At 41.3% G+C, this 71,239-nt stretch overlaps 3 protein-coding genes across 7 annotated transcripts; all 3 read right to left on the bottom strand.

The window, feature by feature from the left end:
- Positions 1 to 6,021: 6,021 nt before the first annotated feature.
- LOC103352943 (endothelin B receptor-like) lies at positions 6,022 to 9,142 on the bottom strand. Its single transcript, XM_008275660.1, has 7 exons — positions 8,726 to 9,142; positions 8,493 to 8,605; positions 8,086 to 8,290; positions 7,673 to 7,813; positions 7,219 to 7,352; positions 7,017 to 7,125; positions 6,022 to 6,362 (listed from the first exon to the last, which is right to left on the bottom strand). Exons 1-7 carry the CDS (start codon positions 9,140 to 9,142, stop codon positions 6,192 to 6,194), a joined length of 1,290 nt encoding a protein of 429 aa, XP_008273882.1. The 3' UTR covers positions 6,022 to 6,191.
- Positions 9,143 to 26,605: 17,463 nt separating this feature from the next.
- On the bottom strand, positions 26,606 to 39,775 carry cog3 (component of oligomeric golgi complex 3). The gene is made up of 23 exons (XM_008275659.1): positions 39,570 to 39,775; positions 39,138 to 39,284; positions 38,763 to 38,824; positions 37,852 to 38,017; positions 37,239 to 37,313; positions 36,807 to 36,899; positions 35,577 to 35,702; positions 35,397 to 35,477; positions 35,233 to 35,276; positions 34,994 to 35,120; positions 34,250 to 34,341; positions 33,815 to 33,954; positions 32,942 to 33,102; positions 31,156 to 31,264; positions 30,925 to 31,043; positions 30,758 to 30,847; positions 30,038 to 30,158; positions 29,668 to 29,756; positions 29,391 to 29,525; positions 28,859 to 28,934; positions 28,598 to 28,725; positions 27,813 to 27,911; positions 26,606 to 27,640 (listed from the first exon to the last, which is right to left on the bottom strand). The coding sequence occupies exons 1-23, from the start codon at positions 39,753 to 39,755 to the stop codon at positions 27,611 to 27,613; spliced, it is 2,496 nt and encodes an 831-aa protein (XP_008273881.1). The 5' UTR covers positions 39,756 to 39,775; the 3' UTR covers positions 26,606 to 27,610.
- Positions 39,776 to 42,906: 3,131 nt separating this feature from the next.
- Positions 42,907 to 69,997, bottom strand: mid1 (midline 1). 5 transcript variants are annotated; one of them, XM_008275654.1, is made up of 11 exons: positions 69,909 to 69,997; positions 54,727 to 55,448; positions 53,286 to 53,345; positions 48,947 to 49,042; positions 48,281 to 48,388; positions 46,617 to 46,765; positions 46,409 to 46,536; positions 45,619 to 45,762; positions 44,942 to 45,103; positions 44,654 to 44,861; positions 42,907 to 44,072 (listed from the first exon to the last, which is right to left on the bottom strand). In XM_008275654.1, exons 2-11 carry the CDS (start codon positions 55,390 to 55,392, stop codon positions 43,724 to 43,726), a joined length of 2,070 nt encoding a protein of 689 aa, XP_008273876.1. In that variant the 5' UTR covers positions 55,393 to 55,448; positions 69,909 to 69,997; the 3' UTR covers positions 42,907 to 43,723. The 5 variants fall into 5 exon arrangements, with proteins under 5 accessions (XP_008273876.1, XP_008273878.1, XP_008273875.1 ...); XM_008275656.1 differs by lacking the exon at positions 69,909 to 69,997 and adding an exon at positions 63,438 to 63,500; XM_008275653.1 differs by lacking the exon at positions 69,909 to 69,997 and adding an exon at positions 61,584 to 61,824.
- Positions 69,998 to 71,239: the final 1,242 nt, after the last annotated feature.

Here is a 71,239-nt window from a genome sequence, read left to right as displayed (position 1 = left end):
AATAATTGAAAGGAGCCATGTTGTGATCAAGACGATTTCACAGAGGGTGATCCAGGCACATCAAATTACAACAGATGTGAAATTGCACCGTATCTGCCACTAAAGCTGCATTGAAACTCTGAAGCGGTGTGAGGAAACAACACAAAGAGATGCTTGTCTTTTAGCTTGGAGATTTTTTCCTGGTTTTCATGGGGGTAGAGGTGCTTATCACATCTGCAGTGCTGATAAGACGGCCTCTGTGCTTCCGTAGGCTATATAATATTAATCCCTCTCCCACGTCTGCAGATACACTTAAAGGAAGGTGACAAGCATGACATATCCAGGACCTCCTGATGGCTCGTGCTCTGGAGTGCAGCCGCTAAAAGAGCCCCAAGTACCCTCAAGTGATGTAAATTTGCAGGGGGAGTCCAATTTCCATCACAGTGCTGTCACTGCCATGGTCATTAAACTAAATCATCCCGCTGTGTGTCACACAGCTCCCATTTTAAAGTCCCCTCAATAATGGAGTTATACTTGGACTGCAGATTGCAGCACAACAGTGAGTGTCTGACCTGACAGCAGCTGTAAGACTATCTTGCACATTATTTCATCTTCCAGAATCACAGGCAGACAGTACGTATAGGTGTAAGAGATAGTGTGAAATTAATAATTGATTGGGAAATCTTTTAGATGCGCCTGCTGCAGTTAAACAGAAATGATAATAATATACACAGAACTATGTAATCTCCACATTTATTAACTGCGGCTAAAACTTTAAATGTGGTGCGTGCTGTTGTTGGCAGTTTCCTTGGCTTTCACTCAGAATATGTTGATACAGCAGCACAAGACAAAGAGCCCTGAGTTTAAGCTAGACAAAAGGAGATGAAAAACACAAAGCAAAAAGAGAGAAAAAAAAAACATATCACCACAAGCAACAACTCAAAATGGCATTTAAACTGAGGAAAAAATACATAGCTCAGAACAACAGCAGTTTTGTTATCCTGAGGCCCTGTTTCTAAAGAACTTGTTTCCTTTTGCCATTCTTCTCCTAAGAAGAGAAATGTACCCCCATTGAGTAGAAAAGACGAATGTGTTGGAGATCAGCTTCAGTGTGCGAGACAGTGGTGCCTTTTTGTTTGTCTCCCCTCTGGAGCCAAGCTTACCCTGGGAGCCCTGCAGGCCAGGGAACAAACAGAGCTTTGTGAGCACTGACCCACTGTGCCCAGCAGCCAGACTGCAAACCTCCACTTCTGTGCTAATAGGAAACCACAGATGAGGAGTCCATAGCTGACGAGAGAAGAGGAGGGAGGGGGGGCTTTTCTCGCATCCACCTGTGCTTTCATCATTGCCCATCAAAACAAGCATAGGCAGGCGGGGTGCTGCGGTGCTCTGGTGATCGTGAAATCAAAAGCTTTTTTCCACCAACCGTCCTCTTGGCACCGAAACCGAACACACAATACATTTGGGTAACCTTCGCCGGTGATTTATTTTGTGGCATGGATTTGTACTAATCAAGCCTGTGCACTCACTAGAGCTCCCTATAAATATGTCAATAGCCCCGCCATAAATTTGCCTACTGTTGCCCAGGAGGCATTAGAAGTGTGAACAGGAGTGTGAAGTGAAGCACTCTAGTCAACATGTCCTACATTTGATTGCATGTTTTCCATTACATCCAGACATGAATGAAATAAACAGTAGTGACAGTCCATTTTGCACCGTAACCAGAACACAGAAACCCTTTTAGACGAGCTCATTATGTTTTTCTGCAAGAAAGCACTGCAATACATTTATAGATGCTGGCGTTGTGAAAAACCTGTAACCCACAGTTTTGCACCAGTGGTAACAACCCGGGCTCCTAACATTTGTCTTTTCTTTTCTCCTGAATGGTCAGAAATACATGGCTGGATGAAGAGGTGGGGTGGGGGGGGTGGGGGGGTGTTCTGGTACAAGGCTTAAATGCTTTTTAATCCCATGGTTGAATGACCACTTGCAGTTCTGCCCAGTAGTCTGACTCTGGCTGCCATTTGCAGGGGCTCTCTGAAGTTTCCTTGCCATTGGCTGGACTGGCCACTTGCATCTCTCTCTCTCGCTGAGTCGCTCTCTCTCTCTTTTAACACACTCTCCTATTTTGCATGCAAGCCCCAAATGGTCATTAATTAAATGCCTGCTAGTATTGTGTAAGGAAGTCTGCCTTGCTTATTTCGCTAAGTTAAAACTCCAAATTATGTCTATAGACCTGCCTGCATTCAGTGAATTACTTTCTATGTAATGGAACATTATAGTGATTCTCCTGGGTCACTCAATTACCCTGCACACACTGCAGAGGGTTTTTTTTTTTTTTTTTTCCTGGGTATTGCACTTGGTTGCATAGTGTCCTTGTTACACTCAAATAGAAAACCTGTAGTGTGGTGTAGGTCTAAATTGGACACAGTGCCGGATTGTGCACCATTGTTTTCCAAGGGGACACACTGTATGTATGACAGTTAGTGTGGCGGAGGCTTCAAACCTGCAGTGGATGTCAAGAGATCCTCACTAGAGGTGGGCAGTTGTCTCACCAAACAATCGACAATTTCACACAACCTCACCCGTGTCATCTTTTTTTAATTTTTTTTTTATTTTTCCCCGTCTGTGAAATTTCATTTTTGAAAAAAGCCCCGCCGATGGGATCAATATTAAAAGGACTCGCTATCAAAATATGGCATTTGTCTAAACTTCAGTGTCTGGATGCATCCCAGAACGTACACATCCTCTGGTGGGGTGCTTAAAAAAAGATCTATAGATAGCTCAAAGCGGAATCAAATCAAGACTTCACATCCACAAACTGTAAAAGAACAGCTCCTCCACAAAGCAATGTCAAGAGGCTTGCCACATGAAAGCAGAAGTTGTCTAAAGAGTTGCGGGAAGTACTGACAAAGTTTATGAAGAAAAAAGTAAATGTGTTTTTAATCCTCAGCAGCACGTGCAACAATGAGGGAGCCTGAGCGCTTAGATATGCCACCCCGGGGGCAGGCTCTATACTTAAGGCTTACAACAGCCTCATTATCTCCCTCAACTCACATCAGATCCTAGCAGCAGTTTGTCACAGGCAGGCTCCTCTCTGCCAGTAGGCATCAGACCAATCCTCCTGCAACACTACTGTACATAATTGCCATATGGACAGCATTTTGAGCCAGACTGAAGACTAAAAAGCCCTCCAGGCAGATTCCCCAGATAACTAAATGAATATTTTATCTCATTTCCATCTAATTTGCACCGCATTATTATACAGAACTGAAATTTTTAATTAATTGATAGAACAGATCAAACACAGGTTTACACTTTGATTTTCGGGGGCTGTTATTTTGATAATTTGCATGACTTTTTTCCCATGCCAAGCTTTTTAATCTCGCCCGAATTTCAGCATCTCTATATAGAAGCACTATAATAAAACATACAGCAAATTAATAACTGTCACCGCACATGAAATGCCTGTCTTGGTTGTGTGAGCGGTTCCAGTGAGAAGTCCTTTTACCTGCCACCCCACTGATTAATTAATTTCACACTGTTTAATTAAATCCACAGTCTGGGGAGTCTGGGCAGCACCGTGGGGAGCCGTATTTGAGCCTTGTGTGCACAGAGATTACTAAAGAAGGTCTGAGACTCCTGCTCTCTCGCTGGTGTTGACACTGACGTCACCCTCCTCTGGATACCGGAGCCCGATTGTGTCGGTGTCATCTGGCAGTTGTGAGCTTTTACTGCTGGGGACATGATAGCACGGCGCCATTTGTTGATTATCTGCTGGCATTTACGTTAACAAAGGAGAGCTGAGCATCTGACAGCACTAGACACAAATTAGTATTTGACAGGAGCGTCTGATGAAGTGTGCAGCGGCATGTACGCAAACCTTACATTCCCCTGAAGTCAGTCAACTGTTCAAATACAAATTAAAGCCGTCAAAAATTGTCACAGAAAAGGGGAATGTGAAATAGAAAACACAGCTTTAACATAACATAAGGCAAAGTAGGAGAACCCCAAAAGGACTGATGTGAAAATAAAATAAGTGGACCACATTCTAGATCAAAAACAGTACAAATTGGCTTCAGCGTAAATGAGCATATTGAACTCTCGTATCCTGTCCAACGCTGTTGTATCCAACAGCAAAAGCCTCAGAGACGCCGTCTCTCTCATGTCAGAACAGAAAGAGGTGCATGAATGTGTGAGCACAGCAGGCAATATGACTGTGTGGGCTGGAAAGCATGCACGTTACTTTCTCTGTTCTCTTGAAACATATTTTTGGCATCTCTAATCACAAACAAACACATTTTGAGTCAGATGGCAAACATTTGTCTCAACAGTGCAACTTAAAAATAAGATGACATTTAAAGGTTGAATGATTTAGGATGAAATCAACCATTTTCAGGACTGTGATATGTATGTACACACACATTTAAAAAAAAAAAAAAGATTATATGTATGTGTCCCCCATTTAACCCTAACTTGATTCCAACTTTGATTTGCTAATTCTAGCATCCACACTCTGGTTGTTTGATGAGATGATTGAGCTGCTTGCTGGTTTGATGTGATGTGATGTGGAACCAGAATTTCCTTGTGCTTTCCATTTGATGTGCCAAGAACTATTAGTGTGACAAACGCTTGAAAACCTGTAGTGCGTCTGCCGCTGATAAAGAAAAAGTCCTGATATGAAACAAGATGGCATTTTCATATGGTAAGGGCTTCTGTTTTTAGGACATGGCTGAAATGCATATTTAAAGGGTTGAACTGTATTTTTTTTCCTGACCTCACAAAAAAAAAAGAAAGAATTGTCTAAAGAGTTCACTAAGATTTAAATAAATCATTTGTACTATACATGATTCTAAATTGTCCATAGGTGTGAATGTGAGTGTGCTTGGTTGTCTGTCTCTAAGTGTGGCCCTGTGATGGACTGGCGACCTGTCCAGGGTGTCCCCTGCCTTCGCCCTAAGTCAGCTGGGATAGACTCCAGCCCCCCTGCGACCCCAATGAGGATTAAGCGGTGTATAGATGATGGATGGATGGATTTGTACTATACATGCTCGAAAACAATGAGAAATGCTATAAAATGAATGTTTATTTTGATCAATGTTAATTAGCTTTTAAGCAACATCAAAAATTTATGTCCTTTTTACATTTTCTTGATGCATCGCAAACATCGCAAACGCTCTTTATTCAAACAAACTGCTCATTTTCTGCAAAAAGCTGACTTTACTCGGATGACACAAACTTTTAATAGGCGTTCCAGCGTGCGGCATCAAGACATTTTTGCAGACTGATACAGCATTAGCTGGAAGAACAGCGCTCTATTTGTGCTTTCCTTGTCCTGTGACAGGAAGACCTATCAGGTGCCCCCCCAACACTCCTCCCCACCCCCCACCCCCCATCCCTCTCTCTCCTCCTGACCTCATTCTGTCATCTTCGTTTTCCTTCTTCCCCACTCTCAGGTCTTTTATAAAGTGTCTCCATGCATTACACATTTAACAATGCATTAAAAATAGGCCACCATCAATCAGTCATTCAGTGGCGGAGACAGAATCTACTTGTGGCACCCAATTTGATATGTTTCTCAAGGTTCAAGAAGGGAGGGGGAAAAAAAAAAGGGAACGCTGTAAACTCTTAAGAGGCTGTGTGTATGTGTGTGAAACTTAACAGAGATGAAAATAACATAACATTAAAAAAACCGTGCCTCATAAAAAAAACCCGCCGTAATAATTTAGAATTCCCATTTGCTTGATTTCCGGCAGCGCGGTGTCTTCCTAGAATCCAGAAGCGGAATTAAAATAATATATATGCAGGCGGTGAGCTGTGACAAGATTTCTGTTGATGGCTGCCAGGTTAACATCGTGCCCAAAACAGTGATTTGAGAACTGTGATGCATGATACAGGATAGGTACTAGGTAAAAATCTGATGTAATGGTTGGGAGTGAGTCAAGCCTCAAGGGCAAATAGTCTGAACAGTCTGACTCCAGGTTGCTCATGCCAAAGCAGATGTTCAACTGACGACAGCATTACAAAAGACAGTGCTCCAAGTTATTCACAAGGTACTTTACATTATTAGAATGGCATGTCAAGGTTGCCGAGCTACTGACAGAGGGGGGCTTCTTGTTTTGATAGCCGAAGCCGCCGAATAAAAAAAAAAACAAAAAAAAAGATATTGACAGTCTCAGAAAGTGTTTTTTACAGTTCCACGTGAGTTTGTGTTAACACAGTAAGGTGTTCTCCTGCCCAGGAAGAGGTGTGGCTGTCTGCTTGTGAGCTTTGATGTTGCCGCTCTGCTCTGAGGCTTGATCCTGCATTCTGGACTTCAAAACAGACTGCGCCTCGTCATGGGTAACAGCTCGAAGAGGTAGACACCAACTGCACAGACATGCCTGAAGGACCACACGCAAAACCCAGTCAGAGGACAGCACATATTTCCCAACAGCCTCGCAGAAAACGACACACACGCGGTAAAGCGATCCTGCTTACGTTGTACTTATCCACAGAATTCATGGAGAATAGCTCTGTCTATATGTCTCTGTGTGGACTGTTGTTAAACGCAAGCAGCAAAACGTGTATGACTACATACATGCATACTACATTAAAACCATTTTTGCAGTGGAAGACTAGTTCTTCATCACTTTGGGTGTGCGAAAAAACCCCGAAAACGTTAGCCAAAACAAATGAAAGAATGCTTTAGATATCTTCTTTTGAGCGTGTAATGCAATAAAGGCTGTTAAATTTCTTCCCTTCTAAAATGCCTCCAAGCTATGTTTTCTTCTTCCTCATAACACGTCACTTTGATTCAGTGACCAACTGCCTGGTATATTGCCAAGTGTCTGTGTTTTTTCTCCTCTCCTGATGATGTTTTTCCAGACCATTTTCACTTATTACCGCCTCAGGTCATCACTTGCTGCAGTCTGACTATTTTACAGACGTGACTCCATATGTCCTTTATGACGCACATGATAGCTCATCCAATCTGGACCGCAGCGTTTTAAACATATACCAGATTAATTTAAGATTTATAAGAGAGAAACGCTCACCTTAAAACATCTCTTGAATCTTTTGCTGACTATGTACAGCGCGATTGGGTTGATGCAGGAGTTCAGCGACGCCATGTTTAAGCCAAAATAGTCAAGGACAAGAAAGACACTGAATAAAAAAAAAATAAAAGAACACATTAGGTAAATGGCACAAAAGCTTGTGGGCTGGGTAATGAACAACAAAAAGTTCCCGTATTCTCACCTCAGTAGCTGACACCTATTTGGATCTTTCTCATCGTATATGGTTGATTTTAATATTCTGCTGAGGTACAGAGGAAACCAGCAGAGTGCAAACACGATCACCAGGCAGAAGACGGTTTTTGCAACTTCACGTCTCTGCAAAAGAAGATGTATGATTCACTTTATTTTTATATTTTACCTTTATTTAACCAGATAAAAGACAGATTGAGATCGAAAAATCTTTCACAAGGGTGACCTGGCCAAGAAAACAATCACAAAATAAACATAAAGTGCAGAAGTGAGGACTTCAGTAACAGTTTAAAACACAATTTAACAGTTTAAAACACAGATATAGCAGATAAAGTGCAGGAGTGATGACTTCAGTAACAATTTAAAAACACTTTAAAAATCACAGATGAGCCCAAAAAATGGGAAAGATGCCAAAAACAAAAAAAAGTAGAAGATGCTCCTCTAACCTGCTTGATGTGGTCGCTCAAGGTGTTTTTTGTATTTCTCAGCATTTTCCTGGTCATGAGGGCGTAGAAGATGGCGGTCCAAAGCAGAGGCATGCAGAAGTAGAAGCCAAAGAGCCACCAGTCCTTTACGGCTTTATAAACCTGTTGAGCAAACACAACAGCCTGTCAGCGATGAGCAGCGGTTGCTATGATACAGCGTGCATTACACAATATTTGATCCACACACACACACACGTATAGATTTACAAGGGCATCAGCAAGAATCTACTTCATGTCCGTTGATTGAAGTCAGGAGGAAGAACGCCACAGCTACTATTTATTTCATTTCCTTTCAACACTTCTGAACATTGCTCAAACACATGTTGCTCTGTTAATTTAATCCTGTCGCATTCGGCGGATGCAAATCGCATTACCTGCATGAACGGTGAAGTTTGCATTGGATGAAGCAGACATATTCGGAGGTGCTTTTCTTTATAGTCCATTGTTATCATATCAAAGCCGACAACTTCAGGGACAGCCAGCAGGATGGAAATAACCCATATCAGAGTTATTTCGATTGCTGTCCACACTGAAACCCATACGCCTTTGATTTGATTCCAGGATACTACAGCCCGGTATCTGCAAAATCAATGAGAAAATGTAATGGCTTGAGGAAGTTTTGTTGTCCGTAACAATGATGTATCTTTTCAGTTAAAGAACATTTCAAGGGCCAATGCTAAACAAATCTGTCTGGCTGATGAAGCACAGATAAAAAAAAAAAAAAAAAGCAGCAAACGCTATTTTCTTGGAGGGCACAGGACAGTGCTGCTCGTCTCCTTACCTGTCAACGCTTAAAGCACACAAGCTCAACACTGTAATTCCAACTGAGGTTTTTTGTATGAAAGGGACGAGTTTGCATAGCGCCAAACCGAAGGGCCAATCTTCTGCCAAGAGCTGCAACAAAGACGAAAAAAAAAAACATAAATCAAGCTAAGATTGAAGTTTTAAAATAGATGGAGTGCAGAGGAGAGGATAAAGAGCATTGTTTTCTCATTGTAACTGCAGGTAACTCACCCTGTAAGCGTTGATTGGAATGTCTATCACAATGTGGATTAGATCCCCCAGAGCAAGACTTGCAATGAGAATGTTAGGTCCGCTTCTCATGCATTTGTTTACATGTATGATTTTCAGTAAGGCTGAATTCCCCACTATTCCGACTACAAACACGAGCAGAGAGACCATAACATTGATGTATTTGAAGGTGTCTCTGATTCCAGCTGACTCTAAGCACATAGGAGGGTGCGATGTTTTTGGTCCTGCTTCTCGGGGTGGATGAATTGAGCCGTTGGAGTTCTGTTTTTCCAGCGTTAAAAGACCAGGGGAGGCCGTTTCGGAGACTTCAATTACAGGGAATGGTTCTGAATGCTGATCGCTGGCCTCTCCTCTGATGAGAATATTTCCCAAACACAGAACGAGAGTCACGGTCCACATTGTTGATGATTCCCCTTTTAAAAAAAAAAAAAAAAGCTGTGAAATGTTTTCGCCAACTGTGGATTGAAAATGAAAATTGCAATAATTAGCACAGCGTCTGTACCTTTGACATTTACAGTGAGGTATTTAGGTGATGTAAAGGTTTCATTTAATTTGCTGTGAGTACAAAAGGTAAGGAGAAATCCACTGAAAGCCCCGATGCAGTGCGATAGAATGAATTATGGCAGCTTACCTTCAGATGTGCGCATGCAACCCTGAGCGAAGAGTCTCTTTAAGACCTAAAAAACACACTGTATGTTTAACACAAAGAACTTTCTTTGTTGCTGTGTCTGCTGTAAATGTTAGAACCCAGCTGAGGGAAATCAGGGTTTTATAGACTAAGGTATTGTTGTCAGCATTACTCATCGATCTGTCAGTAGTGACTGTAATTACTTCCCTTGATGCATCACCCTGAATGAAAGGATGGTGTTGAAGCGTATTGTCTGCTATCACAGAGTGAGGTAATTTTATAGGCTTCAGTCGGGATATTATGTTACAATTTTTCTCCCTCTTTTACTAAAAAATTCGTCCATTATCTTGTTTGACATAAAGGTTCCTCACAAAAATCTAAATGTAGCAAAATGTCTATTTTAGTGAAGTGAGAGATTTTCTTTGCTTAAAGCCACAAAGCCTCCATCACTCTATCACACTCTATCAAGTCATTGTTAATGAATGTAATGGGAACTGAAAAAAAAAACTATCTTCCTCAACTATATGACATTTTGGATGCACGTGAGCCTGATGCATAACTACTGCCAGGCACTTGAACAATAACAAAAAAAAAAAAAGTGACACAAATGGAACTGAACAATATTCAGTGAGTTTCCTCATGAGATTTTTGCTTCAGTTGACATATCACGTTTTCAAAACATGAGTCAGTCTCCGTCCTACCAGAGAGCTACTGCCTCCGCATCTCCTGAGAGTCCTAGAGAAGGTGACTTCTCCCCCTCGACAGTTTTAATGACAACCTGAAGAGCCTGGAGGAGCACGGAGCCATGTGACGACGGGAAAGATCCCATTGTTAATAACATATCCGACATCTACTCCGGCTCTCTTTTGATCGCTCAGATCCGTGCTTCACTACTGACAAATGACCTTGGAAGACTACGTGCTGGCATGTCTCCACAAGAACTAGAGATTAAGAAAAGTGAGCCGCTAATGGAAAACTATGACAACTGTTCACAGCTGGGGTGTCTGCGTACCCGGCATTAGTGCAACTTTTTATTTCATTTCCATGTAGGTCAGTGGAGACCGAGATGCAGCATCTATAAAAAAATAAACTGCAATTTGTGGCAGACCGACTGAAAGCCTCATAAAAAACAACAACCTTTTATATTTAGTGACCATCTTGCACTTTAATCTCCTGATATGCAGTTACTATGTTTTACCCACATTCAGTCAAGCTGGTCACAGGGGTTAAAGAGCTTCTCAGCCTGCAAGCTAAACATTTCCAGCGAACGTGCTTTTATTTGAAAACATAAATTGTTGAGTTCGTTAGTGTTTGCAATCAGTACCTCTGATATACGTGGATGTGAAGCGTTGTTCGGCCTCAGCACTCATTCCAGTGCCTTTAGGAGAAGCATCACGGTGTCTTCCATTTGCTACTGGATTCTCTAATCTATGACGATTATACTGTATAATGTAGCCTTAAATTAGTCAGCGCTAATTAGCATTACCTTTCAGATTTATTTGTTTTTCAATCAGCAAACTAACATCCATAATTCCCATCCAGCCATGCATGAGGTGAGCGGTGCCGCGCTGAGCCGGGCTACCAGTTCTTCTATGGCCTTAAACTCCACTAATCAATACTTGTTATATTAACATTGCAGTTAATAACTATGTGTACTTTGGCTTCTTGGCAGCTTCAGCGCCTTACTGTGAGTTGATTAAGAGCGAAACAAGAGTGGAAGTAGTGTGGGTTTATTTGTCTGCTGACCAGAAGCATTGCCTCAAATGACCCCAGATTATTGCGAATGCTGCTCCATGTCTGCACAGTGTGCCACAGGCAACATTTGCTCACACATTATCCAACTGTGATACGCATTGTGAGAGACACTAGGAAATGGTAATATGTACAAAAAACTTCCTTTTTTTCCAGCTCGTAGAGGTTCCTCTGACCCCAAGAGATCTAAAAATACCCTTAAAATAGATGAATAAAACTGCGAGGCATTGCTCGGAATTCTTTGTCTTCCGCCGGTGCTCCTCTGAGCAGTCCGGTCTCACCAGAGTTCATGGAGGTTCACGTGTCGGATGGAAGATTAATTACCATGAGTAGCACTCAAACACAGACAGATTGGGAGAGGGTGGAGCAGAGCCTCTCTTTCAGCTGTCAAGGTAAGCTATGTCATCAGTTTGGGTGCGAACGGGTCACCTTTTCCTGCCCCCTCTTACCTCTCATGACTTAGACATCTGTCAAATTCCTAATTATTTCTCTCTCATGTAGTTCAAAAAGAAATGAAGATCCCCAGTTGTTGCTGGCAGAGGTGAACATGGACACTGGCTCTGGTTCTTCAGGCAGGCTGCAGAAAATGTGCAAAGCAAAGTCAAGCTGGCAAAGTTGTTTTTTTTTAAATTAAATTCAAAATTCAGTTGTAGAGTAAGTCTATTTACTTGAGTAAATGTCAATTTTCAGGTCAGTTTGCCCCAAAGTCAAATGTTGCTTTTGGAATTTACTCTGCTTATTTGACAGTTTTAGATTATTAATACATCCATCCATCCATTATCTATACATCACTTAATGCTTATTAATACATGATACAAAATATAATCAAGACAAGGGATGATGTATTACTTTAGATTAGGATACCCACAATTATAAAATTAGCCCCAACAGCAACGTTAAAGTACAACTTGCAAATAAATATATAAAAAATCACAATCCAATGATATAATATGGTGAAACAGGCCAGTCTATATAATATCTTGTTTAGTTTTGATGTATTTTTACACTTATTTCTATTTAAGATCCTGTATTTCTGCTCCTACTGCTAGAACACATACATTTGTTTTCTCTCTAAAGGGGCAAAAGTCATCAAATAGAGTATGTTTTATAAGTTATACATGCAGATTATGAGGCATACTTTTAACAGACGATGCAAGTCTTGGTTTTTCTTCAGTTCACTTCAGCAGACAAAAGATGAAAATACGTCTAAGAGGGAGTATGATGCACCTGTGACTCTTCCTCGTCTCATAGCACCGAAAGCCAGAGCCAAAACAAACTCCTCATGTTGAAAAGGTACTGTCGACTTAGTCCAGTGCCTGGAAATGACAGTGATGGCCTTTTTTCATTTTCCCACAGTAATAGCAGCTTGTGGAGTCTATAACATCAGAGGTGGAGAGGTGATTGTGAATCTGTTTTTTTTTTTTTTTTTTTTCCTGCTGCATGCTCCAGAGGCTGACTCTAAAAAGGATGTTCATCTTTTTCAATGTGAGTATTGCCAGCAGCTCTGTCAGCCCTTCGCATACAGTGAACCTCCTGAAAATGAAACCCACTTTGAGAGGGGCGTGCGTGCGGTTTGTTTTATTGAAGATCAATTCATTAGAAATAATGACTGTTCAGATAACCTTCACAGAATGACAGAATCACCTTCATTCCTGGGTGGAGAAGGGGAAAAAAAGAAGAGGGTTCACAGCCAAGGAGCACTGCAAGTAAAAGGAAATATGCGCTGTTGAATTTCTTATATTGTTGTGAGCGAGCAAAACAAATGAGAAAACGAGGAAAAAGTGGCACGTAAGGATTGAGATGGAAAGATTGATGTGAACCCGTCGTGAGTGAGGAGGAAGAGGGAAGCCGCTGAAGAAAAGGCAAAAGGGGAGGAGAGCAGCGCGCACACCCTGTTCCTTCTTCTGTTCTTATGTGTTGGTGAATCGGCTGCTGGCTACCTACAAGCAACTGCATATAATGATATTCATTGGTACGATATTGCATGAAATAAAGCAGCTCCATTTCTTTTAGTGATTACTGTAGCAGGAAATATGAGGTGGCACCTGGGTTTTGGCATTGCATTGTACGTTTTCCCGCTTCTGCAGAAAATAACTTGGTCATTTTCTAATGCAGGCTGAGACATTTGCAACTCCAGAAGGGCAACTTGTATAAAGATTTAAGAAAGCGTCCAACCTGGAGCCCTGTCGAGACAAATTAGCACAGATGATAAAGATGCTAAATGTGCAGTGTTTCATGCCTCTCATTGGGAAGATGGATAGATGGATATTCTCCTTTGTTTGCTCAGGTCCTATTGAAATCAAACATAGAACCTGCGACAGGCTGTCAAACAGGATTCCTTACATCAATGATGAGCGGCACATTCCTCAGATAAATATCAAAAATACTACTGGCATGTTTGCACTACAAGGAAGAGACGGATGCTGCACCAAAGGTAGGCGAGCTTATGCTTTTTTAATGACGTTGCTGTTTTTGTGCTCTCTTTCCTTAAACCATTTTGAGGGTTTGATCTTCTGTCAAAGAAGCCAGATAAAAGCAAAAAGAAAAGGGGATATCACCGAAAGCTTCCAAAAACAAGAAGGTCAGACAAAAGTGTTGAGCCAGTTGTATTTACCACTGATATAATAAATAACTCGGCTATTTTGTGTTACAGCTAAAGGGAGTAATTAAGAAGTGGTACCAAAGTGGCGAATGTTTTTTGACCTTACGACCAAACGGAGCGGGTAATGCTTCGTGTCCTTTTAAGCAGCACGCAAAGTGGACAATCAAGGACTGAGTCAAAGTACGAATGAGAGGGCTACATTTGTTCCCTTTGATAAAAGGTTTGCACAGTGTTAATGATCCTTAATAGACAAAGTTATCCTTCTGGGAAAGCAGCCATTATAATATCCTCTGCAGACGCCACTGACTTCACTTACATAATCTTGGAGGACAAGGACGTAGCGCCCAGCATCAAAGGCATTTTCAGAAAATAAAGACCCGCTCCGCACGCTACCATCCCAATGGAATGATATGGTAATTGTTACTCCATAAAAGTTATAACTGTAATTTGAATAAAGGTCTTACTAAAAATAAGGCCTTGAAGGAATGGTTCTGACATTTCGAGAAATATTCGCTTTGTGCTGGAAAATTACAGACTGGTGACAAATTAAAGGGAGAGCCAACATAAATTATCCCAGTAAGGCGTTGAGCCGTTACGAGCTCCTTGGCATAGAGTCCTGCAGGTTTCTCCACCATTCTTTCAATGAGGTATCCACTCAGTAGATGTTCTGATTGCAGTCTGTTTACTGTTGACATCCATCGTTCAGATGGTTTTTTCTAAAAATAACATTTGTTAAGTTAAACATATACGTTATACTCTCCATACAAATCCCTTACATTTTATTGGTCTTGAAAGAGTTGTAACCAGCATGTACCGAGGGGAACACTTAAATTGAAATATCAACCTGACAGCGCTCTCTGGGTGTAAAACTATGTAATGGTGACACAGTTTCTAAATTAGGCTACCTCAAACCTACTTTAGTTAAGTACATGCCCTCAAGTACTGCGAGTACAAGTATCTGTACATGTAGTACTTGAGTATTTCCACTTTATGCTACTTCCATTCCACTACATTTCAGAGGGAAATACTGTTCTGTTTACTCCACTACATTTACTGACAGCTTTAGTTACAAGTTATTTGAAGATGAAGATTTGACACAACAGATAAGAAACTTTTAGACGACGACACATTATTATAGAGTAAAACAGTGCTGCCTTTTTGTGTGCAGTCAGGGTCCTATTTCAGGTGTATATGAGTTATTAAGAGCTTCATTATTTTCCTCTCTAAACATCTCACATGGTTTCATTTCATTAAACGTTCAAATGACCCGATATCTCATCAAAAACAGAGATTATAGAAACCTGAATCAGATTTCTGTTTCACAACTTGGTTTGGGTCTCTGTCCTCCTTCATTAATCATCTCATGGAGCCTCAGATTCTGCTGCTGTGACTGTAGATAAATCTGTATACTGAGTAGTTCTACCTGCAGCAGCTGCAGTATCATGCGGTTTATACACTGGTGCTTCAGTATTAATAATCTAATACGTCATATATCAGTCAGACACACCTAAACTACACTTTGCTGGTTATAATTATGTATTCAAGTGGTATTTTTCATGCAGGATTTTACTTGTAATGTCATATTTTTATAGTCTTGGTCTGTTGTGAGTTGCAGCCTGTTACATTTTTCTCTTATTTCTGTGTTTTTTAAAAATACTTTCTTTTATACTTTCTTGGTCCGTCATCCAACCGCGCACCATGGCGACCAAAGTTTTTGAGTTCGCTCTGGTCTTCCTGCTACTTTTCTTCCCCTTCAGACTTTATAATCAGCATTGCTCCGAACAGACCACACACACACTCACATGATGACACTTAGCCAACTGTCATGTGCAATAAACCCGAGTGCAATTCAGTCATGCAAATGTTCTTAAACTTGTGTTCTTAGTTTCCTTGTGTGCTTCTGTTTTTCTTCTTTATATTGTATATATAGCATATGTACCTTGCCTCTTTAATTTATAATTGTGTTTTCTTGCTTTTCTTACTGTCACTTTGCTGCTGTGATGTTGCAGATTTTGCCTTGTGGGACTAATAAAGGATATTCTATTCTATTCTATTCTATTCTATTCTATTCTATTCTATTCTATTCTATTCTGTTCTATCTGGTAATCCTACTTAAGGATCTCAGTGCTTCTGTATATCTGTGCAGAGCTGCTGAACATTTCAAAAGCATCTCTTCCTTTAAATTGTCGCCTGTCTGTAGATGAGACGATTGATTTCGCTCTAATGCATACAGTCTATGCTGGCATGTCTGCATGATTAATATGCAGCCACACAGTTCTGTAAAAGTCTGAGGTGAAACAGTGAGCCTGGCTGCGTCTGAAGGTGGCAAAACCTGCAGCCAGAACAATAGCTCTAGTATATAAGCCCCCCCATTTACCACAAACTGAGCCTTAGAGGTAGCTGTATTCTGTTTCCCCCAAGCACAGGTTCACCGTTTTCTTCAATCAGTCTTTGAGATAGCTAAGAATACCATCTGCTGCCTGTGTAGTACATTTAACAAATAAATCTGACAGCGGTGTCAATCATCTACTTTAATTCTCAGCTCGAAGGGGGAATAAATATATTTACCAAGATGTAAAACTGTTCATTTGAATCAAAGATGAATGCGATTAGAAGTGGGGAAAAAAGCATGGAAATGAAGTTTTTTTATTTTATCAAGAACATCATACACCCTGTTGGATTTTCCAGCTGCATCACTAATCTCTGCGGGATGTTTAAAGGTTGAATCTGACCACTGGTGGAGGTTTCTGCTTCACTGAGACGGGAGATTTGAGGAGATGCGGGAATTGGTTGTATTTTGACCCACATGTACATAACCTTCCCTTCAAGCCTCTCACCTTTATCCCGAGGCCACACAGCGGCGTGTGCGCACACACTGGCGGGGGGAAAGCGTGCGTGCCACCTTTACACACGAGGCAGCGCTTCTGTGCGAGGTCAAAGCTTGTAAGATAAATGCGCTATAATGTGTGCACGCTCCGATCTGATGTGTTTTTCTTTTGCAAGGGGGAAAAAAAAAAAAAATATATATATAGGAGGCTCCATTATGAACAGTAGGCAGCAAATTATAGCAGTCATTAATGGCAATCAGTATGTGCACCAAAAAAAAGAAAAAGAAAACGAAAAAAAAGAGCACATTGGAGAAAAGGACAATGTGTTATTTTTCTTTTAAAGCAGCTCATTTATCCAGAGAGCCATGACAAGCCAGGGCACGGCGTTCTCCAGAGAGATATTCAAATGAAGAGCGCAGAGATTTACTCTTTGCTTGGCTAGATGCAGACCTGCTATTGGGGAAGATAAGAAAGCCAATTGTGCATCTTGTGACTAAAGCATAAAAGTTTCTGCATATAATCTACATACAACCCCAAGGTTTGATTTTAGAAATGGAGGCCATTTGAATCTGACCTCTAGTAACCTTCAGAGGTCGTTGAATTTCTCTGTTTTTCCCTACACTTTTCATTAAAGATAAGTATGAATTTTTTTGCACTCTAATAAAGATATTCCTGATATTCCAGCTACCTCAGCGCTGCTCACTCACTGACAGCTACATTAGCTACGTGCTAGTTTGTTTGCATTTTCCGCCTGAAACCCTCATTTCCTCTAAAGAGCTGTGTTTAATGGCATTTCACCTCGATGCCTGTCCCAGTGCACCACAAACTAGACGGGTATATTACGAATAACATGACACCGACTGCCCTGTAAAAAAAAAAAAAAGCCAAAAAAAAAACACTTCTAACACCTCCTCACCATTACAATGGTCCCTGACATTTAAATGGTGTAGGAAGTTCAGAAAATCATCCACCTAAGGAGCATCAGAATGTGACTCTAGATGCCCTTTTGTCAGGAGAGTGAATAAGAAATGTGCAATCAAGCCAGAAAAGCACACCACATCGCCTTGCTGGAATGATCACACGTCGCTCTCTATCACCGCCAAAGGTGAGACACTGGATTCGTGGAGTGAAGACTTGCAGGTATCTACCGAGGAGGATATGTGGGCCATAATAGCCAAGAGGGTTCACTTTATTAAAAGAGACCAACACACACACACACACACACACACACACACACACACACACACACTTATAAACACCACCGACATGATTCTGCCCTCATAGTCAAAATATGGAGTCATGGCAGCTTCACATCCAATATGAGATCCTTCTCATGCTGCAGTAATCTCTATTGGAGGATCCACTATTGGACTGCAACGCTGCTTTAAATGGCAGATCTGACTATTTAGGTGTGATTGTTGCAAAGACATTACATGAGCACACTCTTGTTGGACTGTGTAACGCTCGCCGAGTACTTGCATGATTTCATTTAACATTTGAGATGTTACTGGTCATCATTCGACCAACGTCACGTGCTCCACAACAACGCAACCATATCCCACCAGCAGAGGGCATCCATTTAGCGTTGAGCTAAAAGGTGGCATGGCGGTGCAGCAGTTTGCATTTTTGCAACATAGCAACAAGGTTCTGGGTTGAACCTGCCAACCTTTCTTTGTGGAGTTTGCCTGCGTGGGAGTTCTGACTTCCTCCCACAGTCCAAAGTCATGCTTGACAGGTTAACTGGCGATTCTAAATTGGCTGTATGTGCGAACGTGGGCGTGCATTGTTGTCCTTCGCCTTCTGTGATGGACTGCTGATCTGTCCTGGGGGTTGAGTTTGGAAAAGAATCCCTTGACCCTCTACAAGAAAACATTGGTAATGGATTGTTTTTTTTTTTCATCTGATTACGCTCCAGTTGTTCAAAAAAAGAAGTAATAATTGGAGAAGTATCCACATTTAACCAACGCATACATGCTACTGATGAAGAAGACACTTCCTTTGTTATTGTGTTGCTGTTCGTCTGTGGTTTGAATCCACGTGTGACGACTGTAATATAACTAATCATGTCTGGATACCTCCGAACCCCTAGTGTTTTGACTCTTTGATCTCGTCACCTCTTTGTTGCCGTCGACTGTCTGCCAGACTCTCGCACCTACACGCGAACCGTAAACCACCCAATGCTCGCTATAGTGTTTACACCTCCCTACCTTTTGATCATCCGCATAAATGTCGTTCCCTGCCAGTGTTCTGGATCGGCTTTACCTTCCCAGACTCTATATCTGTAAGCTCGCTGTACACCTGAATGCCAACAAACGGCCCGCTAAAGCAAACTTTGGAACAGTATTTTGAGTGATTTCTTCACCTATCGGTCCAGTGTCAGGAGCAAAGCTTTGCCGCCTGACCCTGAGCTGCCAAACCCTTCTGATTGGGGCTAAGTGAAGGAAGCAACAGGATGGCAGCCACGGTGAACTCTCCTTCCAGATGCCTCACAGAGCTGCTATGAACTTATCTTTTGTGAAAAGGTTCACTATGTGCTACAAGTATGCCCTCAAGTGCACCGCCTTTTGTTAAATCTCAGGCCACTGTTGGGGTTTGAATGGGCACACATGACAATACGGAATTGATAAATCATTCCAGGGTGGGTTAAGAAATGCCGCTTGTTTGTATTTTACTTTTTGAGTTAACAGCAGTTCTGCGCAATCGTTGTGCAACAAGAGCATAAACATAAGACATAATTGATGTATTCTAAATTTAAGCGCGCAAAATGTGGAGAAAACATTCAGCCTGAAATTTGCCCGCTCTCTGCGTCGTCCCAGAGGTCAAATCTGAAATGCCTCCGCGTCTGAAAATAAACTTCATGCTTTATAGAAACGCAGGAGAAACTTTCATGCTTTAGTCATAAAACACACAATACCTTTAAAGCTGATCTGTTTCACTATGCGTGCCCCCGTCACTGTGTAAATCTGCACAACATTAAGCCACATTACAGTTTCATTGCCCAGATGCAGTGGCTTAGCAACCAAATGGGAAAAAAAAAGAGAAGTCACCCAAAAAAAGATAAAGGTCCATGTAAATTAAGAGAGAAATACAGAATTGGCAAAAGCTAATATCATTTATGGCAGCGGCAGAGTTTACAGTATTACATTATTTAACATCTCTTGAGTAGCTGGTGCTTATATTATTCACAGTTACATTCGCACTGTAAAGGGTCTGAGCTTAATAAAAAAAAGATTTATGGAAGACTGGGTCAATTGTTGTTGCAATGCAGACGTTTCAGAAGAATTGGAAATCAGTTTATAGTGAAATTTAGCACAAGGGAATAAAAATCTTAGGGAAGGAACCCAGTTTGTGGGAGGAAAGCTGTACCACAGAATCCAATGATTACAGAAAAACTTTAGAGCTGGAGCTAAATATTTTAGCTCTAACAGCCCGACCAAGACCTTCAACATTTAAGAGGACTAAAGTAGTACTTACAAGCTTATTCTCGTCCTCGGTTTACCTATAATAATAAAAAAAAAACCCCACATACATGGCTTCTACCTAATAGGAAAACAAAAAAAAATGTGAGCAGCTGCACAGACATTAAATTAAAAATACACTCCACCTCTCATCTCCAAATAACATCCTACTCTTTCCCATTCTACCTAACCAGGGTTTATTTGCCTTTTATATGAAATGTGACAGAATAGTAGCAGTAATAAAAACTCGACATCTGCCATCCAATTCTTTCCACTGCATTTACTATTGTAACATCAGCAAACATTCAGTCAGGCTTGTCCACAACACAAGCCTGATGTGACTACCACCGGTTCCACTTAAAGCTTCATTTGGGTCCTTTGATGCAAACAGCTTGAGCTTTTTAAACTGATTGTTCAGATTCTGTGTATAATTCCTCATTAATTTCCCGAGTAAACAGAGCATACTGTATAAGGTGAAGCTGCGTGCATTGGAGACACCAACATATAGCTAAAGATAAATCTGTCAGAATCAATTTTTAATAGCTGCTGTCCTCCGGTCGGTTGCAACTCCTTTCGTGCCTGTCAAAGATTTGCAGACCTAAGTTTCATTAATAATTATTTTCCTCCACAACTCAAACGCAGTGGGACTTTTCTCTACCAAAGGTTTGGGGCTTTTAACTTGTTATTTAGTAGACGTTCCAGAAAGGGGTAAAGGCTATATCTCCTCTGGTACACGCCATATAAAAACGAACCCTCAGGACGCTCATGATAAATAAACCATGTTAGTAGCATCCCTTAATTATATACAACAGATACATCATGAAGTACATCACACAGGCTTTTCTGTCTCCATACATATTCATGCCGTGTCAAAAGATCCCTGCACATGCACGCTGAGATTTAGAAAGATCAGCCTGAAAATTCATTTGCAATTTACTCGAAGCTGTTGGCAACACGCATTTTACGCTATCATAACTAGTCTTCTAGTCAACTGCAGACTACGACTGTGATGATTTATTTCCATTATCTAGTTACTAAATATGGCCCACTGGAAGTCTATTAATTAGTGTTATTCCCAGAGCTTTAAATTATTGAGCTCATACAGCCACTGAACGTGATAATATAGCTGCTTTACACTTGCAGTTTTTTAAAGGAATTGTGAGAACATGCTGCAAAGAAAAGGGAATCTTCTATCTGCATCCTTATCTCTCTCTCTCTCAGTTGAATTTACATTTTCTGTTTCGGCTTGAGCATAATCAAGTGCGGTGTAGGTTTCAGAAGGTTTGCAGTGTCAGAATAACAACAACAAAAGGTATGAATACCATTACATGAAAAACTGAAATCCAAAACATTTCAATTACTGTATATTCAGGGCAATAAAAACTAAAATGATTCTAAACTATATCAGCTTACAATGACGTATTATTAGCTTTAACTTAACTATGCATAGGATCAAATAACCAACACTTTAACTTAAAACTAGTATAATTATTATGTAGGTTAACTCGCATACAGTTTTCGAAGGTGTCTAATAGGTTCCAAGTAAGTGTGAGACTTCTGTCGCTTTGTGTAATCTCAAACTGACTCGATGTTGAGATCAGGGCTCTGTGGGGTTCACACCATTTGTGACAGAACTTCTTCTTGACACTGAAGATGGTTATTCTAAGTCTCTGTCTGCATGTTGAAGCTCGTTGTCGTGCGGCAGAATAAGCTGGGGACCAATCACACATCTCTACTGTTTGATGCGTGAGAACCTAAACATGTGAAGTGCAAACAGCCTTTATACGGAGCTGTATACATTCAGTATATACTATGTACAGTACTGGACAATAACGGCTGCGGTGAGGTCTACAGAAGGAAAAAAGATCAAATAAAAGAGGAGGCGGATTTGATTTAAAGTTATCTCTTTGTGTCGTTTCTGCCAGATGCGTATCGTTTTGATGGTTGCTATGGTTATTTGACCGTTTTATTTTTTTTTTTTGTGCGGTTTCTCTGCTCACCTCTGTTTCGCGATGATGCAAGATGAGGTTAGGGAAGAAATGCCACAAAATGACAGCGTTAAGTCGCAGCATCATGAACAATAGATCAGTAAAACCAAAGGAGGTCAGACTACAAGATGTTATTTCATCTTTAACCAAAAGAAACCATTGTGTTTAGAGAATCACATGAGACATAAATCTTCTTTTTTGTAGCAGTTTTACCACAAAAAAATGCAGGGGGGAAAAAAAGCTTTAAGCATGAATGAGTCATCAATCAACCCCTCATGTGGATACCTGACAATCCATGCGTTTGACGGGCGAGTTGTCACAAGAATCAGCGTCGGTAAACAGACTGACTGGAGACATGAGGATGAGCGCAGTCAAGGAGTTTTCTTCATATTTCATTCTTATGAGTATCTGACCTCGGTTTGTAAATGTCTAAGGTAATTTTTTTCCCTCTCTCTCTCTCTCCACCTGCAGACACAACCACTCCAAGAAACATCAAGGGCTTCAGGAGTTTGGGATTGACATCTGAGCAGATGAGAGTCCTGAGCTCTGGGGGTGTATACCATGGAGAATATACACAACAATAAACTAACAATTAGATTTTGTGGCTTGTAAAATACCTCTCTCTGTGAATCGTAACAGTGAGACGTCCTTGACGAAGTAAAAGCTTTGCTGGGACACGCAGAGTCTGAAGTGAGCGTTTTTTTTTTTTTTTTTTAATGGTATTAAACCAACATTTGAAATGCACTTTGTAGAGAGCCCTTAGACAAATGGTGAATAGATACAATTAGCATACATGAGGTCATTTTGTGTGTTTTAGAGATAATTTTCCGCATTGCCAAAGAAATACCGAATTTGAGTTTTCATAGCCTTGTCTATCCTTGTCACAGTGTAAGTTTTATCTTGTGAAAGATGATATGACATGGTATCCAGAGACATGGAGTTTCACGGTTTTGATTTATTCATGAAGCACAAGTTAAAGACCTCAAAGAATTTAATAAATTATGAAGTGTCTTTGTTTTTTCTCCTCGGAGTGTTCCTAAAAACATGAAGTCTGAGTTGGAGATATCCCCCAGATAATGAAGTGTTGGATTTGCTCAGCGAGGAAACTCCCCAAACTCCTTCAGCCTGCCAAGGAGAAACTGAAGAGTCTTTAACTAATCTGGACAAGGTATGGCAGGAAAATGCCACTTTTAAACTGCTCTTTTCTCCCCCCCCATCTTCCCTTGTATAAATATGAATTGATTTAGGGAAGAAGCAATTAGTCTGCATTTGTTTTCTATCAAAACTGGCCTGTCGCTTGTTTTAAATTAACTTGCTGTCTGAATACCTCATTAACTTTTCATTTTCTATTTCGAGAGAGAGCATAAATGAAAATAAAGAATTTTCTTTTTAAAAAGCATCTATTCTGATAATGTTTTTCAACTCCGAAACCTCCAGCGGATCAGAGGAGTCGCTGCAGAGCGTGTTGAACATTTGCTGTGAGCACTGCCAGCAGCGGATGAAACCCCCAGCGACCAGTGATGAGACAGCCAACAGTGCTGACCCAACAGAGGTGAGAGAGCGAGTGTGCAGCTAAAACTATAATAAACACGGCGACACACTCACGCCACATAAAAACTGAGGGATCTGATATTGTTTACTCGCTGTGTCGCTGCAGTTGGGATGATTGTGGAAACGAATAAAAGCCAGAATCATTTGAAACATTAAAAAAAAAAGAAGCAATAACACCTAAGCGTGAAATGTAACCACTATTGGATAATGACTATATGGACATTTAAATACTACTGAAATTATATGATATGAATATTTTACAACAAAGATATTCTACATGAATAAAGATGGCGGTGCATTTCCCCCCTCTCTGAAATTACCAAGTAGTAATTTTAAGTAGTGCTTTTAAATTTATTTTCAGCCAGCTCAGGGGATGGTAATGTCGGTCTCTGGTCCAGGTAGAAATGTCTCCATCGTCTACGAGATGATGGATCTGACTGGCTTTATAGGTCCTCTGACTTTTCCGCTAGCGCCCTCATGATATTAATGGTTATGTTTTAGAATATCTTGACAACTGCTTGATGGATTATCCTCAAATTGCATACATATATCCATGCAGTCTACGAGCATAAATCTGGACAAGGTGGTCGAAGATGAAAATGCTCCTCTTTGCTACCATTTCATTTGCACTGGTATCAAGACTTGCCTGTCACTGGCTCCTGTTTTGTTTCAAAACATGACTGACTTAGTTTTGGAATAACTCAATAACTGGGATATTTGGCTGCTGTGTATTTCTGACAGACTGGGAGAACAGAGCCAGGGACATGGGCACGGATCGAGCCTTGTTTGTTAGAGTTGGATCAGGCTTTTGTCCTATCAGGGTACGACTGCTCAGTCAGACCGTGTGATCCAAACATGCAACCTTCACAACATGTAGGAAAGAAAGCTCTGCCTCGTAGCCCCGATGGTTAAAAACTCAATGTCACAAAGCAAACGGATTATTTGACAGTACTTGAACTTAGTCTTTTTGAGTACATTTGAATAACACTAGAAGTTTCAGTCTGAATAAATGAACTCATTCAACCAACAAGAATCCAGACAGATGGTTTATAAAATGTAAGAAAAAAACATTTCGAGGCTATAAATTCTGATTAATTTTGAAGTTAAGTGACTAATCGTTAGCAGATGCTTAACATTAACACATGTAAATAAATAATACAATTTCGCTTCAAATCTGAATTTTGAACATTTGCGGCATTTCTACATTTATACCAGCCTTTTTTTTTTTTCTCTTCCTGTCAGTTTTGGAGCTGTGAGAATGCATGGAAGACATCAGAGACTTTGCCGTAGGGTGCAGCGTTTATCACTAAAGAAACTGTGACTGATGGGGACCCAGCGATGCAGATAGATCAAAGGTCAGGATTGCTCGTGTCTATTACTGGCTTCCACCATTAAATGGTTTTTTCAAATTAAATTTTTATGCTATTGAATCTCTGATGCTGCATTTTCCATGACGCGCCGCACGTTGAAAGGTTTGAAATCAGAAAAGGGTTCAGATCGTCAGACCCCTAAAGCAGGTCACACACACACAACATCGACCGCGGACAGATATCTCATGCAGATTAAATTTGCCTTTTCCTTCCGTTTTGATAAACCATGTCATGACACCTTTAACAACATTACAGGACACAGACAAGTATGTACACCGAGCCGACATAATCGACTCTCAGATGATGCTTTAAACGCCAAGAGGAAAAGAAATTGTGAGAAAATATTCTACTTCAACGTATGCTGGACAAACGTTAAAATCACACTTTTTTTTTGAGGACTGAGGTTTACACAGAGGAAACTGTTCTACACTACAGGACAACTAGAAGAAGAGAAGCCTATAGCCATCAATAAATCTATTTGCTTCATCAGAGGATGTCACCGTTTGTCAAATTGTGATCTTTCCAGAAGGAACGCGGCAGCTGTGGTATTCTTTATGTGAATCTAATTGACAATTTACAGACGTGCCATTAATTATGCTTCATGTTTGACTGTTCACCTTAATCATATTTAAAAGCTATTCATCAGGAAAAGCCTGCCATGTTTGTAGCGGACTGTTTTTATGCTGTGATCGTAGAAGACGAACAGCAGCAGCCTCACGCTTCACCGAAAGAGGACGAGGTACCTGTTAGAATGGTGGCATTTGGTACGATTAGTTGTTGAGTCAATTTATATAATTGGCAGAAAATCAGCAATTTATTTTAAAATTAAAATCTATTTTATTATCGCCGGCTCTCCGCGGAAGCCTTTTAAGTTTCGTTTTTCCAATTATTGACGAAACTGGCAGGAGACAGAAATGACAAACTATCTGGGTGAGACAATAAAACCCCTGAGGGGCTCATTGTTCACAAAGCGCTTCTCTTTATTAGGGTGTATCTGACTTCATGGGGAGGCACCTACTGCAGTGACAAAGGACAGCTGAAGACACATTGGATCTAGTTGGACAATAAGCATTGTGCTCATGTTTCCCCCCCCACACCTCCCCTGGAAGCCCCTCTGATTAACAATGAGCCCTGACCTCAACGTCCACATCCAATCCCAACAGCACATCTGCATCACTGATAAACACAGCGCACACCTCAAAGCAGGAGCAAAACTAAGATATTCTATCTCGTGTTATTATTACACATCTGTTGCAATAGCAGAGATGTGAAGAGTAGAATCCAATTTTAGACCAAATCATCGCCGTTCTTTAGATTTCCTTGCTGTCGCAGTCGAATCAAGGCAAAGGTCTAATGCTGCCAGGGCCTGACATGCTTCAGAGGTATTTGCAGCAGAAGAGTGCAGAGATCAATGTCCTGCTCCAGAACATCCAGTCCCTCATCACCTATCAAAAGACTGTCAGTCGACGGAAGGTCAAGCCCCAGCAAAGCCTCATCTCACAGATGGAAAGACGGCAGCTGCCAGTGAAACGGCAACGGTCTGCCAAGAAGACCCCCTAAAGCCGATGATGTCCTTGAATGGCAGTTTCTCATTTGTTTGAAGCGACTAGAAAGAACTGCAGCGTTCCCTGAATTTGAATTTAATGACAAAGTGCTTTTTTTTTTTCCCAGAAATAACACCATGGAGCATTATTAACCAGTTTTAATCAGAATGTCCATAAATAGTATTACTGTACACATCATTTTACATGGGACACACCAACGCAAACGTCACAATGACAAGTGTCCTGTTGCTCTGTGAGGACCACTAGGAAACACACCCACCAATCATGTACAGAGCAAATGTTTTTTCAACCTAGTTGTATAAAAGAAAGAAAGTATAAAACAGAATATTTCATCGTTTTGTTTTGTTTTTTTTGTTCTTTTTACACATTTACAACAAAAACATTCGCAAGGAGGTGGTTGATGAAAAACAATTAAGAAAACAGCTGTGGGGATGTTGCTATGATTAGAGGGGAAGAAACCTGTTGGACCTGAAGCACTTGTAGCACAGGTTGGGTTCTATTGTTACAAAGCCTTTTAAAATAGAGGAATAAAATATTTTTTGCAGCATTTATCTTGTCATCCTTCCAAAAGCCATTAAGAGAACCTGGGCATCTGCACGCCAGCCCCCTTCCCTTCCTGGCTATTAGCTACCTGGCTGATGAGCAACTGTTCAGTGGCTCTATCTGTGCACCTAAAGTGCCCTTGTCTGAACACCCCACCCCCCCGCTTAGTGTGCAAAGTCTTTTTATGTAAGCAATTTGTTGTTAAGAGAGACGCAGCTGCGATCCACCCTTTTCAAAAATGGATTTCTCCTACATGAAAGCAACCCCAACCCACTTTTAATTTTAATCAAACAAAAGGATCAACTCAGTACCCCAAAAAGTTAACTCTCCAACTCCCGGTTTGTTACAGACCTCAAGATAAATACCTCAGCCTCTTCAGTTACTCGAGCCTCAGTTAAGAAAATCTTTGGCCTTGTGCAGAATTATTATGCCTTCACATCAGCACTCCCGGTCCAGCATGCAGCTCGGGTGAAGCTTTCTGGTCATCTTGCCTCCTCAACCTCGCAGCTCCTGGTCACGGCTGGAGCTGCAGCATCACATTTGCTATCCAGGGGGTGTCCACCAGCACCGCTACACCGCACATTACTTATTCACAGACAGCAGTAGGTTAATCTGAAAGAGAGCCGTGAAAAATGATAAGTGCTGGCCGTGCCTTTGCTGATATACAGTGTGTTATTTAATGTGTCTTGACTGAAGTTGCTCTCAGCAGTTTTGGATGCTGCCAGCAGTATTATTACAACTACGCCAGGTGCCTTTAGGCTGTGCTAATCCCACAGTACTGTACCTGCTCCATAGATGGACATGCAATGATTTGAAGGTCCTCTCCGCTGTATTCCTCCTGAAGCAAGGCGTGCAGTCTTTGGAATACCTGCTGGATGTTATTCTGTGGAAAAAGCCATCGTATTACTGAGTGCTGGGAGGAAATTAATACTACATTTCCATCTGGCCTATGTCCTCTCACTATCTTGTTTCCATGTCAACCACAGAATGTTGTTTCTCTCATTCAGCCTCACCTGGCACCTTGATGAAAAGTACACAGGCAGCACTGAGATTTCTCTATTAGGGTTCAATCACACTGACAATTTATAGCTAAAGGCGCAATCGCCAAGCCAAACTTAAGCAAGAGTCCCACCCCCTCCACCACCAAGAGAAGAAACACAGAATTGTTTTCTGCATCCCTCCAAAAAAATCACTAACGGGCCTATTACGACAGTATCGAACCTTCACAGATGAATAATTGTGTGTAATGAAAGGGATCTGATGCTTTGAGAGGTTTGTGTATACGATAACATCAGCAGACACCTCAGTACAAAAGAGCTGTGAGCTGATCTATAAGGAAAAGCGACATAAACATGCTTGAGTTCGACTCTTCAGGGATACCAGTGAATAGGCTTTAATTTATGTTATTTAAAATCATACATGATTGGACCTAGAAGTGGATTGACATGGTATTCCTTGCTTTGTAAATACTATATGAAAGGATTCTTGGATTCCTTGAGCTTTAACAATGACTTAAAAAGGAACTGACTCAAGCAGCACGAGCTATACCCTAGCTTTTCTGCCACCCACCCGGACAGGCTTGAAAAGGATGAACTCTGTGTCTCTATTGGCTAAGTACAAGGACATGCTCTGTAAAGTGCTTGGCAGCTTGCTCTTCATCACCCGGTAGGTAGCCATCACTATATCGTTGATCTTTGCTGAAAAGAGAAAAAAAAAAAAAATGTAGTGAGAAAAAAAAAAAAAAACATTGACATGCCCTCTAGCATTTTCTATACGGGTTTTGATGAATTACAGTGTGATGCTCACGGTGTTTCCTGAGACAAATCTTACCTGGCTGTGCCCAAGGTTGCTGAGACAGACTATATGTGGGGCCACCTTGAATAGCCATAGTTTTAAGAGCTGAAACCTGAGTGCAGACACAGCCAAAAACATTGCAATTTGAAAAGACTTAATTTGTGTTAGTTCCGGTAAACCACGCAAACAAGCACGAGAAGCAGCGCTGCCAGTTCAGCTAATTCAATTCTGACTTGAATTAGAGTAGTATTTACATAAATAATAGTAAAAGAAAAAAACCTGAGTGAGGCAGAAAGAAAAGACAGCAGAATCGGTGTATTGAAAGGACACAGAAATGAAATGACACACACGAACACCTAGCGTCTGAATTAGATATCCTCCATGAAAAACAGACATTTTATCTTGTCAGTTAAGCACCAAGACCTTCAGTGATCAGTGAATAAGCAAATGATTTTTTTTTTTTTCAGAAAGGTTTTTAAAAAAAAAAGCTAAAAGCTGAAAAAAAAAATGAAGGTCAGGATGAGCTGTCGCTGCCTGAGGCCAAGTCTGCCTTCGCTCTAACAGTTACCTTGGTGAGAAACTCCTCAAGGTTCCCCACAAAGATCTGAGTCTGCTGCTGGATAAACTGCTCACAGCTGAACTTCAGGTGCCGGTCCACATCCTTCTTAGAGTCAATGTAGTGCTCCTTTATCTCTGGTGTTCCCTGGGGGCCACGGAGAAAAAGGCTTTAGCACTATCAAGTGGCGTTTCCCTTAGGCAGGGTGCTATCAAAGTACTTAAAGTGTATGGCATGTTTAGCAAAAAAAAAAAAAAAAATGGTGAAGGAAAAAAAAAAAAAACACTACCTCCAACAGGAATTCAAGTATGGCGTTGTGACTGTTAAGTCGGAAGAATTTGGGAACAGCCTTAGGGTTCAGGATTTTGAAGGCAGCATCTTAAAACAAAGCAGAGATTTAATCTGGGCTCCTGTAGAATTAGAGTGCCCTCTAGTGCTACAAATTTAATATGTCCTTGACTGAGATGAGGGTGATAGAGAGAGCGAATCTGCCCTGTGAGCCATCGGTAATGTACATTATGGTGTTGGATTACAATTTCCACATTAATTGTTGCCACCGGTGCATGTGATAGGCACAAGTTGCTTAATGAGCATGAAAATGTAATGACTGGCTTTATGGAGCTGAACGCCAATGTTCCCTCTACCTTTAATTATCTTACCTCGCGTTTTTTTCAGGTCCAGTGAGATTTCCTTGATGGCAAAATCGGTGTGAAATGGGGCAATCTGTTCACGCATTATCAGCAGGTGCTTGATCAGGAAAAGTTGCCCATCTATTTGTGTCTACGGAAAGTGAAAGCACACTGTTAAATCCACACTGCAGGCTGCCAACACAAAAGGGCATCTGCTGACGATCCAAACTACAGAGAACATAAAAAGCACAAGCTCGGTGACGATAAGGGAATATGTCTAATTAATAACCGTTGATTAACCATAGCTGGAAAGGGACGTATTACTGTGACAAATACGGCAGCTCGAGTCATTTATTGCTCAGCTAGCAACTAAAACATTGGAAAAAGACATCATCAACAAGAGGTGGCAATACATCCTCGGAGATTGATGCCGCTGCTTTAATTTGAAGTGTTAGGTTAAAACGGGCCAGTTACCACAGATATTGACAGCAAATTTGAAGGTGTGAGAAGCTCATAAATAAAGGATGCTCTACTGAACACTATGTGGAGCATAATAAGGCATCCATTAAAATTAACTTTAAATGACATCCCATCTGCTTTCGTTAAGGATCTTGTAGCCTGAACGAACGTTTCTCTAAGAGGGAGCTGACCTTATTTACTGTACACTAAGCTATTTTGATCATAATAAAAATTTCAAAAAGTTCCGCCGCAACACAAAACCACACTCTGCGCTCAACCATGCGTGCCAACCTTGTTTTTAAGGATGATATCAGAAGCTTTAAGCAGGGACTGGATGCAGGCAGATAAGGCTTCTTGAGATAAACCCTGGAAGACTGCTCTCTGGAAAAACACCAAGAGTTGGGGTAAGAAAACAGACGGAGAAGAAAACGCCAAGACAAAGGAAATTGAAGACTCACGTCTATGCATCTGTAGAGCTTGGACAGACAAACCAGTGTTCGTCTGACGGTGGGGTACCACATGCCGTGCAAGTCAGCAGGAGAGACAGTTGTCTGTAGACGAGATGCTTCAACACTGCCTGTATTTATTGAACATAGGAGGAGAGGGAGCCATCAGGCAAATGACAATAAGACTTGTGGAAAAAATTAATTAATTAAAAAAGGCAAGTGTCACAATCTGGAAACACAGACCAGCATTACTGTTTCTTCTACCATCAGGATCCTCAAGCTGTACATCAGAAAATATGGACTCTTGTGACATCTGCTTCATTTGCTCTTCCTTCAAGCTTTGTGCAATTCTCTATTCATGACAAGAGAAGTAAAAGGCAAGAGTTGGTAAAGGGAAAATTATGACATTCTAAAAAGGCATGTTTTCTTTTTTTCTTTTTTTGCTTCCAAAAGAGGCCTAAAAGGTTTTGAAGGTTAATTAACATTAAATTACTCGCAAAAGACGTTTGTACGTAGACAGAAAGTCAAATAAACATCAAAGAAATATTTAGAACATCAAGGAGATTTGGTATTAAGAAAAAAGGGTATAACGCGTGGAGAAGCTTTTAAAGAAGCAAGTTAGCACTCGGTAGCATATTTACCAAATTTGTGCAGATATTCACAAGAACAAAAACCATCCAGTTTTGCACAATACAGTTTTATATGTTGCGACAATTTACGGAGCTGCTGTGACGTGAACATCAGACATTCCAAAGAGACAGACAAAAATAAATTGGCTGCACAATCAGGGTGGTTTTGAGGAAATTCCATGCATGCAACATTTGAAGAGTTTTAAAATAGGGGTCGAGACTCAGAGGCACATTTCACAACATGTGCAGACATTCACAAGAACAAACACCTTCTGAGGCTTAAAGTGACACCTAATAAGACATCAAGTCTTTTTAACGGCAGACAGTTAGCAAATCTGTGATTGAAAACATTTCGGTGGGAGCTTGTGAGGGCATTTTTATTTTTGACATCTTAAAGCTAAAACTACTCAACCGTCATAGAAACTATATCTATAAATGACTTGCCGTTTGGGAAATTATATATATAATCAAAGTCTGAATATTTATATAATGATCTGTCTACCATGAGTGAAGATGTAGTTCTTGATTGATGGGTACAAAAAACAAGAAAAGAAAACAATTTGTAAATAAGGAATTATGTCAATAAAGTAAATAAGCTGTAAAACACTTTAACATTAACAGGTGTCTACCTTGATTGAATGGGACTTCAAAGAGCAGTTATTTTTTATGAACAGTAAGACCAACAACATATCAAAAGAGGGAGTGAACCAAACATGGAAACTTTGTAAACCTCCTACTCATGAACATAATCTATGATTTACAATTTTTGTTTTTCATAACTAGGGAGAGTCATTTTACAGTTTATTTTATTGACATCAATACTAATTCACAAATTGTTGTCTTTTTTTTGTTTTTTCACAAATCAATCAACAACTAAATCATCAATCAAGGTAGACTTACAGTGTTTCACAGTTAATTTACTTTATTGATATAATTCCTTATTTACAAATTGCTTTCTTTTTTTTTTTTTACCCATCAATCAACAACTAAGTCTTTAATCATGGCAGACTAATGGTGTTCATATTGTTGTTCCACTTTTATGACTTCAGTAACTTTTTTCAAATTGTAATTGATTCATTTGTTCATATTTTTGACAATTTCTATCAACAACTTCATTTTCAGTTATCCTGGTAGGATCGGACATTCTACTGGCAGAGACTCTTATCTCCTATCGCAGTCTGTATCATGACATATATATTGACAGTTTATGAAAATATTAATTATCTGTCTTTCTAGTTACATCCAAGTTGCAGCAGCTACTTATTTATTAGCGGGTACTTGCACAGGGACGAGTATGTAGCATGAAACAGTGCTGCATATCACAGCAGTTAATTGTCAATAATGAACAATAATGATACCAAAAAGAAACAACTAGCTACCTTTCAACATAGAGTCCTTACCTCCATCATCTCCAGTTTCTCAGGGTAGGCCAGATCCCCTGGTGCTGGGTTGTAGCCTATAATGTCAGTCTGGATGTAAATGTGAGTCCTGTAGACCAGCCTCTCCTGAACATCCTCCAGCATCTGCTTCACCACGGCATCAAAGGCCCCCAGCTGAGCAGCTACAGAAGAAAAAAAAAAAGCACATGAAGGACAGTTTAAAGTTTAAGCTTGTACATATATGATATGAATATGGAATGTGGTGAGCGACTGATGGGAAATCAGATGAATTCAGAAACTGCAACATGGAAACATGCTCAAGCTTCAAAGAACATACATTAGCTTTGCTTTTTCCATAAGTACACACTTTGACTGGAGGTCGTCTTCTCGGAAAGTAAAAGTTCACTACAAGCTTTAATAGCATATCTAATTTGTCATTTTGGATAAAATTAAAGAGTTGTGGTTTCTTTAAACTAGAGGGCCCAAACACAAAGTCATTTTTGACCGAACCAGTCCAAATGTTCTGTTTTCGTTGGCAAAAAAGGCCGAATATCGAATGGTAATTAATTCTGAAAATGTCTGGCTGTGTGATATACAGCATTTTCCACTGACTAAACTAGCCACTGTTCAAACAACAGATGTGCTTTTGAATGTCTTTATTTTTAGCTCAATCTGTAAACTTTGTACGTTATGAGGAAGCATGTCAATTTCAGTCATAAAGTCGAAATAATTGATTCTGAGAAATAATTCTTTGGCGCAAAAAAAAAGACGGAAATGGCGTCCAAACCAATACATAGCACTGCATCAGTCTCCAACAACACTGGTGCAGCTGCATCCCAGTGACTCAATTCTAACCTTTACGAAGCTTTGAAGAAAGTTAAATCTCTGACCTACCATTGTTATGAACGTGGTCTTCAAGCATCTCATTCTTGAGGATGCTGCAGAGCTCAGACAGGGTTTCCAGATGGATGATGTGGATTATCAGAGGCCGGAGGACATCATACAGCGACAAACATAACTTCTCTAGCAGCTCACTGTCAGAGATCAAAAACTATTTCATTGCTTTGTACCGCTGAGAAAAGTCTAAAATTACACTTTCAGTTCGAGTTCCAAGTTTTCTTCAAGTTACAGGAAAAGGAATCGAGGTGAAGACTTAAAAAATGTGCTGTGTGAATTGCTTTTTCAAACACCAAACATAACAACCTGAAATGGCTGTTGAACGTTTGAAGACGCCTTAAACAAACATGCAGCCTGCACACGTGTTGATAGGTGGCGGTTCTGCTCTGTGTGTTTAATGACTGTGCTTCCACTGAGCTGGGTGCTACTCACTCTAGTTTAGGTGTAGGTTTGGAGAAGAACTCATTGTACAGCTGGTGCTCATCCTGACACACATGGACCATAAAGGCACAGCCACTGCGAACCTGTACAAATACACATAATGATCACACGCTGCAGTGCCTGCAAATGCTCTGGCTCCGTCTCCAACAAACAAACTCTCCCACAAAAATTGGTGCAGGCACCTACTGTATTACAGCAATCATTAACAAGATGCATAACCTTTCCAGACTAATTAAAAGAAAGATATGGACAGGTGGTGCGGCCGTTAAGATGTTCCATTGCATGAAATTCTGACCTTTAATTATAGCATCCCCATTAAGCCAATTATCAAAGAGTTTAAAACGGCCCAACAGCGTCGTCTGGAGCAGGTTTGTCTGAAGTATCACATGAGAATCAAAAGATTTTCCCGGTAATAATGTGGCCAAACTTTAGGTCACAACACAGAAGAAAGAGCTCAATAATCCACAGCTTTATAGATGAGGTATGACTGAGGGTATACTAACAACAACCAGTCTCTCCACAGCAATTCACTTGCGAATAAAATGGGAGAAACCTCCAGACGCCTGCTGTGCACAATCTCAGGTCATGCTCATTTATCATGTGCACAGCTTTGTGTCTCTTCCAAACACTGCAGAAAATATCCCCGAGGGCTCACGCTGTCCATTCTATGCAAGCTCAAATGTCACCTTAGTATATCGAAAGGGCAATTCCAGCTTTGAACTAGTCGAGCCTTACCAGAGCGCAGTGGTCTTTGCTGTTTTGGTTGGTCAAGTCAGTAATGGTGGATGTAATGCAGGGACTGAGGAGCTGCTCCCTCTGGTCAAGATAGCACTGATGGATTTCATCTAGGAGCTGATGGTATCTGCTCGCATCAGTATAAAGAAAGATGAGTTAATTTAGCACAAGAGTGAGGGGAAAAAAAGGAATAACAAAAAGGGGTTAATGCAGTGGCTTCGCTGTAGAGAAGTGCTCACTCTGGAATCTTCTCTGCTCGCTGTTCTATCTGCTCAATCAGTGACTGATGAGGAAAAAAAAGGAAAAGACAAGGGGATTTTTATTAATGAGGATTATCTATGCAAAATAATGTGACGCATTAATTCAGTAGGTGATAAACAAAGCAAAACAAAAACATACTCACTCTAACTTTAGGTGCAGCTGCTCTAAACTTGACATAGTAAAGTGTGAAGGCATTGTCTGCATTTGTCAAGCCCAATGGATCCTGTGGGAGGAAAAAAAGAAGTCAAGTATCGACGTCGGTCTAGACACTTACAGCGTGTCTCTTTTCATAGTTGGAGGAGGAACTGCGGCGTTTTCTTACCCTTTTCGTTAACTGGCTCGTGAGGTTCTGCATAGTGTTTACGATGTGGATCTTCATGAAGTGCATAGCTTTAGAGAGGCATTGTTTAAACTTGGCCAAATAGACCGGATAGTCCTTGAAATTGGGCTGTGATGAAGAGATAAGTGTTAGAGACAATACAGCCAGGCATAGGTTATACTACACAGTTCACAAAGGCTAATTCTGGTAGATTTCAACGCGGCGTACTTCACGTTAATGAGGCTGTTGTGTTATTATTGTGGCTTGAAATGTCATGCCAGCTTCGCACTCTTCGCCTCCGTTGTGGAGATTCAGGGAAGCGATGTTTAGCAAGGGGCAATTAGCAGGAGCACCCTACAGCTTTCCAAAGAAAGCTCATTTTTACACAAATCAATTTACACATTTGTTTTACAGCCTGAGTAAAAGTAAACACTGCATTTAGCTGCACATTTTTCTAACTGTAGCATTCGGTCCGGCTTTTTCTTCCAGATGATTTTGGGGGAGGTGAAATATCATCTCCAGGACAGCAACGTTTATCAAAGCTGCAGGTTTATTAGTTGTAGTTCCACCTCTGAGGTTATTGGAGATTGGAGATTTTCTGGCATCATCAGATCCTGCTCTCTGTAGAGTTGGCAGCAGAGCAGTGAGGGCAGGAACACCACCATTTTCCTGAGGTATGCTGTTTGTCAGGATGTCCTGTTGTCTTTCTGCCTCCTTCTCCGCAGTGAAAGTCAACGTCACATGTGTCAAAAAGCCCAACATTCACAGATAAACATGCCGATGATTAGGTCGGCCTGCATGTATCCCCAGACGGAGATCCCAAAAGCACAAAATATCCATTTGTAGAAGCTAAATTTTGTGTTAAACTTAAAGTCAATCATTTAAAATGATTGATGTCAAAATCATTTTGGATAAGCTGCAGGAAGCTAAACTGCACCACTCGACACCATTTACAAATAGCTTTGTGCGGCTCCTCATTTCCCTGAATCTCTACAACAGAGGTGAAGAGTGCAAGGTTAGCGTGGCACTTAGAGCCACAATGGCCTCATTATTACGAACACACCAGGTTGAAATAAACCAAAACTCTCATTTAAGTTGTTACGAGTCAGCATTTTGGTTTGAACTTTCAATTGGGAGCAAAAAATGATTAAAATGAAAAAAAAAAAACACAAAAGGCTAGCAAACTGGGCATAAATATGCTTTTTGCTTTTAAACTTGCTAAGAGCTACTTACATGTGACGAAACGTATTCAATGCAGTCATCCAGCTTCGACAGCATCGGTATAAAACCTTCACTATTTACAGACAAGGTTGGCGAGTTCAATTTCTGCAGAGACAAAGAAAAAGTTTCGTTTGAAGTAAGTCTAAAAAGAAAAAGTTGTCCAGAAGCACTCGATATTTTCAATCCAAACATTTTTTTTCCAAGTCAGCACTGTAACAAGCTTGATGCTTTAGTTTTTGAATCAAAAAAAAGGTTTTCTTCTTATTTCTTTTGGTATCTTTTGGGTTTTTTCCACATATTTATTTCAATCATGATGCAAAGCTGGCATCAAGGCTCTTCCGAATAATGTTTGTTTTTTATTATTATTATATGTAATTAACCAATTAACTGACATTATTTGTTTTTCTTTTTTCCAGGATGTAGACAACAGGAAAAGCAGCTTACCGTGTTTATGTTTTCTAACTCATTAAAATACGACAGTTTCTGCTGAATGCTCTCCGCCAGGTCAACGAGCTCTGACTGTGAAGAAAGAAAACGACACAGTTAAAATAATATGACAGCTGAATTTCAGTTCAGGTACCTGAAATAATTAAATCTTAATTCATTTATATACATGGCCGGCCAACTGCAAGAGTTGAGAAAAAACAACAACAAAAAAACAAGAAAAACATGCAGTAAAAATAAGATATTTAATACGCCACAGAAAGAAAGAACAGAGGACTGAAGAATGTTTGGTAGCAACTTAATATTGGGCCAAGCTTTTGTCTGATTCACAGTGTTCTGAACTTGATAGCACACGGCCTTTGTAGTCATCTGCTTTGACTCCTTCCATTGTTACCACAGTTTATTTTAGCCCATTTTTTTTTAGTTTTGATGCATCAACTAATTCTGTTTCTGTTTTTTAGAGCAACATCCATGTTCATAAATACTTTGTTCATAGTATTTTGTGGACTTGCAAGGAAAAAAATACTCTAAATTACATTACAATTACCACATTTCCCACTGATAAATGATCTGCTTATCATGTCAATAAAGTTTCATTTCACAGACGTCTCACCTGTTCTTTAAGAAGCTGTTCACAGGCCTCATGCAGGGCGCCGGTCTTGTCAGACACAAACAGGTACTGTTTCTGAAGGGAGTCCAAATGCTCGAGAGCTGCAGTGACATCTTTCAGAATGGCGTCGCATTGTTCCTGGTAGCAGTTTAATTCGAATCTGGTTTTCCTAAAAGGGAAAGCAAACAGATTATGTCTTTGCTCCCCACCAGACAAAATGATGAAGTGAAGCTGCCTACTGATTTGCATAGCAATTTCACAGCGAAGCATTCATCTATGTTGTCACACTGAACATAAACCTGTTGATGTACTGTTCTCTGTAGGATGACACTTTCTAGCAATTTGAATTTAAGTGTGCACTATAGAATGGGAAATCACTTTCCATCACCCGTCAACGGTAAACCACCTGCTGTGACGTCGCTGTCTGAGCACGTGTTCAACAATTTAGAGGGAAAGTTTAGCCAATAAAAACCAGCACAGCATTTCTATCCTATGCTTTTTTAGTTACATTGCTGTACTCTGTGAAAGAAATTGCTCAATTTACTGAGACAGTTGTGTCCACATTCCAATGCAAAAAGGTTTTCCATCATCTCAGGCATATTAATTACCATCTATAACTAACAAACAAATCGAAAACAGATTCACTTGCAATTTCTTTTTACTTCATTTATTTAAACTGTGGATCAAATCTGAGATATGGGCAGAGAATCAGAGGTCTAAAACCTGACAGTGGAGTGTGAGATGAACAAGCATTTTACATGAAAGCACGATGTGTTTACTGTCTAACTGGTTTGTTTCTAATTTACCATTTTCAAAACTTTATTCTAGGCCTGACCTCCTCCAAACAAGCACCAGATCAATACACACAGCATGACACCACAGACTGAGGAAAAGCACTGGTAAGATCTAAGCACCTGTATTTTGCGCTCTCATCCTGGTCCATATTTGCCTGCAACTTGGCAAACCAGGCAAAAAACTGCAACACAAATCGGCATTAAATTACAACCATGCATCAGAAAGAATGAGCTTTAACGGTCAAGTGTGTGCATGCAAAGAATCTGACACACATGCATTTAAAAAAGAAAGGAAATGAGTGTAAAACTACTCTGTGCAGAAACAGCTATATGTAAGAGGGCATGTTTAAGATGAACCACATGTTTAGTACATATTGTGCAGACTCTGATGATAGGAACTGATGCAAGTACTGAGTCAGTACACATCACAGTTATAGTGTGGTGTAGTGGATCTTACTGGCTACAGAACTGTGTAATGCCAACAACCACAGTCACCTGCTGTGCAGTCTCTATCCTGTCGTTTTCCATATCAAGCATCTGGAAACCTTTGAGCAGGACGTCCTCTGTTGATGCAGGCACAGTCGCTGTGAACGGGGACTGCAATGACCGTGATGACAGGCTGCACAAGTCCTCTATAGGCAACTGAGAAAACAAAACAGGACTCCTTATTTACATGCAGGCTAAACAAGCCTTCATTTAAAGCTAACTAGCTGGGGAGCTAGGCGTAGCGTCGCACAAATGCAAGCCTGCCAGACAGCCTTTTAACCGGTATTCCGTGATAAAATCATTTATATGTAATTTCCACATAGCGGAATGATGAATTAAGTCCAAACAGGCGGTCTACACATTCAGTTAACCTTAGCTGCGCTTCAAAAGTAAGTTAGCAGCAGTGCTAGCTAGCTAGCTGACAGCGGGGTCCCAGCTCACCTCTGAGGGCACAGACAGCGTTTCAGCCGCAGCTCGGATCTCCAGGACGGAGTCCATTTGTTTCTCCGTGAGGGGAGCCGTGGCATCGGTGCGGCGATCCCACAGCGACAGTTTCTCCCGGGTTTCCTTATCAGTGAGGTCCAGGAGGGACTGATCCGTGGACGCCATCGTTACTTTGGACAACATCAACGTCAGCAGCAACACGCAGCTACTTCCTGTTCCGGGAGCGTGGGCGGGGCTTAGAGAGTCCCGCTGCACTCAGCGTGCACTTAAAGGTCCCGTAAGGTGACAAAGCCATCGTCTTGTGTTTTGTGGGTGTCATAGACTTGTGGGTGTGAATCAAAAGCTGTGAAGATATGAAGGCGATAAATTCTGCCGCCACCATTAGATAACCACCAGCTTCAGAAGCCAGTAAGTGCTACATACTGCCACAAACTCATGGTTGTCCAGCTCTTATTTGTACAATCCTGTCCCCTATGTGTTCACCGGTAAGCAATTCGTGTATTTTCTTCAGTTTATTCTGTTCAGTTGTTTACTTCCTAGAGCTGCCTCTGTGCACTCTAAAATGCCATTAGCAAAACACACCAAATATTTCCTTTTCGTCTGCAACAGCAAACACAAGACGATCTATGCAGTCCTAGCATCTGAGGAACTGAATATCTAGCACATTACTTTTATTTTTAAAGGCAATGTCCTCACAACAGTAGCAAAATCCGGAGGCACTGGGCCGCTAATGAACATCACCAGTAGCTAGAAGCGTTGGCACAGCATGATGCTGCCACCACCAGGATGCTGCCACCACCATGATGCTGCCACCACCATGCTTCTTAGTGAGGATGCTGTGTTTGGGATGATGCAGTCTGAAGGCCAAAAAGGTCAGTGTTGGTCTTATCAGATGAAAGGATCTTCTTCCAGTTGACTTCAGAGTCTCTCACATTCCTTTTGGTGAACTCTAGTCACGATATAATGAGTTTTTTAAACAGCAGTTTTCCTGTTGCCACTCTCCGATAAAGCTTCGACTGGTGAGAAGCTTGTATCTCCTTCAGAGGAGTCATGGGTGTCTTGGTGACCCCCCTCACTGGTCTCTTTCTCGCACAGTCACTCAGTTTCTAAGCAAGGCCTGTTCGAGCATGTCCTTAGATTTCTTAATGATAGATACAACTGTACTCCAAAGGATAGTCAGTGACTTTCTCTTTTTTCCATCCCCTGACTACATGCTTTTCAGTTCCTTGGAGTATTCTTATTTCCCCGCTGTGTAGTTTCTGTAGCCAGGAATAGTGAATCACCAGTGACTGCCCTTTCCAGATACAGGTGTCTTTATATTACAATAACATGAGACACAATGACTGTGCTCAGATCATCTCCATTTCACTACATGTGTGACGTCTAGCACCAGCTGGCTGCACCTTTGTTGAATTTGGTGATTCATTTTAAAGGGGGTGTGGGCTGCAAGGTGGTGCAGTGGTTAGCACCGTTGCCTCGCAGCAAGAAGGACGCTGAATCACATCCTGGTGAGGACACCTGGGATCTTTCCGTGTAGAGTTTGCATGTTCTCCCCGTGCAGCGTGGGTTCTCTCCGGGTTCTCCGGCTTCCTCCCACGAGATCCAAGGGTGTCTTTTGTCTTCACCCTAAGTCAGCCGGGATAGACTCCAGCCTCCTGAGACCCTAGTGAGGATTAAGCGGTGTATAGACAATGGATGGATGGATTTTAAAGGGGTTGAATATTTATGCTGAACGTTTTATATTTTCAAGAAATTGAAAGAGACCTTTTTTTTTTCAATTCAACTGATCATAATTCAATGTTGAACAGCAATAAAAGGACAGATTATGTGTATTCTGGTCATAGCAGAATTAAAACAGCCACTTTCTGTTCTGTAAGTGTGCATACATGGATTTAACTGGTTTAAGCTACAAAATAAAATCAAATAAAAATCTAAAAATGCTGTTTGATAAGCTCTATTTTACGATCACACTGCACAAAAGTATGTAAGTTACTCTCAACTGTCCCTGAACAAGTGGTATTTATCGAAGGGGGACCTGACTTTGATTCTCTATTTGCCTTGAGCTAAATTAACTTCAGATACAAGCTGGATTATAACTAAAGCCCATAATATTATTACAAAACAGTCATTACAAATAAACCAATGTGGAAGATAAAATTTCTGGGTGGGACAGATTTGGCATCTGGCAGCACAGGAGGCTAATCTATCACTAAATAATTAAAAAAAAAAAAAAGTCCAGCAGGTGGAGCCTTGGGGAACATTTCACATTAAAGTTAAAACTGAGATTTTAGTTTTTTGTACATATTGCCTGCAAATTACCTTGTTTTCCCCCAATTAGAGTAAATACTTAACATCTGCTAACTTTTCTTTGTTTAGTCGTGCAGAAGATAAAGAAGCGACGAACAACAAATAGTTTGCTTAGATGTGGATTTTAATGCTAAAATGTTCTTTTTTTCCCCCCCTACCTCATACAGGAAAACAGCCACTGATTAAATATATTTACAGTCAGTGATGAAATCGTTGGAAAGACTTCGTAGCAAATCTCTAAAGAAAAATGATGTTTTACATGTTTTCAACAATATGCTAAATGTGTGATGAAATCGTACAAAAATGCTGTTTTGTTTTACGCATGTCTGATCTTAAGGCATTTTTATCAGTCGAGTTTTACACAACCAACTGATCTCTAGAGTACGGGAATATTTCTACCAGGTTGTTTTAATGTTTTTTTTCTTTTTAACAAAATGTCTTTTTTTCTGGAAGCTGACAGATAATTTAATATGTATTATTTTTCGAGAGATTAAATTCTAGGCAAAACCTGAACCGTGTTGCATTTACTTACACAAACAGCCTCAAGTAGTTATTTACAGACAAAAACTGAACACATCTCATGATGCAGTCCTGGTGGCATTACGCAGAGGAGGTGGGCTTGTGTTCACATATTACAGCTTTGTCTGCAGGGTGTCTCGCGGGGGAGGTCACGGAGAGTTCAGATTTTATTTTATTTTTCGGATTTTTTATTTTTTTTTGCTCTTGTCTACTTTGTGGAAAGGAGACGCTGCAGAATTCAAGCCACGTTACTCCGGTACAAAAAGAGATGTCAAAGCAAATCTTGTCAAGAGTTGTATTTTGGCTCGGTGCGGGTCAGAGTGAGCACTTGTCTCCACGGTGGTGGGGTTTTCTTTTCACTCTGTTGTGAGGGCTTGTTGAGGCGGAAACGAGGAATCAAAAATAAATGAGTGTAAACAACAAGTGTACATTGTATTAAATTATCATCCCACTGAGACGCATTCGGAGCTTACAGTGCATCACAACACAAGGAGAGGCACACAGGTAATTATGTGAAGTCACTTTTATTAGATCTTAGAATTGAAATGTGAACATTGTGGTGAAGGTTTGTCTGGAAATTGCTACGATGAGGAGAGGGAACTGTACTAGAGCATTTACAGGTAATAATAAATACTTCAAAATGGCTGAATTGACTGATCGCAAATTAGAATTTCTAACTGTTTTTAGCTATTACTTCTGGGTCTATTTAAGTGCAATTTCCTTAGAATACAATGACAAGTAAACATTTTTATTATGGTGGAAGTGGCTTAGAAATGCATTTATAGTGACAAACTTGTCTTATCAAAGTGCTATGACTTAAAAAATCTTTACAAACATAAAATTTAAAACAGCCTATAAATTACATTTCCAGAATCGTTCCATCCAAAGAGTCCCTCTTGTCACTTGCAGTTAAAGGTTTATCATCGGCCTTGACGAGACATGAATGCACAAGTTTGTAATATGAATTTAAAAATAATATTAATGATAAAAAAAAAAAAACCTGGAGCCTATTTGAAAATATCTCCATGAGTTTTTTTTTTTTTTTTTTAATGTCAGCAAATCGGTAAAACCACCCAGCAGAGCAAATGTGCATAAATGTGCAAAGCAAAGAAATACATTTACAAGTGCCTGAAAATATTTCTTAAATAATTCCAATTAATTTCAGCGTAGGCTTGCTTAGGAATGCACACCAAGGTAATTGCATCTCATTTGACCACAGTTTTTTTTTTTTCTCTCCCTATCATCAAAAATGTAGTCATCACAGTTTAACAGGTGCAGGCAGTCTGGTCTCTTTTTGGATAAAAAAAAAAAAAGTAAATTTGTTTTCAGTTGTTGTAGTCCGTTCCCTCTAAGTGATCGGGGATCGGCAGTCCGCTGAGGATTGTTAAACACCTGTTCCACACGTTGAACACTGGGCAGACTGGCTGCGCAAAGGCGATGTCAAACGTGTACAAGTGCTGAGAGCCCACGGCGTCGTAGAAAGACAGAGAGCCGGTGTCATAGTCCAACAACACCCCGAGGCGCCGCAGGTGGGGCGAAGGCTCGATGGGCATCTCCTTGCTGTTGTGACGCACCACCCACGAGTTGTTGCAGCGAGACAGTACCCAGGAGGCCGAGTTTTTGCCGACCCACTCGTGCTTTGGCGCTGACTTGTATGCGATGCCCACTGCGAACCTGCGTGCACCAATGAAAAGGGAAAAATCATAAATGCTGGCACATCTCTGGCATTATAATTTGGAAACATTGACCATCCATCCATCCGTCCGTCCATCCGTCCATCCATCCATCCATCCAACCATCCATCCATCCATCCATCCATCCATCCATCCATCCATCCATCCATCCATCCATCCAACCAAGCACACTCACATTCACACCTACAGACAATTTAGAATCACCAGTTAACCTCAACATGTTTTTGGACTGTGTGAGGAAGCCGGAGAACCCGGAGAGAACCCACGCTGCACGGGGAGAACATGTAAACTCCACGCAGAAAGATCCCGGTTGTCCTCACTGGGACGCGAACCAGCGACCTTTTTGCTGCGAGGCAACAGTGCTAACCACTGCTCCACCTTGCAGCCAGAAACATTATCTCCGATTAAAAAAATAGAACTAAAATGAATGAATGAAACCAAATTTCATGTGAATCTATTAAATATTTCTTGAGATATTACAAACTGGACTAAAGTGATAAACTAACCAACAATCTGATAGAGCTACACCGTTTACTAAAAGTCACTGAAGACTGTTTTTACCATGTGCTTCCTCCAATCAGAGCCTCCCAGTAATGGCGGCCGCTGTCGATGTAGACGTTCCCCGTGACGCCGTAGCTGCTGTGGCTGGAGAAACGGTCCTGACTGTGGCTCTTCTTGGACGAAGTCTCGTCCCTCTCTACCGTCAGGTTGTCGTGGGACACCCTCAGCTTCCGGTGAGCAGACTTCGGGTCCAGTTTGAATGGCTGACCTTAAAATGACAGAAATGTTCAGTAAAACTCCTAAGGATGAAAAGGCATCATGAGTAATTGTGTGCAGCTGTTGACATACTGTTGGTTTTGAGTTTCCCTGGTTCGCTGCTGCGGTTTCCAGCCTGGTTTATGGCCTTCACTATGAAGATGTACTTGGTGCCGCACTGGAGTCCGTGCACAGTGTAGTGATTTTGCTTGATGTTTGGTACGATCATCCAGCTGTCGGCAGAGTTGCACAAACCTGCAGCCCGACAGAAAGAAAATCAGCGAGAACAAACCGGGTTATCATGAAAATTCTTACTAAGTTAGTAAAAATGAAGGATTGTTTGGATTTATGCTGCTTTTGACTCGTCAAACAGTCACATTACCACTCGTGCAAGTGTTTCCAGCACTGAAGAATGAACTGCTTGATTGAGCATGTTATGACTGTGTTAGTGATCAATGCAAACAGACTGCTGCACATTTCAACCCTCAGATGATATCGAACTTATGATATGCATCTGGATGCAAACCCAGTCTCATTGTTGTGTCCCTTTCAAGAGGCTGCAAAAATAATAGTGTATTTTGGTAACATCTCATTATCCGTAAGAGCTCTTCTCTCCTGCTGCTAAAACACAATATTATGTTTGGATATTCTAACAAACCCCGTCTAAACATATAAAAAAAAGTCCTTCACAGTAATCCCTCTCATATCCCTCCATCATTGTCATGTTCTCCACCACGAGCATTATACATTCCACGTGCATATCGACTTACTGACAACATTAGATTGGCTGGTGAAGATGGCGTACTGAAGTTCATACGATACAACAGAGAATTCATCATCTGATGTCCAGTGAACTGTGATCGTGTCGTATGAAGCTGTACATAACTCCTCGCGGATTACTGGCGGATTTGGTGCTGCAGATGGGAAACAAAAGGCAAATGTTGTCCAAAGGCAAGTAATGGAAGCTGAGTGGATTTCATTCTGCACACAACAGCATCAAAATAACAAACAAACAAAAACTATGGTGTAGAGACCAGTGGGGGATAAATAGCACCATCCATTTGTGTTTTTTTTTTATTCTGACAAGTGTAATTAATCTACGTTGGAGTTCCTCCAGCTATTAGAGCTGCAGCCCCCATGCTGAGTTAAATTCACGCTGCACAACAGGGGCCGGGCATAAACAATCAAACCTGTTTCATTCAGCAGAAAATAAAACCGCTGCTGCCTTTAAATATGGGAGCTTTTTAGTTTGCTGCCACTCGCTAACAGGCACAGCGTTGAAATATAATAACATCCTTCTTCCACCCAAAGCCTTTAAATTTTATAAATTGATCATCCGGGGATAAGGTGTGGATTATTTTTAGTGTCGGTTTTTTTCCAATACAGGAACCAAATAAATCATTTAGAATTAAGTTTGAAGAATTACAGAGTGTGGCGCTGCACAGCTAACCTCATCAGGTAATATATGCTAAACAAAAAATAGATGATAGTAATTTAAGTGTTAGGCTTCTGAGCCAAACAATTGAATATTAGGTGCTTAACATGCAAGACTTGACTCACCTGTGAGGTAATCCAGACTTTCTAGCATTTTCTTCTCCCTCGTGAAGTCCAACGCAAAAGTATCAAAGTTGTCATTCAGGTTAATTTCTGGTAGCAGGATTTGGGAGGATGCGGTTGCCATGGAAACTCTATGATAACAAAGGACAGACATAGTTTTATACACTGTCTGTTGTTTATCTGTTAGGGGTGACTTTCACCGGTCCCTCACCTCTCACAGATACTTTTCGCCGTCTGAAGGAACCGAGTGTGATCTGTCTCCTTGAGAGTTTGGTCAGCCTGAGTGATGAGGGAGGAGGACCTCTCGATGCACTGCTTGCAGCTGGCTATCTGCTGGGCGAGCTTCCTCAGCCTCACGGACTGTGCAGAAAATAAGATATGCAGACAGATAAATAGCTTGGTAAATGCCCAACCAGTGTATGACCTGTGAGACACGACGCTGCCAGATGCTTGATTGGGCTTCACATTGCCAATTACAGAACCTTGCTGAGGGAAATTTTGATTTACACCTCTGACAATCTGATTTGCTGTGTGGATTGTGAGCTCCAACCTTTTTTTTTTTTTTTTTATCTCCAAACTTATTAGAGGTGTATTCGTGTAACATCCTTCATACCACTGTCATAGCAACCAAACCTCCCTCCCCCCTCTTTCTTGCCCTCTGTGCCTCAATGGCTTAGCGGCTGAGAGCAACCTCACAACCTGACACGAGGCACGAGGTGAGGAAGGAAAGCGTCCTCCTCCAGAGAGGCCCATCACAGGAAGCAGGGCTGATCTTACATTGACACTGAGCATTGCACAGCATGCCACCACCTTTCTAAGGGCATCTAACAGGGGAAAAGGAAGGGAAACCATTCAACGAGCCATGGCACATTCTCATTAAATGCATGGACACTATGCCAGAAGAACCCCACAGAGGGATACTCTTAATGAAGACAGAAAAAAAGCAATAAAGTGGTGTCTATATCAGCTCAGGCAGCCTATAAATATGCTCAGGCAAGCACACAAAGACATTGTTTTGTTCCCATTTCAAACCAAAATTCAGTGTTTCTGTTATCCATGACTGTTCCATGACTTTAAATACATATTCATGACCATGATGATGAAGGTCCTTTATTTAAACCCCAAACCAAATCTTTCCTAAAACCAGCCAAATTGTTTTTTATGCCTAAATCTAGCCAAACAAAAGTAAAAATTATTGGTTCTGTGGTAACTCTGGTGAGTCATATTCAGAGGATAGGGACGAATGATGAATGTGGTCATGAAGGTTGGAGGACTTGTCTGTAGCCACAACTTGGAATTGCAGATTTGTTTCACCTAAATTCACAGGATTTCTAAATTATTTTTATATCCAAAGATTCTCTACAGTCAGTTGTATTACAAATGCCATCATTAGGCAGCTTGACTGAAAGCGAGCAAAGCAGGAAACAGCAACGATGTCTCCGGTTAAGGTATGCTTTTGTAGAAAAATGTACGGCAGCACAAGTAGGGGGGAAAAAAATGATACAGTTAGTGAACAGACCTCACAAAAGAATCACTGTCGTATGTTTGCTAATATTAGACATCATAAGCTGCCTAAGCTAAAACTTCAAAAGTTGGATTTTTTATTTATTTTTTTTTGGTTACGAGTTCAGCTTCTCATTTCTGAGAAGAAAAATTCTTTATTGATTCTTTCAAACTTGCACTCGCTTTAAGCAGCAACATTTTGAAGATAGATGTTTTTTCCCCAACAACAGCGATTTGTCACGGTTACATTCTCATAAGACCAGCATGCTCAGGTGTGTGTGTGTGTGTGTGTGGAGGCAAGGTTATCAGCGCGGACAAGGTGATAAACAAACAAACAAAGGTTATCAAGATACAAAAGGTGATAAACAATACCTTCCCCTCCTTTATCTTGGTAGCTATGATTTGTCTCCGCTGCTGTATGATATTAATCAGCAGGTCACACTCTTCCAGCAGCTTGTTTTCTTGCCGAGATGCATTTACCTAAACAGAAGTATAGATAAGAAACAGTAAGTTATGATGTTTTTTTTTTTTTAAATTTGCTTCCTCACCTGCAAGTATGTGCAATTTTGAAATCAGCAGTTGTATAGTGACAGGAAGGGGATGATTATGTTGAGTAGGACAGCGTGGCAATCAGCTGACCTCGTTCTCAGTGACACTCATATTTACCAAAACAAGATTTCTCGCAAACTTTTCAAACTTAAGCCAGGGAAAATTAAAACACATGGAGAGGTGAAATAATTGATAGAATGTAATATACCACAATTATCCTTGATTTTAATCACATCATATGAATATTTACATCTTAAGCACGGTCATATTTAGCCAACACATGCTCGGAAAAATATTCAATTTGCGAGCATGTGACATAAATTATTGATCTATAGACTAATGAGCACTCAATCTTGTTGACATGATAAAATGCCGCTCTCAGATACAGTAATTCATCACGGTGTTAATAATTTAATGAGTTGTTGCCCATGAAATGCCACGCAGGCTTGAGAGCCCCCACCTGAAACGGGAGCAGATAAACAACCTCACCTCCACATGTTGGCAGGTTTGGATAAGTTTGCCCATCAGACTTTCCAACTCACTGGTCCTCTTGATTAGATTGCTGAGGTTGGAATCCAAGGCTTGCTGCAAAAACAAAATTGAAAGGGAATATTTCATTACACACTGTCCCCCCTCCCCTATCAAACTGTAAACAGCTGAATAAATCTTGGGGGGAGTGTTAGGTGAATGGGAACATAAGGACCGTATCTGGCCCAACTGTAATGAGCACAGGAGAGGAGGACACACAAGGCTGCCACTGGATGCAAGTAGCCACGTTTTGGGCTCTGATCAGTGTGAAGCCCCCCTCAGTTCTCCCCCCTCTGCGTGCCAAAGATCCCGTATACTGCCGGCTGAGGCCACGGAGCTTAGCGGAGCATCTGCCAGTGATTCGGGCAACTAAACCTTGGCTGTGTTAATCACTGACTCAGATCAAAGGCTTATGTTTCAAACTTCATCTCTTGCTGTAATTGGGTAGCATGATGATGGCGTTCTGCGATGGTACAAAATGTCCTCTGATATTGTAAGCGTTGTTCTTCCTAAATAAAAGATTAATGCATGCATGTATTTAGGTGTTCTATCAATGATTTAAATCGAAACCGACGGCGACAGTCCCGGCAAAACAAATGTGTGGAGAATGCTTCAACTTTAACACAATAGAAGACATTAAAATCTAAATTAGTCATTTTGTGGTGCTCTATACTTTTGGGGAAGAAAACACTAGCATCCATCCATTAATCATCTATACACTGCTTAATCCTCACTAGGGTCGCGGGGGCTGGAGCCTATCCTAGCTGACTTAGGGTGAAGACAGGGGACACCCTGGACAGGTCACCAGTCTATCACAGGGCTACACTTAGAGACAGACAACCAAGCACACTCACATTCACACCTACGGACAATTTAGAATCACCAATTAACCTCAACATGTTTTTGGACTGTGGGAGGAAGCCGGAGAACCCGGAGAGAACCCACGCTGCACAGGGAGAACATGCAAACTCCACACAGAAAGATCCTGGGTGTCCTCACCAGGATGCGATCCAGTGACCTTTTTGCTGCGAGGCAACGGTGCTAACCACTGAGCCACCTTGCAGCCCAAAAACAGTAACATGCTATTACATGATTAAGTCTTGAATAATATAAGTGAATGGATCTGTAATATTTATAGTCAAAGAATGACTGACTCTGGCTTTAAACCGCACAGTACTGAGAAATGCAATTCTTGGTTTCAGGAAAAAGCGGAGACGGCTTTAATGTTCACTTCATCTGCACATTCTGAAATATAAATATCATAAAACTTCCCTCCCTCCAAAAACCTGTCACAAACACCAAAAAAATACAATCCACACTGCAAACACTCAAAGACGAGAGCAAACAGGTATGAGAAGCCTGCAAAGAGCCGAAGCTTGAGGCAAATAGTGGGGAGTCCTCTTTCATATTAGATGTTTCACATTGTGATTTCATAAGGTGTGTGCGTCAGCGCCTACTAAAATAGCAGCGGCTTTATTTTACTGCCCTCGTGAATATGATTTATTCATATGGAAAAGAATGTGATGAAAGCCCTTTCAGATGCTGTGTTGCAGGTACAGGTGAGGAGAGTTCACGATTTCAAAACTGTCGCATGAAACACAACGTATTAATCAAAATGACGCTGCATGTAGTCACACCAGTAAATCTGGAAGCCTGTAGGGAGCGATGTCAAATAAACCCACACGGAGCAAACGGCTCGAGTTCATCTACGCTAACATTTCGGTGCGTCGGTTTTCTCGGTGTGTCTAAAATAGAGCTTCTCGTGCGGCATTAATGCATTTCACATGTTTAGACAGCTCTCTGTAATGGAGGTCTCTTTCCTAAAATCGTTGAAACCTGATGAGAGGAAAGAATAGCAGCTTCCTTTTGTACGCGAATGCTTCTGGTCCCACACCTTTGCATTGGCCAGTTTCTCTTCCTTCCTTTCAGAGTCCTGACAGGTCACCGTCAGGACTTAGAGGTTTATCCTGTGTCAACATCAGAAATTTGATCCGTTGGCAGCCACTTTATCCTGTGAGCAGCACCGGTCCTGTTGCACATCTGTGATTTTCACTTTGTCGGAGGGCAGTTTAAGCTTCTATTGAATCAGAAACCTACATCTTTGTGTGGAACTCTAGTGTACACATATATTACTAGATAACTATGCAGCACTCTTTACTGCAGTGAAGTAAATGTCCAGTTTATTTCACTTTCTAGGTATTTAGTTGTACTGGTGGCTTTCTCATCTGATCATAATTTCAGATAATAGGTTTGTAAAGACCAGTGACTTAGATTTCTACTAAATGCCGTCTAGTGTTGTGAAGTATAGCCTGTTTGCAAGAAACTTTTATGTGTCACAGTAGGCGTAACACCTACGCTTTTCCCATTGTGACATGATGAAATGTCAGCTTTGAAAAAGGCCAATTAAAATACTTGTCAGTCACGGTCTCAAATTGAAGTTGTGTAGAATCCCTTTGAATAAGCGATTGCACCTAATTAACCACCACAGAGCGTTTCCTATTGTGTGCATATATCTCTATGAAGTGGACTACACAATGTGCTATTAAGCGCAAAATGCTACTGTATTTTTCTCAATACAGTGCAAGGTCTCGATTCAACGACGCGTTCGGCCTTCTGCTAAACAGGCTAGAAAGCAGGGAGGTTTTATACACGATAAACTCGCTCTATTGACTCTTTGGCTTTAACGATATGTCACCTTGGAAAAACTGTTGTACAAGAAATCGTACAACTGACATATTGACCCTGAAGGATAACACACATCAGAGGGCCATTGTCAGCTTATAATACACAGTAACATGAAAGTTAAATTAGTATTCGAATATCTGCACATTTTCAGGTGGAAATAATACCTCAGCAATACATGTGTAGTAAGTAAGAAGTAAGTTTTTTTTTAACAATCTATACTTTTGTCTACCAACTTAGATATTAAAGGCCTCTTCGTGTGCTTGAAAATATATCTTGAGCAAAAGTAGCAGTCAGCACCAGAGCTGAGCTTTTCCTCCCTTGAACCTGCAGCAAACAATGGTCTCAATTTCATGTATTGAGGCTTTTGGGGTTTTATACGTTACAAACCTAAAGAACCGACCCTGTCAACTTGCAGAGCGAGGCTCTCTATCATTGTTCATGTTGAGGATCGGTTTCCGATTCAAGGATGCATGGCTGAATTACTTTACTATTGCAATTTGCCATTGTATAGAGTCTACAGAGTTGCAGGTGGTGAGCTAGCTGGGCTCGAGCTGTCATGAGTGGAGGGAAAGGCAGGACAATGGAGATCCACGTTTTCTAGATGAGACGTGGGTGTAGAGTCACATCGGAGCCATTTTAATAGAAGGAAGGGGTTATTGCTGAAGAAAAACTTTATAAATATGTAATTTTGGTGCCCAGAGATGAGCTTTTTGGACTTTAATCAGCTACCAGAGGAGGACTTAATTATTTATTTATTCTAAATATTTCAGCACTGTGGATGACTGATGGGTATTGTCACCTCACTACAGGAGGTTCTTAATTTCACCCCCTTGCTCTCGATGTTGAGTTTACACGTTCCCCCCGTGTTTAGATGGGTTTCTTCTCATAGTTTAAATGTATTTGGTTTTGAATCAAACTTTGAAATGCCCGTCAGCATGAATGTTTTGTCTGTTTACAAAAGTTCCGCAACTGCCTGGCGAGCTGGGGTTTTTAGCTTCACGCTCCAACTCGCTCGTGTAAGAATCCAATCGACATAAAAAATATATGCCGGAAAAGATAATTATAGACGCGATGCCAAAACCGGGATCATGTCGCATAATGCCCAAATCAGGCAGAAGAAATAACACCGCATCGCACAAACACACCCACGCCGTAACAATGTCACAGTATCCCTTTGTGTGGGAATTTCTGAGAAATGTGCGGCGGTGTGGTTGTAAACATGTGCTTGGAAAAAAAACCCATCAGCTACCAACAAGCTCAGCTGCATGCCACCTGGGTCCTGTCCTGCATGCCATGAGGAAGAAATTATGTCTCTCTAAGATGGGAATTGCTGTTTCCTCTTTCACTTCAGGCTTCCAACAATGCAACTGCATCTGGAGGATGTTGCTCTTTTTAAACATACGAACGCTACTGCGCCACATTCGCTGCCTCATAAAATAATGACAGCATAAGTCTAACTGGCACCACCAAGCCTATGTGTCAGTATTTGCTCAAGCAGTGCGGCACGTATTTCACCGATTTCTGTTTGACCTCTCGGGAAGTGACATTCAGGTTTAGGCGGATCCGTCTGATAAATCTGCCCCGAATGTGTAATTAAAGAAATGATGCTGATCACCTGGTCTGCCTCCTGGTGTGAATGTTCACGGCCCACACAGAGAAAGCGGCCAGGAGATTTCTGCACAATGACAGCATGATCAAACAAAAGGAGAGAGGTTAAGACTGGTCCTCTGACCTATCTTCCCAAATAGCTGCAAAAGATTGTTTGCATACCAATCCCACTGTGACCAAGCATTGTGAAAGAAGGGAATGGACACAAAAGGAGGTTTTTTTTTGAGTGTTACTTGTGATACACAAAACCATCCTTTTGTGAGTCATGCATGAAGACTGTGAGTGCTTGTGAAAAAAAAAAAACGAGGACACTCTCTTTTTTTTTTCATGCAGCTATGCCGTGCAAGTCTGAAGAAACTTTAAGATGAACTTGGCGAAACTTTTACTGAACTGAAAAGCTTTATCCATCTGAGTTTAAGACTTATTCCCAAATGTAAAAAAGAAAAAAAAAATAGATGTTTAATGATCTGAAAGAAGTTGCCTCGCTCCCTTGTGTACGGTTAACTTACTATTTCTGGGCTAAGGGCTTCACAATAAGGCTTCGTGGCACAGCTGTCTCGTAGTGGACTAAAGAACCCTGTGATGTTTGCCGGAGCTACAATAGGCACCTTAAGTGAGTTGACAAAATACTGACCCGCTAAGTTAGAATTTCTCATGATGGAAAGCTCGTTTGAGTTTACAGTGAAAGGAAAGCGGAGCCAGCGTTTTATGCTTCAGCTAACAGAGTCTTCTCATGTCTTATTGATGTCAGCCCATCTGCTGAAAGTGAGCAGCTCCTCTTAACCTAGAACTGTAAGAAGCAGTTTCTGACGCTTGTGCCATCACGTTTAAAACGGGCCGAGTGAGAGACAACCTGCAGCTCGCACAAACTAATTGAAAACAGAAGTAATTTTGTGCACTTATTTATTTCCTCATAGCCTGTTAAAACTGTTTGCAAAGTGCCACTGTAGATTCGCTTGAAGATAACGCTCGCTTCATAACTGATTAACATCAAAAAAGGGCAGATGCTTCCCTCTTGCCATAACATTATGCGGCGTTAACTTATTTGTACTTGCAGGAAAGATCATCTTGTATTTTTCATGTAGCGCATCATTCATACAGTAATTTCTTATAAAGCAGCCGCTTAAATAAATGATAAATTGCCCTAAAAAGCAATTAATGAGATTTACTTTTATGTGTCGAGGCCATCAAGTGTGATTTATTTCTGTGTCTGTGCGCATTTCTTCAGTGCTAAAATCAAGCAAAAGTTCATTTATGTTTATCACAGAATGAAAAGTCAACAAATTCATTATCAGCTTGAGCACTTATCATACTGAGATAATGTATAAGCTGAGAAGAGGCTTTTGACAAACGCACAAATCATCTTGGGATTCTGTGAGGTAAACATTAGTGGGGATGCTTTTGTCATTGCCTTATAAATCCTTCCAACCGCAAAACCGTTTCCTTACCTTGAGTTTGTCGTATCGGTCACTGAGGGCCGCCACTTGGTGGTCCCGGTGTCGGCCAACCAGCTTACACAACGCACAGATCAACTGTTCGTCCGTCACGCAGTACATGTTGACCTTCTCGTCCTCGTGCTCCAGACACATAAGCCCTCGCAGATGGGAGTCCAGCAAGGGCTCGATTAGACGGTGGCCCGTGAAAGGCTTCTTGTTGGGATGGGTGGCCTTGAGGCACTCCTCGCAGTACGACACCTCGCAGGTGACGCAGGTCTTCACGGCGTCCTGCGGAGGGTCCTGCTCGCAGAACTGGCACTGCACCCGGTCGCTGGGGGACGTCATGGCTCTGCTGTCGGGGGCGGCTCGCTCACGCCGGGTCTCGTTAGGGGAGTTGGGTCCGCTCAAAGAAGCCTTCTGGTAGCGGTCAATGATGTTCTGCAGGGTCACGTTGCGTTTGAGTCCCTCTAGGCCCCTCTGGTTTAGGGTGATGACATAGCGGCAGGTCGGGCACTGGAAGGCGCTGATGGACTGAATCGGCTCGCTGGGGGTGCAGTGGGAGACCAGGATTCGGTGGGCGCAGTTGAAACAGAGACTGTGAGCGCAGGGCAACAGCAGCGGGTCCTCGAAAAGCTCCAGACAGATTGGGCAGGTCAGCTCCGACTCCAGTGTTTCCATCTTCAGGCAAAACGAAGGGGGACTGTCAGCGAAATCCAGGGAAGCTGATCAGCTATCTGGAGAGAAGATACAGCAACAAATTAGAGATTCAATGAAAGAAGGTAAATTATTTGACATTGGATAGGAGTTGGGGCTGCAAGGTGGATCGGTGGTTAGCACCGTTGCCTCGCAGCATGAAGGTCACCGGTTCACGTCCCGGTGTGGACACTTGGGATCTTTCTGCAGGGAGTTTACATGTTCTCCCCATGCAGCGTGGGTTCTCTCCAGGTTCTCCGGCTTCCTCCCACACAGTCCAAAAACATGTTGAGGTTAATTGATGATTCTAAATTGTCCATAGGTGTGAATATGAGTGTGCTTGGTTGTCTGTCTCTAAGTGTAGCCCTGTGATAGACTGGTGACCTGTCCAGGGTGTCCCCTGCCTTCAAGTCAGCTGGGATAGACTCCAGCCCCCTGCCACCCTAGTGAGGATTAAGCGGTGTATAGATAATGGATGGATGGATGAATAGGAGTTAATAAGTTGCTAATTAATTTAGTTAAGATGCAAACAAATTATTTCTTTGAGACTAATCGGTAAATAAATAAGTTGGTTGTAACCTTAACGTCCACACTGAAGCATATTTGGAAGGAAAAAAAAACTGAATAAACAAACATCATGCATCCTAATTATAAAGCATTAATGATAAGTTATTCATCTCTATCTTGAGCTCCATTTGATTTCGCAAGCTGAAGATGAAAACATGAATATAAATATTATGTAAATATTTGTAAGAGATATCTGATTATGGAAATGAAGCAAATTGGAAAAATAAAACGGGCAAGCAGGAGAATACTAAAGCGAAAACACGTGTTTGCATATAATACATAAACATGTACGAGACTTCTGCTTGGCCTCTTTGGCTGAACTCACGACTTAAAGAATGCAGCAGCGGCTCATTTTAATTTGGCACAGGAATAGTCTAGCCTGTCCGCATGTGTTCTTCTCTGTAGTGTAGTCCGTGGGCCAGCAGGCCGGTGAGGACTGACAGCTCAGCCAAGCAGAAGTCTATTGGCCTGCTTGCTGATGGCTGGGACTCCACACCATCACAGACACTAAGCCTTTGTTCCCGGCCAGTCAGACACCCCAGCTGCGAGTGGACACACTGTGCTCACAGCGTCGCTCTATGTGAACTCCCTACCTCCACTCATTATGTGTGAAGAAGGCAAAAGCTCATTATCAGGACAGTCGGGCACAAGTAGCCTTTTGAAGTTGTGAGGATACAGCAATTACCTCTGAGCTACAGACCTGGGTTTGTTCTTTTATTCAAATTTTCACAGACATTCACTTATCCCACTGTACTGTACAAGACAAGAAGCAATTGTTGCACTTGTCTCTGGTGACTAGGGATGCATCTGTGGGCCTTTGTTTCTTTGCTATTTTGTTCTTTACAGACAAAGCGACAAATGCAGGTGCCTAGAAACTGAGGATCAAAGACGAGCTCTCCACCATCCAAACCCCGCCGTCTTCAACAAAATATGTTAGACATTAAGCCTTTTGGAACAGATATTGTTTAGAAGTTTCGGATTAACGTGTTTTCTTTTCAAAAATTTCCTATCTTTCACATAGTTGAGTTCTAAGTTAAGTTTGTAGCGCTGAATCCTGAACTCACTTGTACATGTTTAAGGCAAATTAATCTCTAAAAATGAAGCTACTTTTGTTTGATGTTTTACCCTGAGACACAAGCCAGCATCACATCATCTTCAGCATAGCTATCAGTTACAACATGCAGCCTTTTTGCGGGTCTCGTCAAACAGGTTAAGTTGTTGATTCAACCAGGCTGTCCTAAATACAAAATGAATAAAGAGCTTTGTACGACAAACACAATGCAAAGACACTAATCCGCTTATGTCATCGCCTTTGGTATAAAATATCAAGAAGTTACAAAGAGCTTGTAAAATAACACTGCAGCAAAAAAGCCCCTGCAAACTGCGTTACAGCCCCAAGTACATTACGCACTCCTGAAAGCTCTCCCATTCATATACAGTTTACTTTACCCACCGATGGATTTCGCCCCACTTTGCACGGCCGAGACATTTTTGCTGAAGGAAAACTTCTGACCTGAATCATGAAAATATGTTTATAACAACAAATGCACCCGTAAACTCCAGCATGCTGTAGAGATATGCATCCAGATGGTACAAGTCTTCGCAGCCCCAGTAGTCCTGCAGCAGAGCTGTCATTAAGCAAGAGATTGAGCAAGAGGTAGCAAGCACAACAGGAAAAGTTGCCCGACAATTCCAGGAAAGCCAGCTCCACCTACAGCTGGAGCTCTGGCCAGTACTGGAAGAAGAGAGAGAGAGCAGACAACAGTGAGAGAGAGAGAGTGCATGCATGAGAGAGAGAGAGAGAGAGAGAGAGAGAGCGAGAGAGAGAGTCAAAACCAGCAAATAAGCAGAGGCACAGGATCAGGCAGAGCCCGAGCCCACGTCCACACAGGCAGGTCAGTGTCCTCTCAGCCCTGCCCATTCAGAAATTCAAAGCGTTAGGATCAGTTTCAGGTTTCCTTGTGTGACTGTCCCTCTGCTTCAAGCAGCACAATGCTGGGGACTGGAACTCTTCTTGGCAATCCTACCAGGGATTGAATTCAAAGAGAAAGACTGAAGACACTGATGAGAAGGAGCCTGAGAGGCAGCAGGACTCATCTGTAGCACGGGACAGAGGTCTGATGGCACTCTTAGCATCCAACAAACAAGCTGATGTGGAATCAGTGGGCTACATCGGTCTGTTGTCTGTCCTCTCACAGGCTTATGGATGCGTAATGTGCAACAATTCAAACTAAACTTTACAAACTGTAACAGGACTGTAACTTCAGCGAGAAACATCAAGCAAAAATAAAAAGACACTAACCATTCGCGACAGGACCGCAAATGAAGACACAACATATCTGCTGGTACATCCAAGTCTGTCGCAGCTGGCCCTCATGTGGGAATCGCCGAGGTACCATCTGCTTACCATGTGCCTCTATTTCCAGACACACCCCTGCTGCGCTCCTTTTGAATTCTCCTGTCATTCAAAGGAGTCCCCAGAGTGACTATCCTCTCTGAGAGACAGATACACACTGTAAATATTAAAGACATGCTAAAGTTCAGACAAAGCTGTGGGTACAAGCTACTTTACTTGGGGAGCCCACATGGGAATGTGACTGGCATTCCCGGGGTTCCTTCTACACAGTCTCCAACCTGGGAGGAGATCAGTGAGAAGTTGTCGGTTTAGAAAAAGAAAAAAAACACCTTTTAGGAAAACCATTAGAAAAAAAAGTATGATCATGACCAAAGAGATCCAAAAAACATTTAACTTCTGCTTTTTGCTCATCTCTTTAAAGCACTTCTGTCTTTTATGTTTAAATTTAAAGTATTGATTATTTCAGATGTGCCAGGAGAGTTTGTGCAGCTGTTTGACGAGAAAGACAGGTGGGGTCCTAACGAAGTTTTACATTCAGTGTCTTCTAATTTCATGTAGATACAGTTTGATATAAAAACTAGTCTCGTATCAAAAAGCAACATCTGTAGCAAAAGTATGATTCAAGATGCTCCATGAGTGTTAAAATCATTGATTAAACTCGTAAAAACTCGGCTTTGAAAATCAATTTTTTATATTTGGAAGTTCTCGTCAGTGGAAAAAAATCTCGTCCTGCTTTCAACATTTGGAATATTGTATTTCAACCAGAAATGTTTGAGCCAGAAATTGATTCTGAAGAAGAATAATCGCTCTGCAAGTGGAGGATTGGTTCCGGTTTGTTACGTATAAAACCAGACAACTTTGACTCCATGTTTTCATCGATACGCTGCAGTTTCAACGTGAAAATGCTCTGTCATGGTGGTGACTGCTCATTTCACACAACTTAAACATGTTTGCAAGTTTTTAAATAAACTTTATTTCCCTGAAGGGGCTCTTAATCAGATAAACAGTTGTGAGACATATGCACTCCCCTGAGTGGCTGTCTGTCAAATGATCGACTTGAGTACTAAGTCAGGATTTGTAGTTTCATTCGATTAGGAAGTAATCGGTCATTTGGAGATGAAACAATTACAATGTCAAAGATATGAAGACAATTTCCTGCTCAAGCACTTTCTAATCCTTTTGGTTATGGTCTTTTATCACCCTTAATGATAGCTCTGAACCATGTATACAGACACTGAAAGAGTGTGATTGCTCTTTGTCTTCTTTCCTGGGGCAGGCACCTAACATATTTATCTGTAATCCTGTCTTCACAGCGTAGCCGTGACCAATGTGTGGCCTGTTGCTGCTCCCTAAAGCAGCCAGCTCAGCAGCGGCCCAATCAGGCCTAATGTGATTTACAGCTGTAGCAGCACAAGCCAGCTGATTAGACTGACAAATCTACCTGATCTGCAGCTGCACACATTACTGAGATTAGCTTAATGGAGCCTGGCCCTGACCAACAGCTACTGATACTGTTATTTAAATGATTATAGAGGACAAGTTAATTACAAACCTAAACATTTCGGCGACTGAATTTAAAACGCATCTGTCAAACACAAATGCATGGAAAAGAAAGACTTGTAATGAAAGCATTGGCTTAAGCCTCCTTCCAGAGTGTATAATGAGCATCAGTTGAAAAATTAGCTCTAAAAATCTATAATCTAGTCTGCATAATGGTTGTAATGAGTTTCTCACTGAGTAAGAAATGGAAACAGATGTCTATGGGACATTTTTTTCCTGTGTTTCATATTCCTGTATGCTTCCAGACTGTGCTGCCCAGGTCACCCTGGTCAGCATTAGAAGTTGCACCAAACTCTCATTTCCTCTCCGTGGCTTGGCAGGTGGCAGCAGCGGGAAAACACCGTAACCTTTCCACAACCACAGGAACTTTACAGAATGTCGCTTTCCAGGCATGTGGCCGTGGCCCGTTACTCAGAAGACCAGGCAGAAGAAATGGCTCCCTGAGTTCAGAACTATCGATTAACTAACTTGTTCAAAACGTTCAAAACCTTGTTTATCCGTCGTCCCTCATGCAAGGACAAGCAATTTGCAGATGTCATGCGACAAGAATGATGCTTTACTGTTGTGGAAAACACTCAAAGAGCGACACCGTGTGGCTGATTTGCAAAATACAGGAAGCGACTTTATATATCCGAACTCGGAGGTTTCCTTTGTTATGAAAAAAAAAAAAAAAGCGCCAAAACTATGAGGTGATATTTTGCAGTTGAAAAAAATCACTATAACTGTGCAAATTTAATAGTCAGAAAAAATGTGTTCACACATCTACCCCCCAATAAATCTCCGCTGTTGCCCTTTTAAAACCAGCGCAATGCTTCTTCATACATTATAAAGCCCTCCACGTGTGTTGCCATGGGGACAGCTTGATATCTATTTGTCACACTAGTGATCAGAGGCAGTGCTCTGGTGGGAAGATGTCTAACATTTCTCTTCACAAGAACAAGATAAGTTACTAATTAATAGGGGCAACCACCGGCTCAACTGCAATGTCCCAGTTTTACTCTTCATTAGCTTCATGTAACAAGACTCCGATGTGCTTTAATGTATGTAGGCCTGTCGCAAACTGTGTCCGCATGCACTGCCAGAGCTTATATAGATGTTGCAGCGGGAAACGTCTGTATCTTTTATCTTATCTGTGAAGTAAATGGTATTTTGTAGGTCATGAGGCTGCCAGATTATGGATGAAAGGGTGGTTTTATCTCCCCCCCAGTGCTGCCGTGGATCTCCAAGTCTGAGTGAAGGTAATAAAAAACTTTTTATGGTGACTAAGAAAATATGGCACTTAGAAAAGGGGAAAGATCGGCCTCCTAGAGAAATATTCTCGCAAGGTTCTTTATGAGGATCGCTCCAACAAATGATATAATAGTCTTTTTGGATAGAAAACCCTGTGTATTTTAGGGAATGCACTGAGTAGCTGCTCTGACACTGGAAATCTACTTTGTCTACTCCCACTCTCTTTGACGCTTTTTTAATTACAATATCCCCTCGGCCTTCTCACTTAGTCATCCTATCCCTCAAGTGTTATCCACAGCACAAAACATGAAGGAATCTGTGAACACAACAAGGTCAAACAACCTTAGCACTTGAGCAGATCCCTGCCTGGAGGGTTGGAAACATATGGTGACTCATTGTTTTGCTTGAAAAAAAAACACAGAGACACACAGGAACATAAAATACAGACTAAGTTCAGACTTACCTTCCACATGATTACAGCCATAAACAAGCCGGAGAAGGAAAGAGCCACCTTTTAAAGTCAAGTCAGTGTTGATATTTAGGTTGTGCACAGCTGATCCACTGCAGTGGTCTGAACTTAAATCAAAGTGACTCGTCTTTTCTGCTCTCTGGGAGTTTTCTCAACCTCCAACTCTTTCCTCTACTAAAAAAACAAAAAAAACAAAAACAGCAGGAGGATCACAACTTACCACCCTTTTCTCTCCTCTCTCTGAGAACTGTACCTATCCCATCTAAATGTAGTGGGCTGCAAATTGTTGCTCCAGCCAATCGTATGAAAGGGGCAGGACTTTTTCCTGGTTTGATCCATCACTCAGGGCTATCAGAGCATGGCGTGTTGCCACAGCTCCCGACAAAGCTTTGTTGTCATCCGCAAATAAACATCTTGCAAATAGCTGAGCAAAAACAACATTTTGTGCTTTAATAACACATTTATTTTAGGGGCTTTTTTTTGGTGCACAAGTGGCATGATGACATTTACAAGAAACATCAGCAACAGCCAGGCAAAATTTGAACTGCTTTCCACTTATACTCAGCAAAGTTAGTCTTGATTATTGCAGTTGGAAATGTGCTTTGTGCTCAGGGCAAGATTCAATACAGCCAAATGAAAGTGCCTAAGCAAACACGGTAATCAATTATGATTATACTCTCTAGAAAGGACAAGAGGGATGCTTTGTCAGTGGCCTAGTGCAAATTCTATCATGGTTAAACGAATAGACCATCAATTGTTGCTGCAGCACAACACTGTTAGCAATTTACATGTCCATTAGGACATCAAGAATATTGCACTGCAGTATAGTTAGCTCAAACTCTATAGCAACCTTATTTCACAGAGAAGTCGCACCCTTTTATTTTTCCGTGTGGACACATTCACTGGAATGGAAACACACAGGAATGCGTGTTTGTGTGTGCCGCTGTGGTTGTGACAGCTGACTTAGATAGTGTTGAAAGTTGCCTCAGATTGTTGGCATCTGTGCACTAGTTCTTGGCTGCATGGAAAATGCTCCCAACACAAACATGTGCTAGCTGACACGACTGGCATCCAAATAGTGAGGCTGATCACATAAAGTCTGATCAGTTTCTCAGATCCGGATTTGAGCTTAACGTCTCAAAATGAGGGCTGATGCTGATAGTTAAATGCCGTTTACCTGGGACAACCTTGTCAGCAACATCAGCTCGGAGTGTTTTGTTGAAAATGGTGTCTCTATGCAAAGCAAATGTTTGTATTATGGGGTAAAACCGCAGCGCATAAGGCATGGACTGATTTGGATTAGTAGTAAGCCAAAACCCCTGCCAGGAGTCCTTGTGTTTCAGTTTAGCCTGCAGGGTTTCGAGAAAAGTATGAAAAGAAATGTGAGAGAAAGTAAAACAACTTAGATTCTACAGTATGTTGAGGCAGATAATGACTTAAAATGTAAACCCATTAACCTTCTGGTAATTGCAGGAGAACCGATGCAAATCCAGTAGTTGGGTTATCATAACGTGCAGAGTGGAAACACGTGCAATGAAGCGTAAAAATATTTCAATTGAGTTGCGAAAGAAGATTCAGTGGAAGAAAAACAGATTACAGCCAACCATCACATCACTGTTGTCATTTGTTTACATTGTGATATTCACTTTCCAGTAAATCCAAGTTAAAAAATTAAAAAGGAAAAAAAAAAAGAAAAAGCCACATTTCAAACACAGAGACGAAAAAAGTATGCAGAATACTGTGAAGCATGTTTAATTTAGCACACTAAAACTCTGTCAAAAAGTCTAAAAAGAGACTTCAATGGGACTTTTAAAGTGACATCCACTGGAAATACATATCATGCTTTACCTTGCAGCCTGTTAGTCAGTCAACCAGACAATCCACAGCCAGGGTGACAGATGAATACAGAAATAAAGCCCAGGAAGAGATTTTTCTGAAAACACCGGCTTTCCTCAGAAGCCTCCCTTTAGCTCCTACTTTCTGTCTGGGTTCTGCTGCTTCATGTGTCTCACTGCTATCTCTGAAATTCTCCTCACACAGTCTCTTCTTCTCTAATCCTCTCTAAAGGAAGCCGAAACTGCTCCAAATGGTTCAACCAGGCGCCGACTTCTCAGGCTTTTCCCTCTTTGTATTATTTTGTTGGCTGGGATCATTAACTTAGTCCCATGAGAACATAAGGAGGTAAATAACCCCCCTCCTTCCTGTGGGAGGCTGTCAATCACATGTGATGATGAGGTGGTGAGGGGGTGCTTTTAACCACCAAGGAAGCACTCCTGATTGGTCACCAGGGAACAGAGGTGCCCTGCATGACAAATGGGAGCTATGGGATGGGTGGGATTGTACAGATGAGCAACTGAGGTTACGTTTATAATAGACTTTTGTACATCTTAATTATTTACATGTCATTTAAAAGTATATAAAGCCGTTAAAATGTGTGCACTATCAAGGAAAATGTCTATTCAATTCAAGAAAGTGTACTTCATGTTGTACATGACTAATGAGGTAAATGTTGGGGTCAACATGAATAATCACCAGATCTTTAAATGACTCTTTGGTACAGTCTGGACGCTCAGTGGGGGGACTGTGAGGGAAGCATAAAGCTTCCGTTGCCATGGCAGTGTCCAAGAGCAACGATGCATCTTGGCGCTTGAGCCAAATGCCACTCTAATCTTTTCACTGGCAAACCTTCAGCTCCCTCTTCACAGCTTGTTTGTTTCTCAGTCAAGTCTAGTGCTGTCTGTCACTGTCCAGTTCTTTCCAGCATCCCATGCCAATCTAAAGTCTGCAGCGTTTTGTAGGGGAAAGAATCGTGTAAAGACACGGCTAGAAAGACAACAATACCTGAGAGAGGTCACTCTCCTCCCTGTGACCACGGCTAAACTCTGAAAAGCAATGACAAACAATAGGCTAATTAAGCATGACTTCCAGTGTGACTCCCAGGCTTGGCTCAATCTGCACACATTACCAACACGCTAATGGATTTGTAAACAGCAGAGCACATATCCACTGTGTATGTAAAACACAGAGACAGCACATCTACATTATTCTCACATCATTCTTTAGTTGTGCACCACCTCTCCGGTAATTTACCACAGCTAGGAAATCAACAAGAAAGGGTTATTGCCCGTGCCCAAGGCCGCACAGCGCTATATATATCCACAAATTGTCTGTGAAATAATTACTTCACTACTTACTCTCTCACTGGGATTCATTTCGGTGCAATAAAGTGCCATAAAACTCAGGACATTAGAGTCGCCTCGACATTTGAGGCCAGTGCTTTTTAAAGGTGAAAATGGTTTGCCACTTCAGGGTCAATCCAAAGTCACGCCTCTCTCTGAACTGCAGTAAACATGATGTGGAAAAATGTCTGTTTCTGTTTTAATCATTCCATAAAAGAAAACTTGTCTGCCCTGTGGTTTTAGCAACTGTTCCCACCTCACCCACTGGAAACCCAACCTGATCCTTGATCCAGGCTAAAGTTTCTGTGGCTTCCAGTCCGGAAAATTGATCAAAAACATTTATTTTTGTGTATCCCGTTACTTAGTAGCTTAACTACCCACTCAAAACAAATATAATGTGCTATTAAAATCCAAATATTTGACATCAGCTATGTCATAAATCTGACAAAATAGAAACCGACTGTTCCATCAAAGCAAACTGATAAAATAGGGCTGAAGACATTGAAAAGCTAACAATAAGAATTATATTTTTTGTTGACATATTTGTATAAGAAGCAATCAAGATGCTGACATTTTTTTGTGTAATCCTAGTAAAATTACTTCCAGGAAATATGTTGCATTATACTGTACATATATTCCCTTATCAATAAATAACAGCACTGTCGAAATAATTACTCAAAACAAATGAATATTCATCCCCACTAAATAAGGCCATTTGCTGCCTGAGGCAGTTCTGTTGGCGACGGTTGGCACATCAAGCTGTATTAATTGGAAAAAGACCTGGAGAGGGCCAGAAACGCCCTCCTGAAAGCGCAGATAAGAAGTTGGAATTAAATATGCTGTGAAATCGAATGTTACATAAACCTTGATGGTTGAGAAATAAAAAAAAAAAGGTTCTCTAAGGAAACAAGCAAGCAGACATTTGTAAACTCCATCCTCATCATGTTACAAGGTTATTCTTCACCTTGATGCCACTTCCTCAAACTTGTTTAATACTGAACAAAGAGCTCCTAAAAATGCATGCAATCTAAAGTGGGCAAATATACATTGCAGAAATTAAACTATGAGGCAACACTTTTTGGAGTGAAAAGTCACATGACTAATTGATGAGCAGGAGGAACAATTGCAACCACAACTGCTCAGCAAAGCAAAGCAGAACATTGCAAGTAGACTCAGCATCCAGAAATAAGCAGTAAATCAGACTTACATGCAAAAGTCCAGAGAGGTCCTCTAAAACACAAGAGTAAAATACAACTCCCATTGACAGCTCAGCTCTCTATTTCAGTAGCACATGGATGAGAGATTAAACAAAACATACAGTAGCATGCTGGCTAGTCTCCTTCCGTCCTGCCTCCCTCATTACTAAGGCTCCCCACCCTACCCCAGCCGTATGCTCATGCGAGCGTAAAACATGCCCAGGAAGCGTCACTTCCACTGGGCCATTTCATGGATACTATCTCCATTAAAGCTCGGGCCCATCACCCCCGCCTTCTGGGGTTGAGCTCTTGCCCCTGGCTCCCCACCCCTCTCAGCAATAAGACAAAGAGGTAACAAATGGAGAGACAAAAGGGGGGCGCACAAACCTCGGGGACCCCGTTTTGATGAGTTTCTAACGACACAGTCAGGCCTTGAACAGATGGGATCAGTCTCCAGGGCTGTGCTGCATCGTTGCATTTAATACGCGGCTCTATAAATCGTCACAATAAATGTTGTGTTCTTCTGCTGGCTAAATGGCGCTCATCAGATCATAGAGCACATGCAAGTGAAAGGCGGCATAAAACTGACTATCTTTACTGTGTTATGTTTGCCATTGAACTCTCAGAAAATACAGTAATTAAAGTCTGAATGTGCATGCCTAATTGAGTTAGCATGTGCTTTGGCATCAAGATTGTCTTTTTGAGTGTAAACAGTGATCTAAGCAGCAATAATTATTTTCCTAACTAGGACAGTCCAGAACACTTCTCATTTTGCCAATAAACAATAAGATGAAAGCATAGCCTGCCCCCATTATGGCAAAGGTTCAAGATTTTAATTGCTTTCATCCCATAGGCACTCTGCCCATAGCTAAGCAACCGGCAATCAATCCAAACATCAACCAAATGAATGAACATGTTAGTACCAAGCCAATTAACACTTACTGCAATTTATCTTCAACTTTCAACGGAGGTGTTACTTTCCGCAATTTAAGGTAGTATCTCAAAGAAAATTGACCCCCTTTAATTGTCGGAGCTACTTATCAGGCGTCGTGCAGGGGCAGAAACTGAAGTGTATAAAGCATTTGTTGTACACATCAGCCCGCGTCCACGTGCATTTAGTGTGTTTTATGATTAGCTGGCAGAGCAGATAGGGCTATTGTGGGCAGTGACCTGGAATTAATTGGTTCCCTCTGAGTTTGCTGCAGCGTTATTGGTGTTGTGCTCCTGCCATCAACAGAATCAGTTGTCACCCTCGTTCTGCTCTCTAATATGTTGTATCAAACAAATGCTGATATAAACGGGCAAATTTTGGAAGTTCAGGGACCTCGAGAGCAAAGCTTTAAAGACACTTGGTTGATGTTTAAACAGCCATAGTTGCATTCAGCTTAAATAAAGTTGTATAGTCCTTTACGATGTGGTTTCATGGAATAATTAACATGGATTTATAGCGCGAGATCAAAAGAAAAAAAAAGAAGGCCAAAGGAAACATCCATATATCATTTACCAGGGAAACCAGTAATACTTTGTGGCTGAAACCAACACAATGAAATACTGTCTTGTCTGGTGTTTTCTCACTGAAATGAAACGGTGAAGGGATTTTGGAAAAGCAAGGTCATATGTTATGTTTAGTGCACACCGCAGGCCCGTAGCCTTAGAGTCTTGGCTTTTATTTTTTTCCTTAAAAAAAAAAGAAAAAAAAGAAAAGAAAAAAAAAGTATCCTTTGAAAGAGTGCGGTGAACGCCTGCTACATTCTTTGCTGCTTGGAGAAGTCTGTAATTGCTTCCAGCTTCTGAGGGATCAACTGTAGAAAAATAACGTGTCACGTCTTTATCACGAATCTCCCCGCGACAACACTGAGCTTATCTTATCGAAGACGGTGCTAGTGAAGCGCTAAAACGCTCCTCCATCTGGTAACTCCACCCAACACCCGGTCCATTCTGCTTTACAAGCAGCAGCAGCAGCAGCAATCATTAAAAAAACACTACCTATCCGATACAGGCGGGCATAAAAATTTCCCTTTTAACTCGCCAGTAAAGATGTTTAAGAACTACCAATCAAACTAAGAAAGGTGGAAAAGATAGGTCTTAAATGTCTCCAGTGAGGATGCTTAAGATCTATCCATTCTTTCATTGCTGAATAGAGAAGCTGAGACTCGACACCACTGTGCTCAAACCTCCTACACCTACATTTGTTGGAGGAGGTCTGAACATCTGTTGTGGTGTGTTGCATTCATGAATCCAAGGAGACTGTCAGAGCCAAAGGCAAAAGCCCAGCTGTTGGGATCTGGGTCGACTGCAGGATGTTTTGATCGGCCGAGGTTAAGACGATGCTGTCACTGTTGCGTTTAGTTCTATCAGCGATAACCACCGGTGTTAAACGCAGCTCCGCATACAGTAAAAGGCCTGCCATCGCTTGGGTTACAGATGCTCTAAAGGTTAAAAGCTAGTCAAAGCGATCGGCTCTTGCTGTATACGTTGGCTCAGCGTGGCCCTACAAAATACCCTCACTTACACTCCATCTACATGTCAGCGAGACATTCCTTTAAGACAGTGTGGGACACATTCCACAGTCTTGGCTTGTGAAGCACGCTCTCTTCTGTTTAAGATGGATTAAACATTCACAGAGGTATTACTGATAAAATAATATTTTTCAGCTGCACGGTGTGGTGAGTCCACACACACACACACACAAGCCTCCATTTCCCCCACAAGACCCCATTTCCATGTACAGTTATTGGCTCTGACAGTGAGAGTGACCCAGCGTCAGCTCTCACCCTGTCACAACAGCGAGGCCCAGAGAGCTCACAGCTGCTGATGGAGCTGGCACCGCTGACCCAAATGGACACAGTTTTGTTTACCATTCGGAGTGAAGACTGAAGAAATAGAGCTATGTAATGAGAGCAAGAGTGAGATTTAAAAGGGAAAAAAAAGCAGATTAAAATCACCAGCACTCGGGGAAATAACGCTGCACTCAGATTGTCTTCTCTAACCAGTTTTTAATATGAAATTGAAAGGTTAAATGAAAATTATTCAGTACCTCAGGCACAAAAGATTATTATTAAGAAAGAATACTTTAGTCTCTTAAAACTGAGGTAAAGACAGCGCTTGAGAGTAATAGCAAATCCAGATGCTTGCATGAAGGATAGTTGTGAAAAAAAAAAACTCCAAATGAATTCACCAGAGCTCCCTATCCGCAGTTATTTTGGCAAAATTACATATTCTGTTCTCTCTTAAAACAACATGGCACTGATTCAATTCTCACCAAAACAAACGTCACGGCGAGTGTGGCAGCGCCGCTCACTGAAGACCGTAACCTATTGTGTAAAAAACTGGAAAATCTTGGACAACAAAAGTGTAAGAACAATCATTAGGTTCGTGCCAGTTCAGTGATTTATCAGCAGTTGTTTTATGAGGAAGCTGATATGTCAGAACTGCATTAAGATGTCAGCAGATGTGATGCGTGTGCAAACAAGAGTGAGCTTGCTAATAAGATGGCAGATCTGGCTCCCCTACTAAATTAACTTTCTCGCTTAGAAGCACAAACAACCAACGCTCTCTTAATGTGTTATACATAAAGTGCAGTGCCTCTGTTTGTGCGAACCAGTTCGAGCACTCTTGTGCATCCATGCACGTGTTCATTTAGTGTTTTCCTGACTGTGCAGTCTGCAGTGTGTTGATCCCTCTAATAAATTGGCATTCAGGTATTACACAGATAGTACGATGATGGATGTGTGATGATTCAAAAATGATTAAAGTCGATTTTCACTTTGCTAGAAACCACATGTACACAAAGATTTAGGCCCTTACAGTCACAGTGTTAGTCAGTCGCCACGCTGCGCAGTCTGAGATGATTAGCATTGTGCACTAGAAACAAAATTTAAGACTTGGCACTTATTAAACTCCCTTAATCAAATGCCCCTGAATGTTTCTTTATCTGATCTTACCTGCTTCCCCATGGCTGCGGTGGTATGTGTCTCTCCCTGGCGAATAAATACTCAGCTAAGACAGAGTGTTACTGTAAGGCAGCTGGTACTTCCCCTGAGGTAAAACAGACAGGAGACAGAAGGCTGAAGGTGTTCTGTCTGCATGTACACTCCCCTTCGTTGGGGTGTGTACCCACACATACCTCTCTGACACACACTCTGCTTCTCATCTGCCGTACAGGTTTACACAGGAGCGTGGAAAGCTCCTGAGAAGAAGACTTAACCCTTTAATGAGCTGTCATTGAATGGAAAAAGGGGGATGTTTGTCACACAGCGCCGTAAAAATCAGCCAGAAAAACAATGTGCATTGTCCCTTTTCTTGCTCCATCATGGGCAGTGGTTTCATTAATGACTAGCCTTTTGTGGTTTTATGCACTCTGGAGAACAAATGGATAACAAATGTGAGTCTAAGGTGGGACCTGATATATTGTAAGTCAGCCTCAGATAATACTGATAAAAGGCTTTGGTTCATCGCCACGGGTAGCTCTATTGTGTTACCAAGCAGAGAAAAATAAGGCTCAAGCTTGAGGATTCGCAGCAGCCAGCAGGCAGAGAGCAGCGAAGAAAAAAACCCTCGCTATTAAGCAAGACAGAATTGGTTTTCTCCACCCTAATGAGAATTCATCCTGTGAGATAGATGAGTCAGTCTGAAAACACAATTCCATACTTGCAATAATGAGATCATATTTGAGGAATTGGGTGTGCATCCCTCCAGAGGAAGAAAGTTGAGAATTTCAGCCAGATCTAACCTTGTCTTAAGAAAATTCCTCTTTTTTCTACCCCACGATAGAATAAAATCACTGCACACTAACAGTATGTACATGTCAACAAAGGTGCTGTGAGCCAGAAAGAGAAAAATGTCCTGGATGAAAAACACACACAGAGATTTTTACCCATCCTTAAATCAGTTCTTCTGGGGGACCAGTTTGAAAGCGTGTGTGGCCTGCGTCTGGTCAAGTAATAGCCAGGGCCAGACACTGAAAAACAAAAATGAAAAATGGATGTTCAAACTTCTGGAAGTTGACAAAGGGAGAGAAGGGAACACTTGAGGTATTTGTAGGTTGTTTTGGATCAGAGACGGCTCAATCCTTCAGCAGCTCAAACATGTAAAAGGCCACTATATTAGAAAAATAATAGGAAAGTCACAATTAGCTTGAGCATCGTGCGCAAAAGCTCTTGGGAAATCGGCCATTGAGGCGATATAAAAAGCAGTAACTGTACTCCATCGAAAAAGTGAACCTCAAAGGCAAACTTTGAGGCTTTTACTCAGCTGCTACACAATAGTGTCTCTT

The sequence above is a fragment of the Stegastes partitus genome, unplaced genomic scaffold (assembly GCF_000690725.1).
Source record: "Stegastes partitus isolate 25-593 unplaced genomic scaffold, Stegastes_partitus-1.0.2 Scaffold56, whole genome shotgun sequence".
Lineage (NCBI taxonomy): Eukaryota > Metazoa > Chordata > Actinopteri > Pomacentridae > Stegastes > Stegastes partitus.
The sequence above is the reverse complement of the archived record's forward strand: the minus strand, read 5'-3'. Positions and strand labels throughout refer to the sequence as shown.

What these genes read in the sequence shown, in the direction of transcription:
- cog3 (XM_008275659.1), bottom strand. Translation starts at nt 39,755, where the DNA reads ATGTTGTCCAAAGTAACGATGGCGTCCACGGATCAGTCCCTCCTGGAC. An exon ending in CGAGCAGAGAAGATTCCAGA is followed by an intron (nt 35,121 to 35,232) that starts GTGAGCACTTCT and finishes TGATGCGAGCAG; the next exon opens with ATACCATCAGCTCCTAGATG. An exon ending in TACTTGAATTCCTGTTGGAG is followed by an intron (nt 29,526 to 29,667) that starts GTAGTGTTTTTT and finishes CGTGGCCCCCAG; the next exon opens with GGAACACCAGAGATAAAGGA.
- mid1 (XM_008275654.1), bottom strand. Translation starts at nt 55,392, where the DNA reads ATGGAAACACTGGAGTCGGAGCTGACCTGCCCAATCTGTCTGGAGCTT. An exon ending in ACCGATACGACAAACTCAAG is followed by an intron (nt 53,346 to 54,726) that starts GTAAGGAAACGG and finishes GTCATTGTGCAG; the next exon opens with AAATCTCCTGGCCGCTTTCT. An exon ending in CAGCCAATCTAATGTTGTCA is followed by an intron (nt 45,104 to 45,618) that starts GTAAGTCGATAT and finishes GTCGGGCTGCAG; the next exon opens with GTTTGTGCAACTCTGCCGAC.
- LOC103352943 (XM_008275660.1), bottom strand. Translation starts at nt 9,142, where the DNA reads ATGTGGACCGTGACTCTCGTTCTGTGTTTGGGAAATATTCTCATCAGA. An exon ending in TGTGCTTTAAGCGTTGACAG is followed by an intron (nt 8,291 to 8,492) that starts GTAAGGAGACGA and finishes TTGATTTTGCAG; the next exon opens with ATACCGGGCTGTAGTATCCT. An exon ending in AATAGGTGTCAGCTACTGAG is followed by an intron (nt 7,126 to 7,218) that starts GTGAGAATACGG and finishes TTTTTTATTCAG; the next exon opens with TGTCTTTCTTGTCCTTGACT.